This window comes from Gracilinanus agilis, chromosome 1, assembly GCF_016433145.1.
Source record: "Gracilinanus agilis isolate LMUSP501 chromosome 1, AgileGrace, whole genome shotgun sequence".
Classification (NCBI taxonomy): Eukaryota; Metazoa; Chordata; class Mammalia; order Didelphimorphia; family Didelphidae; genus Gracilinanus; species Gracilinanus agilis.
In genome coordinates, this window is record NC_058130.1 from 606,574,916 (window position 1) to 606,647,004 (window position 72,089).

At 35.1% G+C, this 72,089-nt stretch overlaps 1 protein-coding gene across 1 annotated transcript; it reads right to left on the reverse strand.

Annotated features, from left to right (window-relative positions):
* Positions 1-18,353: 18,353 nt before the first annotated feature.
* TMEM170B (transmembrane protein 170B) lies at positions 18,354-52,037 on the reverse strand. Its single transcript, XM_044658146.1, has 3 exons — positions 51,725-52,037; positions 20,992-21,162; positions 18,354-18,484 (listed from the first exon to the last, which is right to left on the reverse strand). The coding sequence occupies exons 1-3, from the start codon at positions 52,035-52,037 to the stop codon at positions 18,354-18,356; spliced, it is 615 nt and encodes a 204-aa protein (XP_044514081.1).
* Positions 52,038-72,089: the final 20,052 nt, after the last annotated feature.

Consider the following 72,089-nt stretch of genomic DNA (forward strand, 5'->3'; position numbering starts at 1 on the left):
CCTGAAGGGCTCTGGTCAATTTTCCCCTGCCTGGGCTGGGGATACTACCTTCTTTTCCCTTCCTCCAATCTTCCTCTCTCCTTTTTTCAATTCCATCTAACCTTCCTACCTTCTTCCCTTCACCCCCTCACAGTTTATGGTGATCCAGAAGGACCTGAACCTGCCTGATAACTATCCTGCCTGCCTTACTGCCTAAGGGTAAGTGAAAAAATTTTCCCAACCAAAACCCAGCCCAGCAGGGGTCCCTTCCCCTACTAAACCCCTGCCTGGCTCCTCTCTCTCAGCAGAGGTGATAGATCTAAATCCCTCCACCCAAGCCCAGGATCCTTAACCCTAATCCCCCTCACCCTTGGCGGGCTAAAACCAAGCAGGGGGTCTGCTGGCAAAAACCAGCAGGGTCCTGAAAAACCTCAATCCCTCTCTGTCTTCCACCCACTTCAGCCTAAATTCTCCCTACTGCTCTTACTAGCTCCAATCTCTCCCTCTGGAGAGATTTTGCTTTTAAAAAGCAACACTAAAAACCTCAAATACTAGAAAACCACACTTACCTTGATTATCAGCCTGACAGCTTTCATTCAGCTGCTTCATCCATTTCAGTGTCCCCCCCCACCCCCTTCTTCGTACTGAGCTGTGGTGCTGCACCTTGGCCACTAGAGGCCAGCACTGTGCACTCATTGTGCTCTCCCCTCCCTTTTTTCTGCTAAGCTGCAGTGCTACCTTTCTGCCACTGGAGGACAGCACCAATAATACATAATATATAGCAAAGCCAAACAAATACAACAATAATTATTTTGCAGTTTAAACTAAATCAATCAATCAATCAAAAATAATAAATAAATAAACATACCAAAGAAACAAATAAATAAATAATTGGAGCTAGATGAATAAATACATATTTCAATAGAAGCCTCCCAACATGTTTGTTTCTATACAGGAAAACCTTTTGGCTTTTGCCAAATTGGAATGCCTCCTCCTTCTGATGCTGCTAGGGAATCTTGTTTTCTTAATTTTCAATATGATGATGCAAAAGGCTACAAATAGGAAAATGCAAGCCCAGATCCAAGCAGCAGTACAAATCCAATTAGACAATTTCAACTACTCTATGCACGATGCACTGAAAAGGGAGGATCCAATTCAAAGAACTGATTCAAAATTTCGGGAGTATCCAATTCAAAAATCTGATTCAAAATTTTGTGAGGCTATTCCCCAAATACTCAGAGAGGAAAGTCCTATCTCTAATATTTCTCCTGAAATAGAGAAGGACACAGATATGAAGAAACTCTTCTCTCAACTTGTGCATCTCCTGGCCAACCCTCCCTCCCCTCCTCCTTCTCCTTACACTCCTGTCCCTTCTCCCAACCCACAACCAACCCCATCCGAGATTATATCAGTTCCTACCCATGCCACAGTAAGCACACAAACACCTCAAAAGACCTGTTTTGCCATGGTAAACACTAAAATGACTAAAAAGAAACCAAAACCACACTATGATTCTGATTCTGATGTCTGTGATGGCCTTTTCCCCTTAATAGAAGTGCCTACATTAGACCAATCTGGAGATATGATAAATTTAACACACTATACTCCATTCACTCCTCAAGATATCAAAGAATTTTTAAAAGATGTTCCAAATTATAGCTGTAGTGAAAAGGATGGAAGACATATTTTCCAATACAATCCTTCCTATAAGGATGTGGAAAAATTACTCCAGATCTTCCTGACAGAGAGAGAGAAAGAAACAAAATCATCTGTCATGTAAATAAGGCCCAAGGATGAAATGCAGTACACTGGCCACCCAAAGATCCTCACTGGAATTATAATGACCCAGAGGAATATTTGCAGTTAAATAATGCTAGGGCTGCAATATTAAAAGCAAGGAAAGAATGTGCAGAACATCCAGACAACTGGACCAAATTTGATCGCCTAATGCAAAATGCAAAACTCACTCTCAGTTTATGGACAGGCTTATTGAATTGGGAGCTCGATATTTGGACTTGGATTTATCAACGGAGCAAGGCATAAGACAAATAAGGTGACAATTTATAAACAATTCTAGCAGAGTGGTCCAGGATTACTTTAAGATGCATTGTCCCAAATGGCCAGATATGGATTGAATTAAGGGAAATAGTTGTGTATGTCACTAAAGAACATGAAGAGACAAAGGTACAAACTAATGACCTATTAGATACCATAGAAAAAGAACTGAAATCATTGTGAAATAAAATAGAAAAACAGGAAAAAGGGCATGATAATACACCAATACCACTTTCCCCTCTCTGAGAGTCTAATTATCAGTCTCTGACCTGCCACTTCTGTAACAAGAAGGGCCACTTAATGATGAATTGCAGAAATTTGTTACAGAAAATTAGCAATAATAACTATAACAATTTCAGGAACAGTACTAATTTCAGAAACAATAACTATCAGGGGGAGGGGGCAGCTGGGTAGCTCAGTGAATTGAGAGCCAGGCCTAGAGATGGGAGGTTCTAGGTTCAAATCTGGCCTCAGACACTTCCCAGCTGTGTGACCCTGGGAAAGTCATTCGACCCCCATTGTCCACCCTTACCACTCTTCTTCCTTGGAGCCAATACACAGTATTGACTCCAAGACAGAAGGTAAAGGTTTAAAAAAAAAAAAAGGAAACAATAACTATCAGAACAATCACTATAGGAACTGCAATTTCAGGCCTGATAATCAGGCAGATAATCTACAACAAATGACCCCACAACAGTATCTTCAAAGTGGAGCTTGTCCATGTACTACTCAAGGTGCTACTGCCCCTCCATGTGGGGCAGAAGGAGGTTCCCCTTAAAACTCTGTCTCTTTTGTTGTTTTGGTGCTATTAACCCTTTTCAGTTTTATCTCCCTTAAAAATAGCAAAAGAAGAAGAAGCATCATTTTACAATTCAGTGCCTGTCTACCCCCTTAACTTTATTTGTGCCATCCAGTATTGGACGTGTGACTTTGTATTGATAATTTGGAAAACTTGCATTTTGTGTATTTGAAAGATTTGAACATATATTACCTTAAAGGAAACCTGTATTGTATTAACTTGATATACATTTTGTGCTTTTTGTGAAATTTTTGTATTTTCTTAAATGTATTATGGCTTTTATAACTCCATTGTTTTACCTCATTTGTATTAGATCATGGCTAAGCTAAGAGAAAATACATCTAAATTCTTGGGTAGGAACCATTATATTCTAACCCTCCTTAAGTGACACAAAATGTAATAGACATATATTTTTTCTCTCATTGTCACTAATTATAGGAGATATATATGTTTTGAAATTTTAGCACATTTTTATAATTGCATGTGCAATTTTTGAATTTAAAGCACTTGTTATCTAAATTGATAGAGTTTTTGATTATTAGATTAGTGTAGATTTAGTATATCCATATGTTCTAACTGTAATTGCCTACCCAAAAGCCTTAGACTATTGAAATTGCCATTGGTATTTAACTAATATGGGACTTAGTACATATGTTTGATTTGATGAAATGGGATCAATAAAGGAGCACAGATTTCATCTATACAGTGCCAAAGATGCACAGATACCTATATAGTGCCAAAGATGCACGTACCTAACCTGCATGCTGCCAAAAGAGGACAGAGGTCAAAAAGAGAAACCAGTCCTACTAGGATTGCTGAGACTTCTGTACCAATAAAAAGGACTTGAACCTAGTGTGTGAATTGAGGTTGCGACACTTAACATATGTTAAGATGTAGGACTCCTTGAACTACACTCCTTGTGAAATTTTATATCGAGTACCTAACAACTGGCTGTTCTGGCTTCAAATTCTATCCTTGAGAAGAAATGACAAAAGAGGAAAAGAAGAAACGACATAATATCAGACCAATAAATACAAATCTAGTCTTTTTTCTAAATTTTCTTACTATGGTGGTTGACTGTGATCCTGGCTACTAGGTAGGTATGTGCATGATGTTGGACATGGATTATGTTTATTGGACGTTATTCAAGGACTTAGTGCAATTTTCATTTTTTTTTCTTATTTAGAACTTTTCTTCAAATAAACTTTAGGATTGGATATTTAGAACTTTCATCCACTAGTTATTTGGCCTTTTTGTGCTGATTTTTCTGATGAATTTGATTGGCAGTGCTTCATATGCCTCCTGCCTCAGCCATATATCCCTCCATGATTTCATTGTTTCTTTCTCTCCTCCTCAGGGGGGAATGTGTTTTTATTTCATATGGAGCATTTAGGTTGTTTTAGGAAAAGAGATTTACTACTTCCTGGAATCCAAATGGAGATGCCCAGGGAGACCACATGGAGAACACATACTGATCCATTAGCCTAACAGAGCAACCAGATGTGCAAAATTTTGAACTTTGGAGGGTTTTAAATTTATTTGGTTTTTAAATCATTTGTCTTGAAAAAAATATTCATTTGTTTTGTTAAATTCTTGTTTTATTTAAATGCATATCTTTTATTCATGTTTTGTTGTGAAAAAGAAGCGCCAAGTATTTGATTTCTTTATATTGTAAAAATTGCTACCATTCTCCCCTTGTATTGATGTACATACTCTTTATTTTATTGTGATTGTAAATTTACTTATGTTTGTTATGATCCATTGGGGAGCCTGGTCTCCCAAAGGATCACGGGGGGAATGTTTCATTTGGAATTGTTGTAAGCACTAGAAGACTACAACTTCCCCTGACACCTCCCACTTCCTTTGTGGGAGGTGTTGGAGAAAGTACAAAGGAGAAAGTTTGGCGCCTTTTTAGAGGTCTCACTAGCTCTCTGGAGCCTGGAGGCTGAACCCTGCAGAGCTCTCTCTTGGTGCCTTTTTCCCTTTCTATCTACCTCCTAGTTTTTCCTAGACTTTCTGCTTTCTAATTTAAATAAAACCTAGCTATTCTAAACCCTAAAGTTGCTCTCTGATCTTTTATTTGAGTCCTGAAGGGCTCTGGTCAATTTCCCCCTGGCGGGGCTGGGGAATGCTACCTTCTTTTCCCTTCCTCCAACCTTCGTCTCTCCTTTCTTCCATTCCATCTAACCGTTCTACTTTCCTCCCTTCACCCCCTCACAGAGAGAAGGAAGGTTAGAAGAAAGATTGTTTTATTATTCTTAATTGATTATGGAATTACGCTTTTGCTTTGACCTATCTTTTACTTTCTTATATACCACTGTTCCAAAGTTTCTTCTCATAAGCAAAACCATCTAATATATGTAACTGAACAAAACATACAACTTTTTACTCATAATTTACATTTCTGAAGAACATAAAGTTAGCTCACTTTAACTTTGGTCCTCTGAAATCAATATACTACATCTTTATCTTCTTGTCTTTATTGCGTATGACATTCTTCTAATTCTTTATTTTGTATCAAGTCATACAAGGCTTCCCCACAACTCATCATTATGGTGCAATAATATTCTATCATATTCCTATACCACATTTTGTCTTTGGGTAGATGATTCCTTTTGCTGCCACAAATTGTTTTGTTATAAATATTTTGGTATATATGCACGTTAGGGCATTGACCTCCTTTGGGATATAAACTCAACAATGGAATTACTGGATTCATAAAAATGAACAATTTAGAAACACTTTTAGAAACTAATCTTTCTGTCTCCGTCCTTTGTGGATGTCCTCTATATATCCAGTTGTATATTCCCTGGGGTAAAATGTATGATCGGTTTAGTATAGATATCTTCTCCTAGTCTAACACTATGTTTTCCAATTTTATGGATACCAGTTAATACTTTAGGGTTGTTTAAACATGATTTTTTATATGATGGTTGTCTTTTATATGTTTTTTTTATATGGTTGATAGTTTACATTTCTTACTTTAAATATAGTTCACATCCTTTAATCATACATTGATTTTGGAACAATTCTGAGGGAACATGGTTTATTCAACACTTTCCTTCAAGAATTGTCAGTCTGGAGAAACAAAATATTTTCTTTAACCACAAGGAATTATCTTTTTCATCTTGTTCTCAGAATTAAGAAAATGTGCAGAAAGACTTGTCTCTCACAGTAATAACAACTGTTATGGAATAAGTAGGCAATTTGGTATAGGGAGGAATAAAGAGTGATAAGGTGATAGGAGGAATGATGAAGGGGATAGCTGAGTGTAGGGATGAATGAGGTCTGTATATAAGATGGTAAGGGAATGGATGGGAGTATACAGGAGGGCAGCTCAAACTAAGCTAAGTCACAGAAGGCTAGAGACAGAGGATACTTGGAGGAAATAAGCTGGGTTCTTGGGGCAAGAAAGGTATCTCTAAGGTACAAGAGGAAATTGGGCCAATCAGAAATGTTTAGATCAAGGCTGGGGGTTTCTCTTGTTAATTTCTAAAGTCCTTTGAGGGAGGAGTCAAAGGCTCCTCCCTGCCAGTGAAATTGATGTCTGCAGGAAGTCTCTGCTGGGTACTTCCTGCCCAAAATGGATGCCTAGGTTGCCCCCAAGAAAATAAAAGGAAAATAATTCTTCCCTCTTCAGCCTTTGCCTTAATCTTCAATACAATCATTCACCAGAGACTTTGTATAGGTAACAAGGGGGATTTATTAATGTCAGGGAAAAGCAGAGGGAAAGAGGTTTTAGGTTTTTATAACTGCTGCTAGGGGGAAGGCTGGTGCTGGCGGATGGGTCACAGGAGAGGGTTAGACTGAGAGAGTCTGGCTTTCCTAGTCAGGAAAGTTTCACTACTCTGAAGTAAAGTATTTATCAGATCGCTAAATTAGGGGTGGCTTGTAAATTAGGATGCCCTACTTGCCTACAGAAACTAAACCCATGAAGTCCAACCACCAAGCCCACCCTTCCTCACAGGGCTCAAAGGTAAATTCAGGGAAAATAGTAGGGATGTAGATGGAGAGATCAGGGAGAGGTCCAGAGAAATCAGCTAGGTCCAAAATGTCCCCAAGACAAATAAGTACAGGCCAATGCCGAAGCCAAAAGACCAAAGCCCCTCAGTTGGAACTTCAGCACTATTTATAGTATCAGGCTCCAACTGGTTTTCTGTGAACATTCTAAAACCCCTGACTGCCAGGGCTGCTTACAGTTGAATTTGCAGAAACAAAAGGCTTCTGCTAGCAACCCTGCATTACACAACTGACATTGTGACATTTTAAGTTTTGAAAACTACTTTTTATACATTACCTCCATTCATAAAGACCCTGTAAGGTAGATACTTTTGGCATTAGTGCATCCGTTTTGCTGATGAGAAAAATAAGTCACACAAAGGAAGACACTAGCATAAAGAAATGGGATTTCAAACCAGGTTGTCCTGATTCCAAGTCCAGTGCTATTTTCACTAACCTCTTCCCTTCTCGCCCAAGAAAAGGATCATTAAAATATTAAAACGAAATGAAAACTACTTATGCCAACTGGTGCCCTAGTGCCTATATCTTTGAACTGGCTGTCCTCTATACCTAGAATGTACTCTCTCCTTGCCTCTGCCTTTTAAAATACCTAATTTCCTTCAAAATTTACCTCAATCATCATTTCCTAATCTTTCTAGTTACTTCCTCACAATTACCTTCCATTTGTTTGTATGTGTATATAAACACATTGTCTGCCCCCTTGAGACTTTTGTTTTTGTCTTTGTTCACTTTATGCCTAGCACATGTTATTTTATTTTTAAACTCTTGTCTTCCATCTTAGAATCAATACTGTATATTGGTTCCAAGGCAGAAGAGTGGTAAGGGCAGGCAATGGGGATTAAGTGACTTGCCCAGGGTCACACAGCTAAGAAATGTCTAAGGACACATTCTAACACAGGACCTTACATCTCTAGGTCTGGTTCTCTATCCACTGAGCCTCCTAGTTGTCCCTAGAAGATAGTAACTTAATAAATGCCTGTTGTTGATTGATTGAAATGTTACCACTAGCAACTTATTGTTCCAATAAGGAAATTATCCCAAATTTCTGTATGATCGCATCAACTCTTTAGAGAAAAAGCAAAGCCTGAATGCAAATCTCAACAGGTCATCAATTTTCTAGTTAGTTTCTTTAGTTCTAGTTTCTTTAACAGATCAAATAACTTTTGGTGTCTTAGACACCAGTAGATTCCTCTGATAAAATATATTGAAATTATACTATATATTTGCTACTTAAGAGTACACCACAGGGCTGAGTATTTAATGCACCTTGTGTTGCCTCCTATACTTTCCTATCTACTCCTAACTTCCACACAACTAACACACATTTCCAAAAAATTAAATGAGAAACAGTGAGGGGAAATTTTAGAGGAGGCAAATTTAGGTTCACTATCTGGTTACAGAGATAGTTAGGTGGCCCAGTGGATCGAGCACGGGACCTGGAGTCAGGAGACCTGAGTTTATATCTGCCCTTAGATACTTACTAGTTGTGTTGTGACCCTGGACATGTCATTTAGCCGCATTTGCCCACAGTTTATCTGTAAAAAAAAAAATAAATAAATAAAAATAAAAAGAGCCCAGGAAGGAAATAGCAAGCCACTTGAATATTTTTGCCAAGAAAACCCCACGGACAATAGGCTGATAGGTTAAGTCATGACTGAATGACTAAATCACAAATGTGGTTACAGGACTCCAAAAGTGGAATGGTTTGTCTCAGGAAGCAATAAATTCTTCTTCCTTAAAAGACTTACATTAAAGGCTAGTTGGCCATTAAGGGATGGATATGGGTAAGTTGGGCATGGGTTGGACAAAATAGTCTTCAATCCCAAACAATTATAAGATTCTATGAAACATATACTTAAGAACTCTGGATCCCTTAACTTGAATAACCCTAAGTCTTAAGTACTCTGATGTCGGTTTCTAGAATTTAAAAACATCCTAGAAAATATGTAGACATCTGTAACAGTCAGCGCCTTTTCTCCTTATAGGCAACATGGTATGATGGAAAGAAAAGATGGGTATCAGAGGCCCTAAGTTCAAATTCTGATTCTATTTTTGCAGTACAAAGTGAATTTCATATGCTGCCTGAGATAGTTTTGTTTTTTTATGAGGAACAAAAGTGCAAGACTCCCAGGGAAATGTAAATCCTTCAGTCCTATAGATGACAACATTTCATGCTTACCTTCAATTACTTTCTCAGTTTTAAATATCTTCCATTTCAAATTAATCCAAAATTATTTAATAAAGGCTTCACCTACTCTGTCAGTGAATCCATAGTGCAGTGAGGGTGAACCTATGCACGGGTGCCAAAGATGGCACAAGGAACACTCTCTGTGAGCATGTAGCCACCACCCTCCATCCCCTCCTACAGAGACTTGGGCAGAGCTGCTCCCCTCCCCTCTCCACATCACCTGTCCCTCTGCCCAGCAGCCCAATGGGAATGCTTCCTCCTTCCACAGTGTGGAGTAAGGGTCTGAGGCACTCCCACCTCTAAAAGATTCACTGCCATAGTGAATCACAATTTTGGTGCTTTTTAAATCTGAATGAGATAAGAGGATTAGCCTGGAGCTAATCAGGAGATACAGATTGTAGTATTGGCTTATCTTTGGCTTGGTCTTTTATTTGGTTAAGTAACCATACCTCTGGAGCTATTCAGTCACTTGCAAAATATGAGTGACTTCTAAGATCCTTTCTAATTTCTAATTCTTAATTCCGAAAACATAGTCTATATCTTGAATACTGTAAAAAGAAATTCTTGGTTCTCTTTGTCTATTCAGAAACAATAACTTAAATGCCCCTATTTAGGACCTCACTAGATTTGTCTACTTTTGGACAAAAGGAATACACTCCTACTTAACCTTAAGAAGGTACAACCCAGGTGCTAACTCAGTAACATGCAAATCCAAACTGGATGAAAATCAGAAATGTGTGAATCCTAGGAGGTGAGTTAACACCTTTAGAGATGAGAAGTCAATCCCACAAACACTGCCCCCTGGGCAGGGCTGGACAATTTGGAAACTGTGATTGGCCCCTGTGAAGAGGGGCAGGAACAGGAAACCACCATAAGTCACAAAATCCCTGAGCAGTGGATCTGGTGAAGTTGAGTCTACTGGAGAGGTAGTCTTTGAGGGAACTTCACTGGAAACTTCAGTTTGGATCTTGGCATCAACTTGGATTCTGATTCCTGGAGTACTTTGTTGGGTGAGTGAAAAGGGCTGACTACTTTCCTAGTTTCCTAAAAGACTAGCTTCCATCTTGGAGGAGACCTTGTAGTTACCCACTACTGCCCTCCTGGCTGAGGACTAGTATAGGTATTTTCTCTAACCTCTCTCATATTTCTTTATTGTTTCCACTCTATTTTGTAAATAAACTTCTGACTTGAGATATAACAATTCCGGTGATCATGATCACGTTATTTCACATAATTTAAGTCCAAACAATAAATTTAACCTTTATAATACCTAGTTTTAAAAAAAAACGCACATATTTAAAACATACATGTGCATATATAGAAAAATAGTACTTCCAAGATGTACATAAATAAAAAAATATAAATATCCAAGTTTGTTTCAATAATCTTATACTTAGCTACAATCTGTGCCCAAAAATTATATTAGCATACTAATACAGTTATTCCAATATACAAAAATTTCATATGTGACAAACTCAGATAAATGATTTTACATTCCTTATCTGAAACCCAGGGCATCTTGCTTCTTGCTTGTTTTAACACAGGACTAGCAAATAATGGCTCCACTGCTGTAGAAGTCTTTAGTTGTGTAGCATATGTTCACTAAAATCTTTCAACAAAGATCAGTCTGACCTACTTCATAATTTTACTTAAGCCAATGTTTGTCTGAACTACACCTATCTCTCTTCATCTGGTATCATCAACCTAGTTAATATGTAAGCCTGGTCTAGAAAACCCAGAAAAAAAAGAGGGACAGAAAAATGAGACCCCAGTGCATTATTACCAAGAAAAGCCTTACTCTCTTCCTTTACATTACCAGCATGAAAATAAAAACACAAGATAAGGCTTTTAAAGACAGGTTTATTTATAAGTGCATGAAATTGAATACCGAAAGTTTATTAAAATACTGTATATTACAAAGTTTTAATCCAATAAATCTGTAATGACATTTAAGTGCTGGATGTATTTATAACAGTTGTTTGTCCATGTTATTAAAGAGTTCACCCTGTATATTACAAATGACAAGTACCATATTGTGGATCCCAGAAATGGTCTTATGATTAGACACTGGGTGATACAAATTGTGCATCTTTGCTTTAAAGCAATAAAGTGTAACCTGTAACCTGTCTTTGCAGACCAACTTTCTATAACCAAAATAATTTGCATATGTTTATTGCTGCCCTTTGAAGAAAATGGGAGTGCAAAGAACTTAAAATGAACATCTAGGACCATACTAAGATGTTTACTGAAATTAAAATACATAAAATTCACTGCAAAACTTTTATTATCCAAGAAATTATACTATATACAATAATGAGGTTTATACATGAATAGGGAAATTAAAAAATTGTTTTTATAAAATTAAAAATCAATAGTATACAATATTTACAACTTCAGTTAATGTATCATAAACATAAATTTTTACCATCCTTCAAATTAATTGAAACTGTATATGTAAACATGCAGTATACATACACTCATATAGTGTAGGTTATATTCTTAACTGGAGGGGAAAACCATTTTCACATAATGTAGGGTATTTCCAAAGATGTATGTTTTTACAGCATTAAATTACTTCCTAGCTTTTATTGTCCCTATCCTTAAATTTCACAGTACATTAGAAATCTTTATAACAAAAATAAATCCCTGATGATAAACTTATTTCTAAGGGTTACATAAAATGTCTGCCCCAGGAGTTCAATATAAAACTAACACTGCCACACTAGATTCATTGGCAATAAGAATAAAATAAGAATTTACATTTGATTTTCTTGGCTACATTCTTCCCCATTACACATCAACCTGGTAGAGGAAAGCACAAAGAGAAAGAGAAAAAAAAAACACCTCAAAGAAAATAGTTCTCAATTATCACAAGCTTTAAATAATGGACAATGGCAGAGATAACTAATAGCCTCAAAATCAAAAGGGTGGTAGTATAAGAATCATGTTGTCAAGGATTTTATTCTTTTAAAGAGTTGGTTCAATTTCTTGATATTATACTTCTTAAAACACAAGTAATTTGAGCAAATCCTATTAATCCCTTCTTGATCTTGAATCCAGTAATTTCACTTTGCAAATATATCCTAAATTTTAGAAGGCACTAAGATATCATTTAGCAGTAAAAATGCAACTATAATTTGCTAAATGATTCTTTAGTGGTCTCAGGATTAATATGGTTTTACAGTGAACTTTTTACTCATGGTATCAGCATTTCTACACAGTTAAATTTAAAGAAATGAATTTTAACTGAAACTATAAGGTTTAATTTTTTTCTAGAATGATTAAAATCTGAGACTAGCAATTACTGTTACAATAATCTGAATTCAACCACGTTACTAAATGAAAAATTTATAGTATTCCAAACACTTAAATATTGAATACTACAATGCATGTTTATGTAGCAACTCAGTGAAGGAAGTTATTTTTAATTCTGTATGGTAAATTCATTTAGTACAAAAAAAATCTAGTTCTAAAAATTATTTCCAGCAATCACTTTCTTAGAATAGCACTTTATCAAAGATAAAAATATGCCATCTTTAAAAGAATCATTCAAAAAACTTTCAACTTAGGAAGTAATCCTTTTTTTTTTAATTGAGGGAAATCAATATAATTTGATTTCTACAAAGATACCTTGAAAATATTTCATCCCCAAAATACAAGACAACAGACTACTAACAATTTCACTTACACATAAAATAAAAATACTCCTATCTAACAGTAATATTTTCAAAATAACATTTTCATGTTAGTTTGACTGAAGTCAAGTCATAACTGATTAGAAAGAAATGACCAATATAGAGTAATAACTGGGAAAATCAAAACATAAAATAATGCAATTAAAGACATAAGGGTTTTAGATGATTGTTCATTACAAGTAGTAACTCTGTGTTTAGGTGTCACATACCACTTATGTACATATTTCCTTAAAAGTATGTAGTCATTTTGACAGCAAAAGTAGACTGGGTTAACATGTAAAAGTGCTTTAAAAAATACATATATGGTTGAACAAAATTGACTTTCCTACAGTATTCATTTTGCCCTAAAACAAAATAGCCATGAGACTTTAAAAGAGCATACTCTTCTAAACCAGGGTCATGAACAAAACTATGTGTGGTATACATAATTTCATATAATTAAATTTTTTTTTAATTTCCAGGTAGGGAACTTTTAAGTTATAGCAAAAAGAACTCTCATATCATCAAAGGGTGTAAAAGTTATACTTGTGTATTTATATGATTAGTAAAATGAGTTCCTTAATTTCAGGGCAAAAGAAAATTATGGCCAATAAATCAACTTCAGTGTTTACACTAAATTAGTGTAAAATTTATTGGCATATTTAATAAGTTAAAATGGAAGTATTATAAAAATTAAGTATAATTCCCTAAAAGGAAGGAGATACCAAATCAAGTAATTTAATTGGTATCAGTATTCAATCTTGACAAAAAAAAATACTGCATTCCCTACAAAGAGAGACCATCAAATAGAAATGTAACATTTGACATCACTACCATCTGCAAAATAGGAAAGTAGAGCTATATAATCTAAGATCCTTCCCATTGCTTACATTTTTTAAGTGTATAACTTCAATCCAAGTTTTAGTATTGACTTTCTGAAAAGGTCAAATAAAATTTAACTTGATGTACAACATGTTGCAGTCGTGCATACATAATACAAATCAAAACAATGACATGATTCTTTTTGCTATAAAAAGGTACAAAATATTTGAATTTTTTTTGTCTTTCTTCACATAATTTCTTCCATTAACCCTCAATTTTACTCATAAATGTTAGGGAGTTTTGGTGGGATGAGGTTCTGAGAACATTTGGTTACTGGTTCATTGCCACTATTAATAATTTTCATTCAACCTAAAATTCACCCCCTTTATTAAATAAAGATTCACTTACCCACATTTACATGTCAATTAAGTGTCACAGTTATTTGGGATATAATTCTCTCAACATTTCTTTATCAGTTCTTTGCTATTTAGGGCAAAATACTGCTTTAAGAAAGGTTGCCTTTTTAAGTAAAAAAAAAAAGCAAAGTAAAAGAAATTTGCAAAATCATGTTTACTTTTAGGACTTAATTTTTTTTAAAAAAGTTATATTACATGTGCAAAAAATACCTATTTCCTTTCAAATGTCAAACATAAGACTGAAGTACCTTTAATTCAGAGCTTCAGTCTTCCGAATTCACTGCTCATGTCTTCCTTCATAATTGGCAGTTATACTAAATTGATTTTATAAAAGCCCAGTATAGAAGAGGAAGGAGGGCAATAGAGATAAGGAGATAAAAGTATGAGAAGTACCCTGGAAGGGGCAAATAGGGGTGAGATTTAACTAATATCTTTCTATTCCAGCCAGGGGGTGATCCTTATTTCACCTTTTGTCTAGCCAGTGAAAATAAATTAAATAAATGAAAGCACATTTGACTTAAAGAAGTATCTGCTGATAATGATGAGTCCTTCAAAAAGTGTTAGAGGCCAGAAAGAAGAGATGCCAAAAATAAATTAGTTTTCTTCTCAAGATGTTTGTGCAAGGAATATACCAAAAGGAAAATGGAGAAATGTGAAAAAATTTGGAAAATTTGCAATGAACTCAACTGGTATTTCTTAGAAATTATGAATGACCACTAATTTTTGGCAATGACTCTGTCTTATTTATAATAATAATACAAAATTATATTTGATACTGAAAAAAATAGAAAAAATAATTTATAGACAAAAAAAGCAGGGCTCTGGGATATCATCCACATCTTTTCAGAATCTGAAACTATCTTGTTATATTTTTAATGGATTTGCCCTTTTGAAGTGATTATGTTGGTTAATAAATCGTACTTCCTTTCTTTTCAAATTAAAATAATAATTATGCTAATGGTCATATACCTTAAGATTTGTTTGCAAAGGGCTTTTTATAAACTATCTCATTTCATTCTCACAATTCTATGAAGTTGGTTATACAAATCATTTAACTTTCTTAAACCCTCACTTTAAATTATGAAGAAAACTCTACTACTTAATAAAGTAAACTTTTACTTATAATCAATCCTTTTCTTTACATTATCCTAGACACTTGAAGAATAAGTTACTGAGGTAAAGAAAATTTAATTAATTAGAACTGTGTTTTCCATAAAGTATACAAAAAGAATAACTATTACAAATCCTTTGGCCTTTCCTTATCACTGGTAACCAAAAAGAACCTTTCCAAGGGGTAAGTTGTTTAAAACTACTTAGTGTTCACTTAGGCATCAGCCCTAATGAACAACAATAAACTGAACAAGTTATACTTTATACAGTGAGCTTTGCCTACGAATCAGAAGACTGACTTATTTTATTAACTTCTTAGATCAGAAACCCACTTCACAGTATTTCCCAAACATTTGTGAAAAGGGAGTGCAAAGTGCAAGAAACAGAATTCAAACTAGAGGATCTTTGAGGAGTAGGAATAAAGGAAACATAGATGGACAATTTAAAAGGTACAAGCTGTAGGAAAATGAATATACGAGCAAATAAAATAAGGATGTTTTTACTCTTTCATAAAAACAACCTCTTGCCACTATTAATTCAGGAAATGTTTTCACTGTACAAACATTTTAACTAAATCCAAGCAAGTCTGAATGATTTAACTTAACTGGTTGGTTTGCTAGTCAAACTGTCCTCTAGAACATGCTCCTGTGTTTAAGAAACAATTTAAAAATGACTTTACTATAGCAGCCTTAATTGTTTATATAACACATTAAAACCTCTAAGGAAGACAAACTAAGCTAAAAACTATCAGCACAGAGAAATGGCTATCAGAAAAATAACAATCACACATCATCTGCTTTAACACAAAACATAAGCTATACAAAACCACAGTAGAAATCACAAGTGATGACATAGTAAAATAAACATTATGTGGGGGGGAGGAGCACACCTAACACGTCCTAGAAATGAGATGACCACAATATCCCTATACATTCAACATATCCAATTATACATCTACACTACAATAAAAACAGGAATTTAAAAACCTCTTTGGTCTGTTTCATAAATTCAACTAAGTTAAAATTGTTACTTTTAGAGCATATATCCTTAATGAGCATGTTACAATATGATCATCTTGAAATTAAAAATAAAAATGCTTTAAAACAAGTTAATTTTCAGTGTTATGTTTGAAAACAATTTCAAAATTGGTGATATCTACTAAAAATGAGAAGGACCTATTTTCTCTAATTTTGAGAATAACAATGTGGGGAGAATATATCAGTTCTTAAAGAGAAAAAAAACCTTTAAATTGGACATAGAAAAATTGTTTTAGGTTAGTGTGCCTAAAAGGGCATATACCTAAAATTAAGAGACTATAAGGGGAGGCAGCAAGGTACACCAGACTAGGACTCAAGAGAACTGGGTTAGTTCTGGCTTTATCACTAATGATAATTGCAAACAAGAATAAATCACTTCACTTCTTCATCTGTAGTACTCCAGTTTTCCCAGGTGATCATTAAATTTCTTTATAGCTTTAACAAGCTATCAAAATAAATTTACATTTATTATTATGCTGAACTATTTCTCCTAATAGGTCTGACTCATATGTTCCATTTCTAACATATTCCTAAGCTATAGGGTTAAGATGGTTCTACCCCAACAATTCTTTTGTTCACATAAAATATTAAGTTTCTATTTTTGTTTTGCTTCTGATAAGATTTTTGATTACTTGGGATTTGAGGAGGGAGAGGCTAAAGAATAATTTTTTCACTCTTTTGAATGGGCTTGTAGTAAGCTTAATAACCAACTTGAACTACATTACGGCTAAACTGCAATTCATAAATAATCTGGGAGATTGTCTATCATTTTTTATCTTCTGAAGTTTACCTCTCTTTCCATGAGCACAAATTACTAGTCATTCATAAGTGTAAATGATACAGAACATTTCAGTAGAAGGCAGATTCACGCTATCATCTTCCTGTTTTCCTCATTTTCTAACTCTCTATAAACAATCACTTAAATTCTAAAGCCTCTTAAACTGTTTTATACTAAAGACATGTTTCACATGCATACCACCTTAATCCTTGAAAAAAGAAACAAGTTGTAAAACACTTGACAGTCACACTGAAAGTACAAGCTCAATTCAATAATGGGTTAAGCAGATAGAAATCACATAATTTTCCAATTCTATTACTGAGAAACTATATTCCAAATATTGTGTTCAGCAGAATTATAATGCTGCCATATATTCCAAACATGATTTCCCCCCACCCTTACTCATGTACAATGAGGTCTTACCCTCCCCACTCCCACTGCCTAATTTAGGCCACGCTTTACAATTAATGCTTCTCAATGAAAATTTTCTAAAATGTTATTAAAATCAAGATTTAACTGCAATAAGTAGTATAGTCCCACTGTGATATTAGGAAAGAAAAGCTTTCCTATGAGATACATAGCAAATACTTTCTTTAGAAGGGTTAGGGTATGTAACATGCATTTTGTTTTGTTTTGTTTTTTTACAAAATTTATAAGAAAAAGTTCAAATTATATTTTTTTTTTGCATACACAAACTGTAATCCATGTCTGACTAACAAAGTCTCTGACTTCTGGATATAAATGGATAGCATATATATGTGTTAGGGAAAACCATTAAAAGAGATTTATTTCAGATAGGGAAAATTATACCACATAGATCTACTTTATGAGTCTTCAAAGTGGTTTAGAGCTTTCCTTTAAGTATTTTTTTCACATAAATTAGCGCAAATCACAATTATTCCTAGACAGTTATACTAGATCCCTATATCTCAGTAATGCTCAATATTAAAAATCAAGTAATATGTACCCATACTGAATGGGTATTCAGCATTCTTACTGGGATTTAGTATTTAAAAGGTTAGTATTACTATTTTACCTGAATTCATGTGAAATGTGTTCACAGCAATCCTACTTCTACACTTGCAAATCACCAAATGATCAATGTTTAAAAAAAATTCAAGTTTGGCACATATCAGTTCTTCAGAAATGTCCCTGTACTTTATCACAACACTGTTAAGAATAATGATCATCACCCACATCACCCTGATTGGCAGCTAAACAACAAGGTGCTGTTTTCTTGTAGCTTCCTTCACATCCAGTGGAACAGCTGCACCTTGCCTGGGACAGAGGCACATAAGGTGCGATTCAGTAAATAGTGCCGCGGCGCGGACACTAGAGGGCAGTCTTTCCCCACAGCTCAAGGCCTCCAGACACGAAGAGCACAATTCACATTCTCACACAATTTCTTATCCACCTGCCACTGGCACTACTGTCAGGGAATCTGCACGTGCATTTCTTTCTATCAAGTGAGAAGTTCAAAGTGTTGCAAGGATCCTTGAAAAGGAGATGATTAATGTCAGTACAGTCTGTCCAACCCCTAACACCAATGCTTCCAAGGGAGCCATGTTTTTCCCTGCTACTCTGTAGATGCCAGCTACTGCCGCACCTAAAGGAGAAAGGAGAGAAGCAAAATGACACATTCATTTATTAAATAATGGTGATCTATAGGTCCAATTATAATTTAATCTTGTTATTCATTAGTTTCCAATTTTAAAAACTGGCAAAAGGCCTTATTAACTCTTCTACAAATGTTTAAACTCTACAAGTTTCAGAAACAAGTTTTTCTATTAAACTTCGAGATCTATGATTACAAATGACATTCCACAGATTTTGAAATGAAAAGGACTGGAGACAAGCTAACATGATACTTTGTTATAACTCAGGCCCAATGAGTTTAATTAATATGCTTATGACTGCATAACTGCAAAGTGGCCACCAGAATCTGAGCCTAGATTTTCTGACTCCCAGTCTAGTGCTCTTTAAACTAAACCACACTACCTTCTTTAATAAGGGCTGATGCAGTCCTTTTGGATTGTCATTACAAATAAAACTCTAAAACTGAATACTAAATTGTCACAATGTCCAAATGGTTTTGAAATTTATGTACTTTAAAAGAACCTATTATTTAATTGATTTGGGTAAATCTAATGATGCAGCAAAACTCAATGCCTTAGAAGAAAGTCTTCATGAATTTTTCTGACCAAAAATAAAAAATGTATCTGGTGGTCAAAATTCTGACAATTAAGCCACTCTAAACATAAACTCTTCCTTGGGTGGGGAACATTGGGGGAAGAAAAGTGGTAGAATTAATGACAATTTGCTGCCAGGTCTATATCAGAAGCCTTTTTAATTAAGTGGACCTGCTAACCTTTGACCTCATCTGACATAAAGTGCCTCAAATTTACTCTAGTTCAGATATGAGAAAGTTTAGGTATTATGTTATCATATATGACATATTTCTTTAAAAGTAGATAATTCACATAGACTATTAACAACTTGGTTAAACTACAATATTCATTTTATTAACCACATTACTGTCAGAGTAAGAACACTGGATTTTGAGTAAGGTAGGTCTTTGGTCAAATACCTGCTTTGTGACTTACATAATCCATATTATGACCTTCATCAAGTTAACTGCTCTGATCCTAAGTTTGCTCATTGACAAAAATAGAGATTCTATTCCTCACAAAGAGTTGTAAGACACATTGAAGTAATGTACAGAAAAAACAACAACAACAAAGACCTTAGAGCAACTGGTAATCATTTTCCATCCTCTTTGAGACAAAAATAAGATGGGGTTCCTTTAGAGGAAAAGAATTTTCAAGTGAGTAGCTTTCATTTTTCCAAAGATTTGTTTATTAAAGGTATCTCACTGTCTAGAAGTAGTTTAAGCATTAATACAAGCTCAAAAATAATTCAATAAAAATTAACAAGTTCAGCATGTTTTTAAAACCTCAATGAAGCTTCTAACTAAGTGACTTTATGAGAACCCATAATTGTGAGGTGAATTCAGATAACAAAATTAAGAAAAGTCTAGTATTACACAAATTAAAACATCCTCAATGTGACACTCAAGAATCCTAAACAATAGAAATCCCATCAAACCGACAATTCTCCCTGTGCTGAAAAATACCATATACTGGCCTAACACCATCATTCTCAAATATGTTTCCCTCCTTTTAAGGCAATGCTGATGCTATTTCCCTTGAATAGTGTGGCATTATTTCTCCATTTCCACTTACAAAATACTAACCCATCCTTCAAGGAGCATCTCAAATTAATGAGGTCTTTTTTGATTGCCCTCAGTAGGAGATGAAAGCTTCATTGTTCTCAACTATTCCAGTATATTTCAATAATTTTTTGCTACTTATCACATTCTAACACTGTAATTATCTATCTATATATCTATATATCTCCTTCCTCTTTCCTTCAATTCCTTTAGGGTGGAAACTGTGTCTTTTATCATTTTGTATCCTGTTAATTAGAAATGATATTCAATAAATATTTGAATTGAACAAATGATATATAACATATGGTCTTTAAAAAACCATTACCTTCTGTAATCAATACTAAGTATCATTTCTAAGGCAGAAGAGTGGGAAGGACTAGACAATTGAGGGTAAGTGAATTGCCCAGTCGTTCGTGCAGCTAACAACAATTCACCAAGCTAATTTCTCCCTCCAACTAACTCCATGAGACTTTATCTTTAAGGCAAAATTTGGAAGAAGAATTCTATATACACTTACATCTTTCACACAGATAAGTGATTCATTCTGAAATACACAATTATTTGTGGCACAGATCCTTGATTTCTAGTTCTAATATTTTTCCCAAATATAATTATTTACTGAGTTCCCCTCAAACTTCAGATTTGAGGCTTAAATATCTCTGGTTTGGGGGAAGAACAAATAGATATATAGCTAGCCCCACTTCAATGTTACCATTTACTCCAGGTTCAAGTTTATTGAGATGTCAACAACCATGCTCCAGAGCTAAAAAATAAATTATATGTAAAAGACAGTACTACTGGAAGGCCATTATGTTTGAGTATAATCTTATAAAATTTTTGAAAAATTATAATGTTAAATTATATTTTTAAATAAACCAACTTACTGGTTATCATTGCTCCTGTTATGGAAGCCAGAAATCCAATGCTGACCACAATGACAGAGATGACTCTTCCCTGCCTGTGTCTCTGTAGCATGACAAACATCAATACTCCTGCAGCACCATGGACAAAGAGAGAAGAGAAGAGAGCCCACAGAAAGATCCAATACCACATCTCTGAAAAGAAAATCAAAACACTGTTAATTTTGTTGAATGACTGATATAAAACAAGTTTCTTGAACAAAGTTGCAAGACACAAAATGAATTCAAAAGTACCAAGTAAGAATATAAGTAAAATGTTTTTAAACTTTAAAGTGATGTTTATATAAATATCAGTTATTTTTACCATCTGCATCTATATGTACTAATTCTATTATTGCAAAACTATATCTTTTTATTATTTTCTTGGTCTCTTTTTACAATAATAGAAATAATGAAATATTGGAAATTAAGTTACTTAGGAATATAAAACATCTATATAACCAAATAAACAACTGAGGAGATATCAATGTTCTTGGATAGCAACATTTCAAAAATCCATAAATTAATCTACATACTTGCTATGCTACCAATCAAAATACAGAGGACTTCTTTAATGAAATAGACAAAATTGTTATAAAATTTATATGGAAAAACAAATGCCCAAGAATATGTTGGAATACAATGAAGACAAAAGCTGATGGGGGCTTAAACAGACACTTTAAAGTACATTACAAAATAGTTATTCTCAAAATATCTGGAAAAGAGAGAAATAAATCAATGAAACAGAATAGACATGCTGTCCATCCAACCAAATGTATATACAAAAGATTAATATTTGATAAACCTACAGAAAATAACAACTGGGAAAGGAATTCATTATTTAATTTGGAAAAATAATTTGATAAGCAGGCAGGATAGGGATTAAACCTACATCCTATATAATGTACCCACCATAGTAAATTCTAGACAGATTAGAGACAACCTTTTAAAAAATCAATCAAAATAGGGGCAGCTGGGTAGCTCAGTGGGTTGAGAGCCAGGCCTAGAGACAGGAGGTCCTAGGTTCAAATCTGACCTCAGACACTTCCCAGCTGTGTGACCCTGGGCAAGTCACATGACCCCCATTGCCTACCCTTACCAATCTTCCACCTATAAGTCAATACACAGAAGTTAAGGGTTTGAAATTAAAAAAAAATCAATCAAAATGGAAAGATAATAAAAGTATTTATCATAACTGTGAATAGAAATTATTTTTTCATTTCAATAAAATAAATTGTTAGGGATTGCTTAACTGTAGAAAACAAACAAAAAACACTATTCAACAAAAGAGAAAATCAATATTAGGGAAATGTTCATACCAACTGAGAAAAATTTGACAGCCAAAATATATAAAAAGCTATTCAAATCAGTGCTGAGTTAAACTGTATCTTGTCCTGGTGCCTATGAATGCTCCCCCTCCCCTGCCACCAGCTTCCAGTTAATATAGTAAATTTTCAAATAACCAGTATAGAGTAAGAATAGCAGGAAGTAATGAAAATAATGTCGCAAAGGGAAACCAAGAGGTCATATATGCACTGTCCCAAAAATCAAAGATGGAAAATTTACAAACTGTATTTTGACCAAAAATGGCATCCTGAGACTATATGCTAAATTGAGGAAAAAACACCTAAGTCTTCCTATCAGGGATTTTTTTGGTTCTATGATATGTAAACCTTAGATAAATTCTAGATATCTTAGCAATACCAGCAGAACACCAATGGTGCTGTTAACTTTGAAATGATGTGGATATGTTAATGAACTAACCCTAGAGTGGTACAGATTAGAGTTAACATATCCCCTACAAAAATCCTAGAAAAATGAGACCCCAAATTCCTACCCTTTGAGCACTCTTCTTTCTCCTAAGGGTCCAGGCTGTTACAATGCTCCCAACTCATATCTTTGGTTTCATGACTTTCTTCCTTCTCATTGTCTTCTCCACACTGTCAGCCTTACTCTATACTACCTCCCAAAATTATCTGCCTCTAGACCCCTAGCCCTTTTCCTACTTGACTCTGTACTTTCTGTGCCATTACAAAATGAAAGAAACATTACTCCCCACCGCCATCATGGTCTTTCCTGTCAAGGACCCAAAGAACCAAGAGAGCCTGTCCCATTTCATGATTTTATAATTAATAATTCAAGTGCAAAATGAATAAATGGCACAAATACAAAAATTTTTAAGAAATGACCCAAAAGATCAATTTCATTAATAATGAAAATCATACAAATTTTTAAAAACAACTCTTTGGCACTACTTCGCACTCATCGAATTGACAAAAATAAGTAAAAGCAATTAAAACTTGGATCTGGTAAGGTTATGAAGAAATAGGTATACTTGTACATTTCTAATGGCACCAAAAACTTGCAGCATCTTCTCAGAAAGCAATTTGGCATTAAGCAGTAAATGTTACAAAAGTAATCACCCAGTAATTCAACTGGGAAGAGATCTTGAAAGTGTTACCAAAATCAGAGAGTTATTTGTTCAAAGATTTTCACAATAGCACTTTTTATAGTCTTAAGAAACTGGAGAAAAGCTAAATTACAACAGGGTAATAGTTAATTAAACTGTGGTGCATTAACATAATAGATTAACATGCTGTAATGTAAGAGCATCACTGAGGAAAAATACAAAGAAATTTGGAGAAATAGTCATGAAATAATACAAAACAACAAAAGCAAAACCAAGATTAAAACACACTAACTGTGACCTTATAAAAGAAAAACTGAATAATTATAAAGAATTCCAAGCCCTCCAAAGAAGTAATTTATAAACTTTATGATACTTAATTCACTGAAGTTAATTTAACCGTAGATAACAAGTAAAGTAAGCTGGTTGTAGTGATGTCCACTACTATTTCTATTAAAACATTAAAATAATACGTGTTTTAAAAAATGGTGCATTTTCAAGGAATTGGGGGGGGGGATTCAGCATTTTGTATATTATAACAACAGTTCTCAGATTACAGGCCATCCTTTCAATGACATTACACTGCTGCACAGACATGAAAAAGGCGCTTAATCTATTAAGCCAAAAATGGAAGATATACAAAAAAAAGAGGGGAACAGATTGTGTGTGTGAATTAAAATTAAAGGCAGTTAATTCGGTTTAAAGCTTTGAAAATGTAAGAAACCTGAGACAACATGATATACCAAAATTACTCAAACTAAAGTTTCATTAAGCTAGGACCTTCTCTGAAAGAATCAAAAGAAGACTTGTGGGAAAATATCATAACTCTTTCTGCCCTCAAAAAAAAAGTTTTGAGTGATGCCCTAAAACTTTCATTAAAAATATAAAAATAGAAATATATATTTAAAATATAGATCTTTCTGCATGCCCATTACTTGGTTTAAGTAATTCTTCACGATTCTCTTGAGAAAATGAGTTGAGTGGCAAGAATACTAGACAAGAAATCTGAAGACCTGAATTTATCTGCAATCTATTTACTATTGATGTGACCCCAGATAAGCCATAACTTCTCCAAGCCCCTCTTTCTTCATCTGTAAAGTGAGGATAATACTTATGCTTGTGTAAGGAGTATTGTAAGGAAAGTACTTTGGGGGAAGCTAGGTAGGACAGTAGACAGAGTGCTAGACCTGAGTTGGGAGAACCCAAGTTCAAATTTGACACTGGACATTTCCTAGTTGTGTGACCCTGGGCAAGTCACTTAACCTCAATTGCCTAGCCCCTGTCACTGTTTTGTCTTAGAACTGATAATAAGATAGAAGGTAAGAGTTGTTGTTTTTTTTAAAGTACTCTGGCATACCCAGCAGACTGGCTAAAATGACAGCAGGGGAGAGTAATAAATGTTGGAGGGGATGTGGCAAAATTGGGACAATTATGCACTGCTGGTGAAGTTGTGAAGTGATCCAACCATTCTGGATGGCAATTTGGAACTATGCCCAAAGAGCACTAAAAGATTGCCTGCCCTTTGATCCAACCATACCACTGTTGGGTTTGTACCCCAAAGAGATCATAGATAAACAGACTTGCATGAAAATATTTATAGCCATGCTTTTTGTGGTGGCAAAAAACTGGAAAATGAGGGTATGCCCTTCATTTGGGGAATGGCTGAACAAATTGTGGTATATGCTGGTGATGGAATACTATTGTGCTCAAAGGAATAATAAACTGGAGGAATTCCACGTGAACTGGAAAGACCTCCAGGAATTGATGCAGAGTGAAAGGAGCAGAGCCAGAAGAACATTGTACACAGAGACTGATACACTGTGGTAAAATCAAATGCAATGGACTTCTGTACTACCAGCAATGCAATGACCCAGGACAATTCTGAGGGATTTATGGAAAAGAATGCTACCCACATTCAGAGGAAGAACTACAGGAATGGAAACAAAGAAGAAAAACAACTGCTTGAACACATGGGTTGATGCGGACACGATTTGGAATGTAGACTCTTAATGACCACCCTAGAACAATTATCAATAATATGGAAATAGGTCTTGATTGATGACACATGATCCAGTGGAAATGCACATTGGCTACGGGGGAAAGGGGTTGGAGGGGAGAAGCAAGAACATGAATCATGTAACCATGGGAACAATTTTTCTAAAATAAATTAAAATAGAACTTTATTTACTTTATGGATTTTTCTCTAAAATAATGAAATAAAATAAAATAAAAAGTACTCTGGCAAATTGTAAAGCACTATAGAATTGTGAATGATCAATCTGATTTAGACTTTAAGAATGGTTGCCATATCAATGGCATTCTGCTCCTGCAGTCTTTTCGCTGCTATAAGAAACGTCTACACAATGTGTTAAATATTTTGAATTTATCACTGTAATGATTTCTACCAATTGAAGTTTTTTACTTCCTATTGTCAAAGTGTAGGACCTTTGGCACCTGCCCTTATTTTATTTCTGTCTTCTACAACAAATACAATATTTGAAAGTTGGCATGCTCATATAATGATTAGAATATACAGATGTTAAATATCTTATTTACATTAGTCATAAATATACTTCTTTTTCTCTCCTATGAGAATATCCATAGCAAGAAAACTCATGTTACAGAAACTGTTGTAAAGCCATCAAGATCTAAAAGGGAGATATCAAACAGGAGGCCCACTCCCTAGTGAGGAGGAATCAGATTAAAATCTAACTGGGAAATGTTTGACAATAAATATATAACACAGATAATGATATTTATGGAAGTTTCCAAGTTAATATGTGGCCTTAGTGATCCATTTTTATTTGTTTGACATCATTGGTTAATAAAATAAAAAACCCTAAAAAATTAAGCTCTGATTTATATCATTTTGTTAATTTCCAAGGTATTAAATACTCACACCAAAAAGTGGCTCCAGCACACCCCAGCAATCATTTCTTCAATGCTTAAAGAGGTCTGTCAAATAGTCCTTAAAAATTTTCTATTCCAGATAAAATTTCTTCAACTAATCTTCATAATGCATTATGTATGATTTTTAAGTACACTTATCAAGAATCATTTTAATTTGCATTTCTCTTACTACTAATGATTGAGTTTTTTTTCAAATGTTCATTTATAATTTGCATTTCATCTAAAAGATATTTATTCATATCCTTGGGATGCTTTATCAAGAGAACATCTTTTGATCTTCTATTTCTAAAGTCAGAAAGACCTGAATTCAAATGTGACCTCAGATATTTGCTAGCCATATGAATCTGAGTATATTACTTTAATATGTCTGCCTCAGTTTCCTCATCTACAAAATGGGGATAATGATGGCACCCCGAATTTGTGCTGAAGATGAGACAATAATTGTAACTTGGCTGTTATAATTATTATTATTCAACACTTGTGTCAAATCCCTATATATTTTGAATACCAGATTTTAGAGATGATAATGCAACTATTTTCCTAAATCTACAGATTGTTTTTATTCAGCCTTTATTGGTTGCATTCATGCATTTTTAAAAAGTTGTTTAATAAAAACTATTTTATCCTTTTTGCTTTCTTTTAAGAATTCTAACCTTAACCACTGCTAGAAAGAGTAGGAAGCATGCTTGAAATTAGGAAAATCAAGTTGGAAGACTTAGGCTCTAGTTCTAGCCCTACAATTTATTACCTGTGTGCCCATTAGCAAGTCACAGTCATATCTGGCCTCAGTTTCCTCTTCTGCAAAACAAAAGAATTATACTTCTAAGTCCTTCCTTGCTCTAAATCTAAGCTTTCTATGATCCTGTTACCTCTTCTTTATGACTTCTCTTCTTTAAAATTCAGGGTATTTTCAGTTCAATGTGGGATTAGTTGTTATCCTTTGTACTCAAGAGAACCAAAATAATATCAGTAGTGATATCTTTTGGTTCATGCATAAATTGGATTAAAATGAAGCAGAGTTGCATAGTTTTCTGTCTCTTTCTTCCAGAGTCAGGAAAGGCCAGTGGCAAGACAAAAGTCAAGGTGGCGGGTAATAGCCTGGGATGTAGTGAATGACACTGGCTTCTTCCATGTCTAACCAAGTTCCAGAGCACCAGCTTCTACTATCTACTTGGCCATTTAAACAAATTATTCTCAGGCAGTCATTCTGCTGGGGGAAATATATGAATGCCTGGGGTAAACACCCCTTTAAGTCACTGATGAGTTTGAGGCTGTCAGATATCGTAAAGCTGGTTTAGCCCCTTTTGAGATAGTTTGTTGGGTGTCAGAAGGACACTAAAAGAGGAAAGCAGTCCTGAAAAAGGCTCAACAAGCCCTCATACCAGAGGTGCTACTAGTCTTCTCAAAGGATAAGAGACTGGTATAAACCTGCTGTTCTTAACCATTTTTGTATTATGGTTCCCCTTTGGTAGTATGATAAAACCTAGGGACCACTTCTTGATTTGCTTTTAAATGCATAAAATAAAAATACACAGAATTACAATAGAAACCAAAACAACTTCACAGACCCTAAGTCAAGAACCTCTCACTAGAATTTCTATCAAATTGTTTTCCACTTTCTCTGTGGGTTCTAGTCAAAAAGTTAGTCCTTCCTTCTGGCAATTTTTTTGTGAGTTTTTCAGATATTGGGCTTTTGTTTTTGGTTTCTTATTTGTCCTTATCTGCTCTAATGATTTATTTTTAATCAACATCATTCAACTTTATAGTTTGAGGTCTGACTATGGCTCTTTCATTCATACTTTGTCTAATTTTCCTAAAAACTTTATATGTTCTGTTCTTCCAAATTAATTTTAACTTTGTGTATAGATGAGGTATTTCCTTGAAAATGACTAATATACCATTAAAATGCAAATGAATTTAATTTGTGTTGCCATTTTTACTAGAGAAATATATAATCATATTATATAAAATATTTTATTTTAAAACAATCTTATTGTAGCCTACAAACACTATAAAATAGTGTCTATATTTCTGATCATTTAAGCCTTCTTTTATTTCTATAAAAAATGTTTTCTAGTTGCAAACATGTAAATCTTGTGTCTTAATATGTTAGCTTCCAGACATATTTTATACACTTTATAGGAACTTGGAATGTAATTTCTTTGTCATTTCATTCATTACAATTAGTTTCTTGGAAGATTTCTGGGGTTTTGTTTTCTAAGTATGCCATAATGTCATCTGTAAGTGATAATTATATCTCTTCTTTGTAAAAACTTATAACTTTAATTTTGTTCCTTCATCTTGTTATAGATTTATGTCAAATAAGAAGAATAAGAAGAACATCCTCGTTTTGCTCTGGTTTCAACTTGGAAAGTTTCTGATGTTCCTCTATTATAATACTACTTTTTGGTTTAATGACTGAGCTTTTTAGAGGTTTTGACGTAAATGTTGTAATTTTACCAAGAGTGTCTTTTGGCATTACTTGAAATACTAATCATGAGGTTTTTGGGTTTAGTATTTTTGATCATGTGAATAGTTTTCCTAATGATGAGCCATCCCTGTCAAAATAATGAGAGAAATGAGAAGTCTTTCCTATCAGAAAGTTTACAATTTAGCTAAAGAAGAATGGACTCATAGACAAAAGCAGGTATGTATATGTAGGGAGGTGAGGACTAGCATCTTCGGGGAATGGGATCAGGAAGTCTCATATACAAGTTGAACCTAGAACAATGAAAGAAGTTGGAGAGAGAAGAGTACATTCTAAGCATGGAGGACAGCAAGAGAAAAGGCATGGAGGTGGGAGGTGTGACCTACAAAGAACAGAAGAAGGCCAGTGTGGCAGGCTACAGGACCACTGTACACATAGAAATAAAGTGAAATATAGTGAGTCATATTTGTGATTTTAAAAAATCAGTTTAGCAGAGGTGTGAAAGTAAACTTGAAGAAGGAAGTGAGGCAGAAGGTCCAACTATAATAATATATTCACTATAATAAGGACAATAAATCAAATAATATAGTCAAATCAACAAGCATTTATTTAATACCTGCCATGTGCCAAGCACTGGGAACAAAAATAAAAATTAGAAAACCCCACAGACCTTGTTCTCAAGAAGCATATATTCTAACATAAAAAATAAAGCATGTAATAGGTATATTCATCAATTCATAAATGGTGAATGAATATGAATAGGTCTATCATATTTAAAAATCTGAATGATTTAACAATCACAGAACATGCTCAAAAAAGAGAAATGTACATTTTAAACATTTTTTAAAGGGAAGCTAAGTGGATAGAGCACTGGGCCCCAAATCAGGAAGATTACTCTTCTTGAATTCAACTCTGGCCTTAGGATTTTACTAGCTGTGTGACAATGAGCAATTTAACCCTGTTTGCCTAAGTTCCACATCTGCAAAATAAGTTGGAGAAGGAAAGGGCAAACCACTCCAGTATCTTTGCTAAGAAACTCCAAATAGGGCCATAAGGAATTAGACACAACTGAAAACAAGTAAACAACAATAATTTTTAAAACTACTATTTTTAAACTATTTTTAATGGAAAAACAGGTACATGACTGCACTATTGGTAGAGTCATGAACTGCTTCAGTCATTTTGTAAAGCAATTTGGAGCTATGTATGCCCCCAAAGCTAATAAACTATATGCATACCCTTTGACCCAGAAATAAAGAGATTAGGGAGATTAGGGGTAGGAGAAGTAGGGAAGATAAGGGTATTTGGTAGGGGAGAAAAAGCTGATCCTTCTTTAGAAAAAAAATTTAAATTTAAAAGTCTAGGTAGGTAAAGCCTGCCAAAACAGACCATCAATTTATGTTTCTTGGACAACAAAGATATCAATAAGCTTGATCCAGGATTGATAATCAGGAAAACTTCAGACTGCCTCTTATAAACAGCATGGTACTTTTGGTGATCTCTAATTGCTCACTGCTGGAACAGTTCATTTCTTTAACATCAATGTTTTCCCAGATGCTATATGACTACAAATCATAGAACATCATGATCTTGGAAAATCAAAATCAAAAGCTGCTAAAATTGTGTAAGATAAAAGTGTTATATGGTAGATGTGATATGCTAATTACAAAGGCTAACTTACTGCTACTTCATAAGCATTATGAAGATATTTTATTTGGGAACAATAAAGAACATAAGTTGGACATAATATGCACACAACAGACAAGAAATGGATAGCACTATTGATCCATTAATAACTTTTAGATACGAAGAGATGGAAGAAGATTTATAATACATAGCTCCTCTATGGTTTATGGAAAAACGTGGCTATAAGTGAGTGGGGAAGGTTCAATATACATGGGTGGAAAGAGTACTTGCAGCAATAAAATCAAAGATCCTTTAAAGTATACTTGTAATCAGTGGCACTGTTTCCTCACCCCAGTTCCTTCTTAACTGTGTTTATTCTATCATTTTAAGTCTGGAAATCATATTTCTAGGTAACAGAGATAGAAGCAAAACACCATTTGTGTAGCTCTGCTTTCTCTGTCATCTGTTAACATTACACCATCTGCCACAAACAGTAAAGTGGGTCCATTCTTTGTCCTGCTTCTTCATCTGAAGATAGGTTCCAAAATGCTTTTTATTATCTTATTTTTCTCAAGCCCAGTTTTGTTCTTATGTCTACTACTTGTGTGACTTTGGGCAAGTCATTTAGCCTTCCTAGACCTGTTTGGGAATACAATAAAGGGGTTGATTTAGATGACCTCTATATTCCTTTTTCATTTAAAATCTATAATCCTATCATCATTTGGAACTTTATTCTTATGGATTCCTATCACTTGTTTATATTATTCCCTTAATTACATACTTCTACTTATGCCTTTTGCATAATGTCATTTTTGAAGTGGAAAGTATTTAATATTTAACACTAACAATAGGGTGACATCATCATGTACTACTGAATTTGTTGATTTTAAATAATTTCTTATATTTTAAAAAACAATTTAAAGTGGTCACAGAGATACTGATAGTTTTGCTTTTATGACACACTGTTGTAGTTATCTGCATGATGCTGAGTCCTTCAGAAATGAAGCCTCCATCTATGACACTGTTCCTTTGAAAAGATAAAATCAGTTTTTTCTTAGGATCTATTTTATACTGTCTTTGGGAGAACACAGTGGCAAAAAAATAATAATAAGGTCCATCCTCACTTCCATTGACCTGGTTGTTCTGTATATATCAGGTTCTTTGTTCTTGCTCATCCTCCTGGGCTTCATATGGACAAATGTCACTCTTCAAGGAAGGAATACAGTAGCTTCTTCACGCTAGAGGCCAGTAAACTTGACTTTGGTTCCTTAAAAAATTCTAGAATGTGTTATTAAAGGAGCATTTAGAAAAGGAAAATGTTCTTGTTATGGACTGCTTACTGCTACACTGGCCTACTTTGCAGGTCTTTGAATATGACAGTTCATATCTCAGTACCTTTTGCATTGGCTATCCCCAATGCCTGACTAATCACTTCTGCTTCTTAGTTTCTGTTTTCTTTAAGACTAATATAATCTTATGTTCGAAGGGAAGCCTTTCTGGGTCCTTATAGATATTAACACTTTCCCCTTTTGATTTATCTTCACATATTCTGGATCTAGCTTGATGAACTTAGACAATTTTTAAAATCTTAATTTCTTTTCTTTTTTTCCAAAGAAAAATCAGCCTTTTCTTCCCCCTCTTATACCTTCCTTTCTACTAATCCTCCAGGCCTATTGAAAAAAGTAAGAAAAACAAAACCCCCTCTGAAAACATGTATAACCAGGCAAAATAAATTCCTGCACTGGCCATATCCAAAAAAGATTTTGTCTCAGGATTCCCTCTGAGTCTATCACCTCTCTATAAGCAACATGTTTCATGTGAGTCCTTGGGAACTGAGGTTGGTCTGATCTGAGTTCTTAAGTCTCCCAAGTTGTCTTTACGATATTCTTGTATAAATTGTTGTTCTGGTTCTAATTACTTCCCTCTGCATCAGCTCATACAAGTCCTTCTCAGGTTCCTATGAAACCATCTCTTTTATTATTTCACAGCACAATAGTATTCCATCACATTCATATATACTAACTTACTCCAGGCATTTTCTAATTAGACATTCTCTCAGTTTCCTTTTCTTTGTCACCAAAAATAGAGCTGCTTTAAAGTATTTCTGTACATATCACACCTCCTTCTTTGATTTTGATCTCTTTGGGGTATAGACTTTGTAGTGGCATTGCTGGGTCAAAGGGTATACATAATTTACTACCTTTTGAGGCACAGTTCCAAAATTATCTAGGCCAAATGGTTGGGACACACCAATCAAAAAGTATTTTATCAAGGACTAGCATCAACATTAATTATATGGCCTCTGAAATGAGCAGAAAATTCACAATTAATGCAATATAATTTGATTTGGTGGGAATTATGAAATATTATTGGGTCATATTTAACACAAACTAAAATTCAGTTAATGCAATGTATATGGTCTACTTGAAAATTCTAATACATCACTCTGATATAAGCCTGTACTTGTCTATCATCCTGTAGATATGATATGCTCCTGATGTTCCATATTACCAACAGTTGGGTTATTTTTTTAAGATAAAAATGGATATTAAGAAGAATACAGATGGAAAAAAAGTTAATGCAAAAAAATGGAAGAGGCTTGTTATTACATTAGAACAAAAATATGATGTAACTGAATGGCATGAATCTGGACACTAATTTTGTGATGAGATGTCAGAATGCCTAAAATACAGAACCAGAATGTTATAAAACAAGCAGGAAAAACAAAAGGAAACGGGAAGGTTGCATTAACTTTTGTGGTTTACAAATAACTACAAAGAGAAGAGTTAAAATGATGGAAATGAAGTCTCTTTTAGTTGTATGGATTGAAGACTGCAATAAAAAATGCATTCTACTGAGCTAAGCAGTCATTCAGACAAAAGCTTCAAATTTACTTAAGGAAGTGAAATAAATTAAAAATAAGTGGATAGTGAAGACTGCAAGCATCTTTAAGTTCAATCATTTAAAAAACAGAAATTCAAATGCATAATTTAAATTTAATGGAGAGGTGACCAGTGCAGGTAAGGATATAACAGCCTAATACCATGATGTTTTTTAAGAAAACAACTGAATAAGCTGAATATGATGGTCATGAAATTTTTACTATGAATGGACAGGTTTATTCTGGGGAAGGATGCCTTCCAAAATTTATATATTTCAGAAAAAATAAATGGATTTAAAATATCTAAGGATCACCTAACACTTTTATTAGGAAATAATACAGAGATTTAAAATTAAAACCAATAGTTTATCTGTCCTGAAATTTTCATGTGCTAAAAAGCAACAACATTCTATTACTTGCAGTTCTCTAGCAGTCAAATAAATAAAAAAGCATTTGAAACCAGAACTTGTTAAACACTTGTTTTCAAGTTATTTTAGTGCTGCTGTTGAAAAATATTTCAAGGACAAGAATATCTTGCATAAAGAATTAATGATTTTACATAAAGTTTCAGATCATCACACTAGACTAGTTTTATGTGAGAATGTGTATGCAATTTTGCCAAAATGTTGTTTGCCTACCAGAAATTTCTGAACATGTAAAGAAAGAAAAAGCAGTTCACTTTTTTAATCAAAAATTATCAAAATATTGATAAAATATTTTAAAGAATACTAGTAGTCAAGTGAATTAAAATATTTTGTAATTGGTATTGAGTAATTTAAAATCTGTTTTCAATTTTGTTTTCTATAACTATACTATTACTTTGTAATAATAACAATAACAACAAACTTGCTGTTATATTATGCTAAAATTTTTTTAAACTTATTTTTTTATTTTTTCTTAAAAATAGTGCAAATTCAAATACTGTAACCATTTCATGGGACACCACATCTGTTATTCTGACTGATTTAAATGTCAAAGAACAAGATTATTCCTTTCTAAAGTAAAGCTCATCTCCCCATATCTCATCTTAGGGAAGATATAGAATATGAGACCTGAAATCAAGAATATTCATCTTCCTGTGTTCAAATCTGGCCACAGACCATTCTGGGCATTCCTGTACAAATTTTGCTTAAACTTGTTTGTCTCTTTTTCCTCATCTATAAAAAGAGTTGGAGAAGAAAATGGCAAATGATTCCAGTATCTCTGCCTAAAACAAAACAAAAACCCAAATGGGATCAAGAAGAGTGGAACACAACTAAAAAACTGCAAGAAAAATCTCGTCACCATGCTGCTAACTCAAGCCTTGACTTCACCCTATCCTGCCACCTCTCCTGTGATTGGAGGGATGCCCAGTGCCTTTCTTTACAGAGTACAGAAACTACACATATTAGCTCACTCCATTCTGTATCTGCTAGTTTACCTGGTTTCAACTCTACGAAACAAGAAGCCTCAATGCCAGGTATCCCCTTGGCCTCCTGCCCTTTTCCTTTCCTATTTCCTTTTATGTCTTTTCTTTCTCATTTAGATTAAAAGTTCCTTAAGTATAGGGACTATTTTTAGTAATTGTATCTCTAGGACTTAGAATAGTTCCTAACACATAATAGACCCAATAAATAAATATTTATTGGATTATATTAGGTTATTTCCATTAAATGGAACCTAATTGGATTACAGTATTAACCTTAATTTTTTTTTTCTTCTCTAAATCAGACATGGGCAAAATTCACCTGCAAAATATAGTTTTCCTCCCTTACCACTTTACTACTGCTAAATAAGAAATCAACATGAGTTCCTTTAAGGACAGGTCATGCCAAATTAACTTCATTTTCTTTTTTTAAATGATTGCTAAATGGGAGAATTAAATCCTATTTTTTATATTTTGGCCAAAAGCAATATTTATTCATAATAGATGCCTGGAATTCTTTATTCTCTTTGTCTATTTTAAGTTAATCAACCAAAAACTTAAAACACCCCTACTTAACATTAAGTAAGGGAGTACACAGTCTCTTACTTGGAGAGCTCCACCCTTTTAACTCAGTCAGAAACTTGTGAATCCTATGATCAGAGTTGACAACTTCAGAGTGCTTTGATAAGAGCTGACACCTTCAGAGGATGAGAGGTGTGAATCCCACAGACACTGCCCCCTGAGCAGTGCTAGACAATTTGGAAACTGATTGGCTCCTGTGAAGAGGGGAAGGGACAAGAAGTCACCATAAAAGCAAGCCCTGAACTCCCTCAGAGCAGATTGTCTTTGAGAAGATACTCTGAAGAGAGTGTCTTCTGGAGATAGTCTTCAAAGGAGTTTCACTGGAGACTACGGCCTGGATCATGGGCTTGGAACTTGGTTTAAACTTAGATACTCACTCCTGGACTACTTCATTGGGTGAGTGAAAGGCTGACTCCTTTCCTAGTTTCCTAAGAGACTAGCTTCCATATTGGAGGAGGCCGTGTGGTTATTCACTACCAGTCTTCCTGGTTGAGAGCTAATTAATCTTTGTCTGGATTAAGCAGACACAGAGTAAAACATTTAGATTGATAGGACAGATAACCTCTCTAACCCCCTCACATTTCTCTTCTTTATTGTTTCTCCCCTATTTGTATATATTTGTAAATAAATTTCTGACTCAAGATATAATAAGTACTGGGAACCACATAATTTCATATAATTGTTGTCTGACCATTTTAACCTTTACAACATCTAGAGAGATATACCTGTGTTTCCTCTTTCTCTCTCCCTTGTCCTCTTATTAGGATGACAACCAGATATAGATAGATAGATAGATAGATAGATAGATAGATAGATAGATATCCCTATCTTTCCTGAGATCTAATCCTACATCAACAATCACCTATTAAATATTTCAAACTGGACATCCATGAACTCTCTAAAACAGAATTTATTATCTTCCCTGATAAAAGCCACTTCTTGCCAAATTTACCCCTTTCTGTCAAGGGCACTATTATTCTTTTAGTTTCCCAGATTCATAACCTGAGTGTATCCTCAACTTTTCACTCCCCTTCCCTCCACATTCTAAATGAGGAGCCAAATTTTGTATTCCTATAACTTTGAAATTTCTTCGTGTATGACCCCTTTGCTCTACTCACCCAGACACTATTTTAGTTCATGTCTTCCTTCACTATTTCTCACAATAACTGGTGAAATACTCTCACTGGTCTTCCTGATTCAAGTCTTTCCTGCTCTAATATATCTTCCACATAGTTGTCAAATGGATTTTCCTGACAATGTCATTTACCTACTCAATTAACTCCAGGGACTTTATTGCTGTTAGAATCCAATATAAACAAACCCCTCTTTAGTTTTTAAAGTCCTTTACAACTTATCTTCCTAGCCTCATCACACATTATTCCCTTTCCCAAACTCTACAGTCCAGCATCACTGGCTTTCTCCCTGTTTTTCAAAGATAGCACTCAAAGATAACACTTTTCCCCCTCTGTATCTCTAGCCTATTATTAGTCATACCTTCTCTCTCAGCTCCTGATACATTGATCTTGAAAGAAGAGTCAGAACACTTCTTGCTCCCCACTGAAACTTCCAGACTCTCCCCTCACCTTCATACTTCAACTTTTGCTCCTTTAAGGCCCACTCAATCCAAATTATGGTAAATGTATAGAACTCTAAGTTATTTTCTCTTTTCAAGTCCAGAACCTAGCTTCACCACCTTCTTCTCCTCTGTAACACTTGTCCTTATACTACAGGGATGGAACTTCACTCTTACTTTGAGAAAACTGAGACCATTAAACATGAGCTCCCTCTTCTCCCCTTCTCTTCAACACAAAACCCCTTGACATCATCTTCCATTCACCTCTCCTATCTCAGTCTCTCACAAAGAGATAGTCCTTCTGTTTGCAAAAGCCAACCCTTCAATATGTGCACTTAATCTGAACCTTCCCATCTTCTTCAGCAAATTACAAACTCAATTATCCACCTTTTCAAATTTTTAACCTCTCATAAATTGGTTCCTCTTTTAGTGCCTTCAAACATGTCAAAGTCTTGCCCATCTTGAAAAAGATCTTCATCTTCACCGTATTCCAGCATCACCTCATGCTATCATCCTATATTTCTTCACTTTCTCAGCTAAATTCTTTGAAAAAGCTGTCTACACATACAATTTCCACTTTTCTCACTCACTCCTCAACCCTTTGAAATGTGGCTTTTGATTTAATCACTTAACTGAAACCATTCTCTCTAGAGTTACTAATAATTCCTTCAACAGATAATAGATGTGATAAGTCATTTCTCAACGTTCATCTTTCTAAAGCTATCTTGTCTAAACCTAACCACATTTGGCACTGTTGTCCATCCTTGCCTCTTGAATGTTCTCTCCTCTTTTCAGTTTTTGCAACATTATCCTCTTCTATCTCTCTTCCTGTCTGACTGCCTCTTTTGCTGAATCATCATCCCTATCACATCCCTTTAACTACATTCTCTAAAAGTCTATATTAGGTCCTCTTTTTTTCTCTTTCCATACTGTCTCTCTCTAATCCTATCAACTATCTCTATAAAGATTACTCCCCCCATATAAAAAATGAACCCAAGATTCTCCCCTGACTTTCAGTCTCACATCATCTATCTACTGGATATTTTAAACTAGATATACCAGAAAAATCTTTAACTCAGCATAGCCAAAACTTAACTATCTTTCCTCTAAAACCTCTTTCCTCTTCCAAACTTTACTATTTCTGCTAAAGATACCACCATTCTTTCACTTCCCTCGGTTCATAACCATAGCATTATCGTCAATTCCTCATTCTTCCTAAGCTATATATGCAGTCTGTTGCCAAATACTGCTGTTTATAGCTTCACATTTCTCACATCTAATCCCTACTGTTTACTCACATAGCTACCACATTAGTTCAAGTTCTCATCACCTTTAACTTAGAATACTTTTAACAGTCTTGTATTTTAGTCTGCCTCAAACCTCTCACCACTCCAATCTATTTTACAAAATACTGCCAAGTAATGTTCCTTAAACTCAGATCTGATCATATGACTCCTCTATTTAATCAACTTCTGTGGCTTCTTATTGCCTCTTGGATAAAACAAACTTCTTTATTTATCTTTTAAAATCCTGTACAACCAAATTTCAACCTGTCTTTCCAGCTTCAGTGAACACTACTCCTCATTTTTAATCTAGCCTTCTCCTCATACATGGCATTCCATTTCCTGACTCTGTGCCATAGTATTGGCTGTCCCCCTTTGCTATAATAGATTCCTTCCTAACCTCTAATTAATATAGTCAGTACCTCTCTTCTTTTAAGATGTAATTCAATCAGGGTAGAGTCAAAATGGTAGAGTAAAGAGGGACTTGATTGAATTCTCTCAAATTCCCCTTCAAACAACATTAAAATAATTCCTAGAAATGAATTCTGGAACTGCAGAAACAAAAAAAGGATGGGGTAGAACAATTTTCTATCTTAAGACAACTTAGGAAAGAGCTATCTCACTGGGGGAGAGCGTAATCTAGCACAGTTCAGCACAAACCAAGCATGAGCAAGCCAGCAGCAGACTTTAAAGGAGAATAAATAGGCAGATGCTATGGTGTCCAGAGCTCTCATCCTACCAATAGTAACAGGATATGAAAATTGATCAAGCGATTATAGGGAACCCTTTACTAAAACCAGGAGTAGTACTCTGCTGCATTGTCCATATGTGGTTCTAGGTCACAATCCTGGAGCAAGGAGGAGCACTAACAGGAGCCAGGACCCTGGTAACAGTTCAAGGGAGGAAAAGAGTCTTTGTGATCACTAACAGACCATAGTACAGGCCAGGAGAGCAGTGATGACACCTCTTCTTGGATCACACTACCTTGGAAGAACTGAAAATTGTATAGACTCCCAGAATTAGCTTTGAAAACAGCAGCAGAAAAAACCTGAAGCATGGGATGGTAGTCCCACTACCCTGGGAGAAGAACCCAACTTTAACATAAAGTAAAAAGTCAAGAAGTAAGTTAGAAAAATGAGCAAAGAACAACAAAAAAAGAACCTGACCATATAAAGTTATTGTCGTGACAAAGAAGATGAAAACACAGGCTCAAAAGACAATAAAATGTCAATTAATCTCAGGCCTTGAAAAAGCTCAAAAAGACATTTTAAAATTAAAAAAAGAGAAGTAAAAGAAAAAAGTGAGGGGAGGCAAGGAAATTATGGGGAAAGGGTCAATAACAGCATGGTAAAGAAGCACACAAAAAATTCAAGAAAATAACATCTTAAAAAATAGAACAGGCCAAATAGTAAAAAAAAAAAAAAAAAAAAAGCATAACCTGTCAAATAGAAAAAGATTTGTAAAATTTTATTGAAGAGAAGAACGCATTAAAAAGTAAAATTGGTCAAATGGAAGAAGAAGCACAAAAATTTACTGAAGAACTACTTTCAAAAATGCATTGGCCAAATAGAAAAGGAGGCATACAAGCTTACTGAAGAGAATCATTCCTTAAAAATTAGAACTGAGCAAATGGAAAGTAAGACATCAAGAAACAATAAAACAAAATCAAAAGAATGAAAAAATAGAAGAACTATTTCATTAGAAAAACAACTGATCTGGAAAACAGATACAGGAGAGAAAATTTAAGAATTATTGGACTAGTGGCAACTAGGTGGCACAATGGACAGAATGCCAGCCCTAGAGTTAGGAGGACCTGAGTTCAAATTTAGCCTCAGACACTTTCTGCTGTAACCCTGAGCAAGTCACTTAACCTTGTTTACCTAGCTCCTTGCCTTTCTTTCTTAGAATTAATACTAAGAGAGAAATTAACAGATTAAAAAGAAAAAAAGAATTGGATTACTTAGAAGTCATGATCAGACTAAAAAGCCTAGACATCATCTTTTAGGAAATTATTAAGGTAAGATGCACTGATATTCTAGAACCAGAGAGTAAATTAGAAATTCAAAGAATTTACATATCACTCCTAAAAGTGATCTCAAAATGAAAACTCCTAAGAATATTATAGCCAAATATCAGGGACTAAAGAAAAAACTTTAAGCAACCAGAAAAAATAATCAGATATCACGAAGCTACAGTCAAGATAAAGAAAAATTCAACAGCTTCTATACTAAGGGATCAGAGGACGTAGAATGTGATATTGTGGAAGGCAAAGGGACTAGGATTACAGGCAAGAATCACCTACATAGCAAAACTGAGTATTATTCTTAAGGGTGAAAAAAATAGATATTTCATGAAATAAGATTTCCAAGCATTCCTGATGAAAAAACCAGAACTTAATAGAAAATCTGGCTTTAAATAAATCTCAAGAGAAACATTAAAAGAGAAATGGAAAGAGAAATCATAAAGGATGCAATAAGGTTAACTGTTTACATTCCTACACATGAAGATGATACTTGCAACTCCAAAGAACCTTATCATTATTAAGGCATTTAGCATTATACATAGACAGAGGACATAGGTATGAGTTGACTATGATGGGATAATATCCCCCCAAAAATCAAAGGGTGAAAAAATAGGGGTGCACTGGGAGATGGGGGAGGTAGAATGGAGTAAATTATCTCACATAAAGAAAGAAAGAAAGAGCTTTTACAGTGAAGAGAAAAATGGGTGAGGGAAGGCTAACACGCAATGCCTGAAACTTACTCTCATCAGAATTGACTCAAAAATGGAATAACATTCACAATCTTTTGAGTAAAGAAATCTTTATTACTCTACAGGAATGTAGGAGGGGAGGGGAATAAGAGATTGGGGAGGTGGTGGTCAGAAGGAAAAAACTTTAGATGAAAGGGGAGAGAGAGAGAGAGAGAGAGAGAGAGAGAGAGAGAGAGAGAGAGAGAGAGAGAGAGAGAGAGAAGGCTAAACAGGGACAAAATAGGATGGAGGGAAATAGCAATAATAACTGTAAATGGGAATAAGGTGAACTTAACCATAAAACAGAGGCAGATAGCAGAGTGGATTAAAAATCAGAATCTTATGAATATGTTGTTTACGAGAAACACTTGAAGCAGAGAGTGACACAGAGTAAAGGGGCTGGAGCAGAAACTATTATGCTTCAGCTAAAGTAAAAAATGCAAGAATGGCAATCATGATTTCTGAAAAAAAGTAAAAGCAAAGAGATCTAATTAAACTGTATTTTACTAAAAGGAATCATAGACAAGGAACTATTATCAACATTAAATATAAATGCACCAAATGATATGCATACAAACTCTTAAAGAGAAAGGCCCCCAACTTTCCCCTCTCAGAATTAGATAAATCTAATCCCCCCATAAAAGAAAGAAAGGAGATGAATGAAATTTTAAATGTCAGATATAATAGACTTCTGGAGAAAAATTAAATGAGAACAGAAAGAAATATAGCTTTTTCTCAGGGGTACACAGCACTTAAACAAAAACTGACCAGATATTAAGGAATAAAAACCCTCACAATCAAATGTAGAAAATAAAAAATGTTAAATGCATCCTTTTTTAGACCATAATTTAATTAAAAATTACATTCAATAAAGTGCCAGGGAAACATAGATTACAAATTAATTAGAAACTAAATAATATAACCTGAAAGGTGTGTGAGTCAAAGAACAAATCACTGAAACAATCAATAATAAAGAGAATAACAATAATGAAACAAAATGCTAAAATTTATGGAATGAAGCTTAGGGGAAATTTTATATCTCTAAACCCTTACATCAACAAAACAGAGAAAGAACAGATCAATAAATTCAGCATGCAACTGAAAAAAACTAGAAAAAGAACAAATTAAAAATATGCAATTAAATGACAAATTGGAAATCCTGAAAATTATTACAAATAATCACAAAACACATCACACAAATAAAGTCAAATCTAAATAACTGGAAAATGTTAATTACTTAAGGGTAGGCTGATCTAATATAATAAAAATGAGAATTTAACCTAAATTAATTTATTCAATGTCATACTAAACTACTAAAAAATATTTTATAGAGCTATAAAAAGTAATAACAAGAACGACAAAGGAATCAATGAAAAAACATTTGAAGGAAGGTGGTTTAGCTGTACCGGATCTCAAATTCTATTACAATGTGATAATCATTTTTTTAAAATCTGATACTGACTAAGAAACAGAGTGGTAGATCAGTGGAACAGATTAGGTACACAATATACATCAGTAAATGTTATATGTTATTATTATTAAATGTTATATGTAATTATGTTCTAAAAAGTTGCAACTATCTGTCCACAGGAAATAAATACCATTTAAAAAATTAACAATGTTTTATGCTTGGTTCAATAACAAAAAGATGGAAGAAACTGAATTTCTTCTTCCAGAGAGAATGAAAGGGGGAAGGGGAGGGTGTACACCAGGGAGGGAAGCACTTTGACAGTAAGAAAGCCCATAAAAAATCTGAACAAGCAGAGCATAGGAACAGGTAGGTACAGTTGCCCACTACCCTTTTCCACATTGGACTGGGATAGAAGGTGGGAGCTGCAAATAGGGGTAGTAGAAAGGATTACTAGTGAGTCCAACCTGTGTACTAAACAGGGAACAAATTCAGGAACAAATAATACCTATGTCTAATCCAGTGATTCCTAAAGTAGGCGCCCCCTGGTGGGTGCTGCAGTGATCCAGGGCGGCGGTGATGGCCACAGGTGCATTTGGGGGCAGTGAATAACTGTAAGGGGGCAGTGATAGTATGTGACATGGGGTGCTAAGTAATATTTTTTCTGGAAAGGGGGCAGTAGGCCAAAAAAGTTTGGGAACCACTGGATCCCAGGAACAAATCGGCATCCTGATTTTAGCTTCCAGCCCAGGGTAAGAAGCCTACATTGGAATAACCAGAGTAGGAGTCTGAGACAAAAGGGGGCCTCTTAGGATCTATAGATGCTGAGTCCAAAGCAATCTACAGAAATACCTAAGCAGGGAGAAATTGACAGTCCCCAACCTGGATCAAGAATTTGTATATTCTGATCAGGAAGATAGTAAATGAACTTCAGCCCCATCTCATCACTTTAGGAGCACTGAAGGCACTCAAGCACTGAGCTTATAGGCCCCAGCCTTATCTATGAGAACAGCTAAAGGAGATAAAAGGTCAAAATCCAGTCCAGATACTCTCCCCAAAAGTGTACAGAGCCCAAAATTAGTATAAAACCCCCAAGTCAAGTGGGCTAAAAAAATAAGCCAAAAAGCAAAAAGAATCCCATCATAAAGAGCTTTCTTTTATGGTCACAGGGAAGCTGAAGAAACTAACCTAAGCAAAAATGACTCCAAAGTCTCAGAGAAAAATGTAGCTTGTTTAAAAGCCCAAGCAGAATTCTTGGAAGAGTTTTTAAAAGAACCTTATAAGTATTTTAAAAACCAAATGATGTGGCGGGGAAATGGAACAAGAAATGAGAACTGGGGAAGAAAGATATGAACCAAGAAAATAGTACTCTAAATATTAGAATTGACCAAAGAAAAGCCAATGATTCTAAAAGACATAAAGAATATTTTTTAAAAGTCAAAAAACTGTAAAAAAGGAAAATGGGAGGTATCTTATAACAAAAATAATTGACCAAGAAAATAGATCAGTGGGAGGCAACTTATGTCTTATTGGACTACCTGAAAGCTATGACCAAAAAAAAAGTCTTAGACTATATTTCAAGAACCCATAAAAGAAAATTTCCCAGACCTATAAGATCCAGAGAGTAAAGTGGGAATAGAAAAGAACCCATTGATTTCATATCGAATCATATCGAAGAAATCTCCAAATGAAACCTATCAACCTTATAGCCAAAATCAAGGTCAAAGAAAAAAAAACATCCAGCAGCCAGAAAGAATTCAAGTACTGAAGCAACACAGGTAAGAATCGACATAATTTAGCACCCACAAAAAACATGGAATAAGGTTTTCCACAAAGTATAAATGCTTAATGACCAAAACTAACTTACCCAGCAAAAATGAGTATAACCTACAAGAGAAAATCAAACTTTTAACAAATACTACCCTTCAGATGAGGTCTGACCAAAGCACAGTATAGTGGGGCTATCCCCTCTAATAGTCTAGGCAACAAACATTTCTCAATGTAGTAAGACATTATTCTTTTTGAGAGTGTCGTATAGCAATGATTCTCCATGTCATATTCAGAAAGCAGATTTTTTTTAAACTTAAATTTCTGACTTTACCTGTATTAAATTTAATCATGGTAGTTTCAGTTCAGCATGCTAGACTGTCCAGATATTTTTGGATGGCAACTTTGTCATTCAAAGTGTTCCTAATACAAATATCAGCTTTATGACATCGGCAAATTTTATAAGCACGCCCTCTACTCCTTCAAGGGAATCAAAGATATCCCTGTGCAGTACTTTGCTAGAGAGGTGGCATTAGACCTATTAACATTTACTCTTTGGGTCCTGCCATTCATCAAGTCCTGAATTCACTTATCTATACCATCATTCTAGGCCATTTCTTTCCATCTTGTTCACAATAAAAGACCATCAAAAATGCTTTATTCAAATCTAAGTAAACTATATTTATGATATTCCTCTCATCTACAAATCCAATGGCCCCCTTCAGGGAAAAAAATGGAAATGATGCTAGTCTGGTATTGTCTCTTCTTGAGTCTTTCAGTGATCATCATTTCTCTTTCTAAAGGTCAACAGACCATCCCTTTAATAATATATTCTAGAATTTTAACAGAAATCAAAAGCAAGCAACTCAGCCTCTTCCTTTAAAAAAAAAAAAAGCTCTGTCTAGTTCTCTGGTACCTTTCCTATTCTCTATCATTTACTCAATAAACTGTGAGGTCCTTACTACATCATGTTCCTAGAGGGAAAGGATTGTCTTTTGCTTCTTTTTTTCTATCACCAGTGCTTAATATAGCACTTGGTACATATGAGGTTCTTAGTAAATGCTTACTGAATAACTACTAGCTTTTAAGGATCCCTGACAATATCTGAGCAATCAGACCTGCTAGTTCTTCCAATTCTATCAGGAACTATTGACCTATATCCTTCTCTTACATCTTTATAAAATTGTTATGGAACTATTTGTTTACAAATTTACTGTATCCTTAATGAATAGATGAGAAGAAAGCATACTTTCACAGATTATTCTTTAAAATGGAGCACATCTTAAATTACACAATTGAAAATGTAAAGAATATAAGATTCCCCTGTGCTTAATTAAAATTTGTTGGTTTAAAAAAAGTTGGTCTATGTAAAGACTCCAAGTGTCTCCTGGGCATCTTTAACATGGTTCCCCTTGTTACTTGAAAGCAATAACTTTCAGATTAGAAGGTTGAGGTTGATAATCTGAATGGAGCAGGAATTTGAAAGCCTCTACTGTACAACAAGATACCTTATGTTTTTAAAGCAAGTCCTCGGTTTGATGTTCCATAAGTTATAATTTAACAGATCTCAAAATTATGATTTTTAACTAAATCAGTAATATTATATATTTTAGCTGAAGCTACTCTCAAAGACTATCTACTAAGTTACACACAGGTTTCTTTCTGATCTGTTTGACAGACTGCCAGAACTCATGAAGCCTTTCTTTTCTGAAGTGTATTTAAATTATTTCTACCTGTTATAACCATTGAATACATTATGAGATAAATGCAAACACAGAAATAACTGTTCAACAATCTTCTGATTATCAATATGATGTGAAGCCTAAAACAGGAAGGTTTGCAAAAAGATATTTGCCACTGTCACAAAAGATATCAAGTATAACCTAAAGAAGTTTATCATACAGATAAGTAGTAAGATTCCCTAGACAGCTGACTTCCTAAATTAACACAATGCCCTCATATACACACAAAAATGGTCAGTATGCACAACTGAAAAACCATGGGGGGGGGAATGAATATTATCTGGATTATGAAATGTAGTTAAATGGAAAGTCTGATAAGTTAGCCCAGGGCCTGGCAAACAATTTTGGTTCAGCCATTTTTTGTAAAGGCTCAAAAAGCTAAAAACTGTTTTTTACATTTTAAAATAAAGTTTTCTTGTATTCAAAAAAGTTAAAAATAATTCTTAGCACAAAGGCTATACAAAAACTGGCTTCTCTGGATTTATTCCTTAAACTTAAGTTTGTTGACTCTCAATCAGTAAGTATATTCTGAAAAGTTTCTTAATCATTTGTGAACAATGACCAACCATCAATCCTGAGGACTTAATTCTTGAGTATGAAACATGTTACTTACCTCCTGGCTAAGAAGTGATGGGACTGGGTATAGATTGAGATATATTTTTTGGACACAGTCAATCCAAGAATTAGCTTTCCTTAACTATGCATATTTTTTACTAAAGTTTTGCTTTTTGGTTTTTTTCAAGTGGGGAGGTAGATGTGAAGGAGAGAAAATGAATTTTTCTTTTATTGAAAAGCAATTTTTTAAACAAAATCATTTGACCATGTATTTTTTAAAAACATTGAGGTTAACAGAAAACTGAATATGAAGTAGAAAGCAATATAGTCCAGATGCTTTTGGAAACTTTGTCCTTCTCTTCCTTTGTTAACATTGTCATGCTATTGGGATTAAAAAAAATCAAATGGAATTGCAGTTCAATTTTACCTGACTAACTATATAATTAAAAAGACATTAAATTAGATTTCAGTTCTTAAACTCTCCCTCGAGTCAGCATTCATCTCTGTGACACTATTTGGGGGGAGAGTACATTTAATAATGATAAAACACTATGGTCTCAGAAAAATCATAAAGCATAAAAAAGTATAAAGCAGCCAAAAGTAACACAATAATTAATATTTAGATAGCACATTCAAGTTTTCAGAGTGCTTTACAAATATAATCTCATTTTGTCCATGTAAAAGCCCTTGGAGTAAACTACTGTTATTAACTCCTATCTACAAATGAGGAAACTGAGGTAGACACAGGTTAAGTAACTAGAATATAACTAGTTATAAGCTAAATAACCAGGGTCATACAGCTAGTGCCTGGAGCCTAAATTACAATTTAGTCTTCTTTATTCCAGGTCCAGTCATCTACCTAACTCTCTGTCTGATAGGGAAAGACTCAAGATAGTTTATATGTAGCTTGTAGCATGTTATAAAAAAAGATTTACACATGCAAGGTGACATAAAAAACACTTAACACTGCCATGTATGACCTAAAAAGGAGTTGACTTAGTCACATAGAATGTGTGGACAAGTCAAGTGCTATACTAGAATTCATAAAATATTAAAAGACTTGAGAAGAAATTCTCTATTGTGTTCAATAGGTTCTATATGAAGGCATTATGGGAGAATATGAGTATGAATCACAACAAAATGAGAATATATGAATGAGTTACAATCTGCATCAGGAGATGATATATTAAGAACATAAAGTGTCCAGATATTAAGCAGATTGTTTGATTAATAGACCATTACAAAACAGAACTGATAATGTTTTTTTGGTAATATGCTTCCAAGAACCACATTTTCATCAGGGTAGGCAGTCCCACTAGCAGCTCAGAAAGCAATCTATTGATATTGGTAACCTTTGAAAGTTAGCCACAGCTAAAATAATTAAATTATATTTATTTAAAAATCAAAATGTTTAAGATCTGTTAAACTGTTACTTAAGGAAGGCATATCAAATGAAAGTCTTGCTTTAAAAGCAAAGTATCTTGATTACAATTGATTCCACTCAAACTTCTCTAACTCTTAAGTTTGAAAGTTACTGTTTTCAAAACAGCAATGGGAACCAGTTTCAAAAGAACTGTTGCCATTGGCCCAAAATCTGAAGTTGCATATATTGTTTATTGTATCGGGGATTAAATCAAAGAATTATTAATACAGGGTTACAATTGTACTGTGGGAAACCCCTGGATGCTACAACTGAACCAGATTTATTTTGCAAGTTTCAAGGGAGTGGGAGAATTTCAAGTGGCACTATAAAATGATGGATTAATTTCTATAATTCCCTCATTTACAACTAGTGTTCTTAGGAAACCTATACTGAGTATTAGTGCTTTTCTATTTGTATCCTCAAAGCTTAGCACACTTTAAGCACTTAATAAATGTGTTCATTCATTTATCCAGTTCCTATGTAAATATTTTAAATTAGTATTTCTTAATATAGTCATTTCTATATTGCACAAGTTTAGTGCCACTGTGTTTGTATTCAAGGAGCTGTCTCTATCAAGAGCCTTCAAATAAACAAATTGTTTTGTTCTCTGAAGATTATCATACTCAACATATTAGAATCCAATGGTTACCAACCTCTACAACCTTTTAATTTTACAGCTTTGCACGACAGTAATTATACTATAAATAGCCAGTGATTAAGGGAATGGGGGAGGGGGAGTTGACAATGCTGAGAATGGATTCCCTAGCTTCACCAGAATCCACAGATTCATAACTTGGAAACCACTGGTAGAATGGAAACTGATAGACCCAAGTTTAAATCTAAGATCTGACTTGTGGTATTTGTATTAACTTGGTCAAAACATTTCAGTTCTCTGTACCTCAACTTCCTCTTGTGTAAAAAAGTTATGATACTTGCCTTTCTTGCTTAACAATGTTGTTGCAAGGAAAAGTGCTCCAAAAATGTGAACTATTATTAACATCTCAAAATGTTTTAAACAACATGTGTTGAGTCAAAGCAACAAATAATTTAATGTTTTCTAAATGTAATTTAAAACACTTCAGATATGCTAACAGCTCACAGTCATAAATATATATACATATATACATATATATATATAAATATATACTTAGTAAATTCTTTCTATCAATGAATCCAAACCCTTAAAGAATAAGCAACTTAGGCTAGTTTGTTTTCTATCTTTTGGGATGAAAATCTTTCTAAAAATGTTTTACATACCACCCTACCTTCTGAAATAGAATATATTACTCCTAATTTAAATTTCCTTAATGACAGGGTCATTTCAAATACTGATTACTGTACTGCATGATTATACTTTCAGAACCTATTGTAACCTATGTCTCTTTGTCCACAATGCCCCTAGACCTCTTTTGCCCTTTTCAATCATGAGGCAGCAAAGTACTGAGCAAAAAATTCTGAATTTTAAGTAAGAGGACCTTAGCTGGAATCAAACCTCTGTGACTCCCTTTATGTGTCCCTGGACAAGTCACTTAATTTCCATAAGCTTCAAATCAGGTCATGTGTAAAATAAAAGGATTTGAATTAGTAGCTTTATGAGGGCCTTTCCAGCTCTAAAGCTAATAGTATGTGTTTGCTTAATAAGTATGTGTCCCCTAACTTATAATCACACATATCAATTCAAATTACTGAGGGTGTGTTGGCCTGTTGGAGCCCTTCTTCCAGGCTAATCTGCCAATAAAAACTCCAAAATAAAGTTAGTTAAAATTTCATGTAAAGGAAGAAACAGGTTCTGATTTGAAGGCCATTATTAAGGACTATAATCATATATTTTGGTTGTTCAGAGGTCTTTTTTTTTTTTTCCTTTTCCTTTTAGTCCTCAACTAAGTTCCAAAAAAATGAAGTTACCTAGAGCTAAATCAAACCCTGGAGAAACAGAAGAAGGAATCTGTAATGCTTTTGTTTATCTGTTTCTCCTTGGGTTGTGGCCCTTACTAAAAGTCAAATCATAAAATAACACACAACTCTTATTTGAATATAGCTTAAGACTATAAAAACCAGTTATTATCTTAATATCACTTTGTCCAAAGACAAAGCTTAACACCATGGTTTCAAAGTGAAGTTATCAAGACGAATCAGTAACCTTAAATCCAAAACAACGTTAACTTCCAAATGATGACAACTAACTTCCTTTAAAGCATGCTTGCCTATAATTCACTTCAAATTCCTCTATTTACATCTGGAATTTAATTCCATATAATGTCAGATATTAAATTTGTTAATTTATTTTCAATTTGTGTACAAAGAATCAGTAAAGCACCCTATATTACCTTTCCCCCACATACTAAAATACTAATGTTTTCCAAAAATGGAATGCACCTAAGATATTTTCAAGAATTAAATCCTATATACTTGTTTATTTTTTGAGGTACTTATACTAAGTAGCCATAAAAGGCAGTTTGAACTTTTTAAACATAAAATCATTTTTTATCTAAGGTCGCTTATAGTGCAAAGCACATAACTAGTTATATCTTCCTTTGTAATTTAAAAATATGCATATAAGTTGTGCATGTTAACAAAAAGTAACCTTTCATATTAAATGCTTCACAAAACAAAACTAAGTTAGTTCTCATATTATATATGTACATATATTATATGGATTTTTAAATTTTCATTAATCTATTATTAAACTAATTTCTATCAACTGTGAATGTGTAAAGAAAGAAAGATTTAATAATATTAAATTTTAAAGGGATTAGAGGAGATGAAGCTCACCACTATTCCATATTGTAAGGCAAAAGTAAAAGTAACTACAGTTGAAGTTATTGTGCTTATAAAATAAGATGGGGTAAAAATTCATTGTTCTAGTGAGAAACTTCATATAATTCTAAAGGAAATTATATACCACAATCACATACACTTAAGTTAAGTATGTTTCCCCTCTAATTAGACCTTGGGTCCTGCACTGCTCCCACTGTAGTCTAATTCATCAGACATCATGAAACCAAGTAAATTGTTGAAGCAATCTGACAACTTGGTCTGTCTGATCCAAGTTCCATTATATTACTTGAGAAGATCAGAAACAAACAAAAATATCCAATCTCTTATTCCACACACACCCCCTCCCAAAATGCGACAACACCTAAGAAAGGATGTCTGGAAGGAAATAAAAAACTACTTTGGATCCTAGTCTTTAATAATAATTCACATGCATAACTAAAATATCAGTACTACTATAGAGACTAAATAAGCCCTTAAGATACCCCCAAAGAAGTGGACTACAAATGCTTCCTACTCTATTTAAAGAAATGAACTGAGGCAGGGGTAAAGGGGACTGGAATAGAAAATTAATATTTTCCATCTGAAAGCCCCCCAAAAGTAATACAATTCATTCGAAATAGAGACAGTGCTAAACTTAGGAGTCAGAAAGAACAAAGTTCAAATCCTGCTTGGGTACTTACTAGTTTTATGACTATCACTTAACCTCTTTTGGCCTCAGTTTCCTTCCTCATCACTTACCTCACATGTCTATAATGAGGATGGAATAGTAGCGCTATATAAAGGTTACTATTATTAATAGTAGTATCCTCCAAAATTGGAAATCCCCTATCGGAGGAAAGGGAAAGAGAAAGGGGTGGGGGTCGCATTCCTTTTTACCCTAATAAGTTCTTATCCTTTGTTTCCTAGATCCCTATGGCAGTCTGCTGAAGCTTATGGAGTTCTCTCTGAATGTTTTTGAATGCACAAAACACAAAAGAAACTAATTATACAAAAAAAAAATTTTTTTTAAAACCATCACGGAGGTCTGGTGAAGCCCCCCCCCCCCGCCCTAAGGGAAAGTGGCAGGGGGGAGAGAGAGATGTCACGAACAAGCCAGGAGGAGGGACATCACTGCCCCCTCCTGTCCCAACCCTCTGGAGTGGCCCACCCGGGCTCCCCCGTGTGCATGAGGTCTGGGGGATGTGGGGCGCTGACTTTACCCGTGAGGTTCCTCAGCACCGTCCCGTGGGCCCAGAGACTCAGGACCTGCTGCACCGACAGGTTGATCATGGAGTTATCTGCACCCTCCGCCTTCATCTTCCCCGGGGGGCGCCCGCCGCTCTCTTCGCGGCTCCGGGGCGGCGGGGGCTGCGAGGCTGGGGGGGCGGCGGCGGGGGGGCGGCTCCTCCAGGCCTCCGCCGCCGGGGCCGGGGGCGGGGCGCCGCGGGGGCTGCTGCTGCTGCTGCGGAGGGGCCGCCGGGGGGGGCTGCTCAGCGAGTCTCCAAGGCAGCCCCCTCCCCGCCGGGGAGACATTGAGGACAGCTGGCGGGCCGGGGGAGGGAAGGGGCCCCCGAACACAGGCCCTGGAGGACCAGGGAGAGGCCGGGAGGCCGCCGCTCCTCTTCAGGGACAGTGCTGAGCCGCGGGGCCCTGCGGGTCGAGGAGGAGGCCGGACTCAGAACGGGAAGCTCCGGGTGACAAGCAGAGAGCAGGTGTGGTGGCCGTAGGGATCCCGCTCATCGCCACCGAAGCTAGAAGAAGAGATGGAGGAGGAGGTAAAGAAGGAAGAGGAAGAAGAGGAGGAGGCGGCCGCGGCGGCGGCGGCGGCGGCGGCGGCACCTGCCACCGGCCTGCCCGCCCGCCGGCCCTTGACACTCGAGGAACCGCCCCCTCCACCCGGGGCCGGCGACCCCCCACCCCCTCCCCCCGTGCGCGCACCTGCGCGCCCGCGCGTACGGATTCCGAGAGCCACCAGCCCCGCCTACCTCGGGCTGATGCGCATGCTCATTCTGCCTTCACCCACGACTAGCTCGCCTCTTCTCTCTAAAGCGCGCCCCATAACGCGTGTGTGGAGGTAGGCGGGGTAGGGGAGGGGGCAAAGAGAGAAACGTCACCAGCGCCACCGGTCCGATCTTAGCCCTTGTTGGGTGTTGAAAGAAAACTCCACCCCTTATACATAACACACATACACACTGATCCTTTGACACCTCCCTCCTACTTAAAGAGGAAGCAGATGGTGGGGGGTGGAGATGGACGCCAAGTGGAAAAGTAGTGGGCAGCTAGAGCTAAGACTTGGGGTGAGCGAGTTCTAGTTTTGGAGAAATAGGTGCCTTCTTCAGTTCAGTGTCCCCTGGGAGGCTGCATGCGCGCTAGGGTCTCAGCCCCATTACTAAGAAAGATGTTTTCAATGAAAAATTTTCCCTTAAAACCCTAGTGGGAAAATACAAACATCCTGAGGAGTGGAGGGTTTTGTCCAGCGTGTTCTTTCTGGGAGGACGAGGGGTCAGTTTACGTTTTCATAGAATTTCTTACATAACGGGTTACATTTTTATACTAAAGGGGCAATAGAAGCCTTTAATCAAGACCTCTTTCCCTTAACCCAGAAAGAGGAGCTTGAAGATCATGTTTTGTTTTTGACATGAAGTGCAAGAACTTAAGCTAGGTGAAAGCACTGGATTTGTAGTCAGAGGACCTAGATTCAAACTGGTACTCGAGTCACCCAGCAAAGGTCTCTTTGGACGTTAGTTTCTTCATCAGTAAAGAGAAAGGGTTTTATGATCTCTAAGGTGCTTCCAGCCCTAAATTCTATGATTCTCAGTTGACTTGGTGGTGTAATAGAAAGCAGAACCAGAATAAGCATGGAGAGGTTCCCCCATATGCCAACATCCCTGGGACACCATTCTTCCCCATTGGGGCCTGACTGCCCTGGCACTGGCTGCCCAAGCTGCCTGCCAGGTTGGGATCTGCTAGTAGGCATGCTTCTCTCCTGGTTGCCTTTACATCAGAATGGTACAGACTGCCCTGCCATCTCTGCTTCCTATGGGGTATTTGAAGAAGAGAGAGGGCAGCAGAAGGTGTAGCCAGAGTCATTAGGAGGGAGCCGACAAGCATCATGCATGGTCTGGGTTCCTAGCCAAGCAGAGATGGAAGCACCTTTGAGATCATAAAACCTTTTCTTTTTCCTGAAGAAGAAACTAAGCATCCTGACAAAGGCAACATGAGGGAGACGGAACAACAGTTATTTATTAATTGCTAGGCACTATGTTAAGGGCTTTACAAATAGTATCTCATTTGATCATGACATGGAAACAAGAGGACTTGCTCTAACTACAAAGTATCAGTATTCAAATTCCACCTTTGCCACTATCTAGGATTGCATCAGAATGAAAGAATTGTTGTTTGAGGTTGAGTTCTATGGTCTCATGGAGCCCTGACACACAGACGAGAAGGAATTGACATACTCCTTTATCCCTCTTCCCTCTGATCAGATCTTCTATCATCATCCAGAAACTGCCTATCTTTCCTTTGCTTTTGTTTTCTAAACTATACTTTTTGTCTTAGTAGCAACTCTAAGACAGAAGGGCAAGGGCTAGACAAATAAGCTTTAGGCCCCACCACATTCCCCACAAAGAAATTTGTCTTATAGATTATAATTGTCTTATATTTGTCTTTTATTGCCTTATAGATTGTCTATTATTGTTTTATAGATTATAATTGCTTTTTATAACTCTAAGAAAACCCAACATACATTCTGTGTCTCTCAAAAGTGATCAGATATCACCCTAATGCTTAGCAGACAAGAATATAATGATATATATAGCATTTTAATTTATAAGCATTTATCAATTTTATTTTTATTTTTAACCTCCATGCTCTAAACACTGCACCATGGAAACCAAGATTTTGTTCACAATTATGACTTCTCGTAGGGATATGGAAATTAGAGAAAGGTACCTCAGAAATCATCTGGTGGCTAGAATTGCAGATGAAAAAACTGTGGACAAGGTAAATAAAATGACTTATGATAGGGAGCAGAATTTGGACTTAGGTATATTCATAAAACATTTTTTAGATCAAATTTAATATTAAACCTCAGACAGTCCCCTTGAGATAATGGGCATTAGCCCATAATCAAATGTGTTGAAAATTACATTTACACACCCCAGTCATCCTTCCTCCTATTTACAATGTGTTCATCACATTTCCGCCCTTCACTCTGATGGTCAAAATAGATGATAGAAAAGTGAAGAAATCCAGACTGTAGCAATACAACACACTGTCAATGTCGTTGTTAGAAAACAACAATTTAAGCAATCATATCGTTTATGAGCTGATAACTATTTTACCAACATACAGAGTGGCAAAAACCCTAAAAACAAAATTGAAATTAATTCTATGTAAGGTTTCTTTTAATGATCTAGCCCCAGAGAAACTACATTTAGTAATAATAGATTTGGAGTTTGAAGAGAAGAGTTCAAGTATTAGCTCTGTTATTTACTCTGGGCTCAGTTGCCCTGATCTGTACAATGACTTTTAGTTTCCTTCTATCTCTAAAATCCCATGTGATCAAATAGAAATGCTTAGAAAGCAATTTTAGAGATAATTTATTCTAATGTCCTAATTTTACATAAGGGAAAACTAAATCTTATAGAGATGAAATGACTTGCATGAAGTCTTTCAAGAAATTAGTTGCAAAACTGGAACCTGAATCTATGTCACCCCAACTCCTATTGTAGGACTTTCTACCATGCCATGCTGCCTCTTTTTGTCCTACCACAATTTACCTTCTGACTTTATTTGGGGTGACAAAGGTGGCTAGAAAGCTTCCTCAATGAGGCTAGTTGTTATAATTCTTGTTGAACAAGTCTTCTGCTAAGTGCATCCATTTTGTTTTTGCTCTAGATTTGTGATTTTATGACTATGGAGAACTGCTGATTTAGAAAATTTTGAGAACACACACACACATGCAGACTTCTTCTCATCCCCACAGATAGATATCTCTTCTGTAATTTATAATCTTAGAGATTTGCCTAGATAAGTCAATAGTCAATTACATTTCTTGGGTATCTGCCTAGGTTCCAATAGATAGAATGTCAGGGAGAGGACCTGAAACTCAGACTTCGTAGCTCCAAGACCAACTAGCCCTCAGTCTACTTCTGCTCCATGGTGCCTCTCTCTATATCCCCATAATCCATGATTTTATAGCACTGAATCAATGAATCAACATTTATCAAGTCTCACTGTGCCAGTGTGCTGGGCTTTGGGATACAGATCCCAAAGAGAAATAGTCCTGGCTGGCAAGTTTACATTCTGCAGAGGAGGAGGTAAGAAGGAGAAAGATGCAAAGGTTCATAGACAAGTTAACACAGATTCTATATAAAATATATACAAATTAATCTGGGGTAGGAGACATTAACAACTGAGGATCACATATAATTCTGAGAAGGTTTTTCTGAATTTCATTTATTTTCTCATTTATATAAAGAATTTTTTTATTAGCAGTTTACCTGAAATTTTCATTATAACTCATCATTCAAAGCACATAACCTAGAGGGTGTACTTGTGTACTTTTTTTTTAAGTGAGAATTTATTTGCTTCACAGTATTAAAAGTATTTGCAGGTTTGTTTGTTTTTTAACATTAGGAAATAGTATTTAATATATTTAAATCTTAATATCTGAAAATGTGAAAAAGGTATCATAGTAATAAATGGTCTCATTCATTCCTATGAATGAAAACCTTGGGATTTCTTTGGAATAACATAGATCTTTGAGTCTGAATGGCTTAGAGGCAATTCCACAAAGGAGAACTGAGAGATCATGTGATTTTTCTAAGTTGTTTCAGCCCTGTGATCTCATGTATTTTCTAACCAATAATATACAACCCATTCCAAATATACTTGAATGTAAATAGGAAAACATGTATTATTAAGCATTGTCCTTCCTAATCTACTACAACAAACCCAACAGAAAAGCTTTTAAACTCAATTAAAATACAAAGAGAAAACTGAGCTATTTAGACAAGCATAATTTTCAAATCTATTTCCTACTCTATCCATTCTTTTCCTTTCAAGGATGCACTGCATTACCAGTGCCATCATTACATTTCATTTGTCTCTGCATCTTGAACTACTTTACATGAGTGACTCCAACTCTGGAAGATGGGTTCATTTAATCCAACACCTGCCAAAATTTATTTTAACATCTTCTTTGTGCCATAAAGTTTATATACTAACATATTTTACATAGTACATATGTGTTCCTTTGAGATTTTAATGAAAGACATTCATAGAATTTTAGTAATAAAAGGAATGCAAAACTGATTTTACAGATAAAAGACCCAGGACTATGAGAAGTTAATTGATTTTCCCAAGATCATGCAAGTAATTAGTAGTAGAGCCAAGTTTAAATTAAAGGCTGACATCACCAAAGATTTAACTATGGGTTCCCTGAAAAGTCAAATCACTTAATTTATTTGGTATAGATTTCTCTTTAGCTAACACTTCTCATTATTCAGACGTGTCTGACTCTTGGTCACCCCAGTTGGGGTTTTCTTGGCAATTCTAGAAGGGTTTGTCATTTGCTTCTTCAGCTCTTTTTAGAGTTGAGAGAAACAGGATTAAGTGACCTCCCCAGGGCCTAATAGCTAGTGTCTAAGGATAGGTTTGAACTTAGAAAAAGGTGTGTCTTTCTGACTCCAGGCCTTACAATCTATTTGTAACACTGCCTAGTTGTCCAGCATCCTACCTAGTAGCCTATTTAGAATTATAGGATTTAAATGTCAGCCTTACTCGTCTACCTCCAACTTTGATGAGTGCTTCACCTGTCTCACTATTTCAGGCAACCTCTTGCCAAGCTTCACTTAACTCCTAATCTCCAATTCTTCTCTTGCATCCTGCATCAAAGAGGTCTTAAAGTCTCTTTTTGTCTGAGAAATCCCAGGCTTTTAGCTCCACATAAAAGAAAGGCTCTGTGATATAGGCTGCTTCAGAAGGGAGTATGTTCTACCACTCTAGAAATCTGAAATTTTCTTTAGACTATACCTAGCTGCTGAGAATATTTATAAGAAGCCCTTATTCTGATATGGATTAAATTCAGGAAGGAGCCTATAAAATCCCTTCCATCTCAGTGATACTGATAACTCAGCAGATTAGTTAATATCATCAGTGAAAGCATCCCTTCATCAGTACAAATAAAGCCACATCATCTAATCATATGCAATTCTTGCCCATATTTTTCTATGAGCCTCAGATGGAGGATCTACCCAATTCCCTGGATGTCTTCCTCTTATTCTCTTAATAATTCATGGATACTAGGGCAACACTCGTCTGTCCACTAATTTATAGGCCTTTGTTCTTCCTTCATACCTAACCCAACTCCTTTTCCAATTATATCCTTTCTTGATCTATTGTGTAAAACTTCTTGAATGCAAGTTGACATGGCCACCTGCTTGCGGCCTTCATATATTTATTTTTTGCCTTTTGGGCCACTCAGTATTTAAGCACCACATAGCATCACTGGAAGAATATTGATCTTTTAAAAAGATAGCCATTTGTGATCCTGTTCAGCTCATAATTATTGAAAGCTATGACATTTCTCAAAGTTGATCTTAATCTTCCTTCTGTTCAATTCTGGGCCCAGTTGCTCTTCGGTAACTATCCAAATTTATATATTCTGATCAACTAACTTAATGAATTGTCCATTCTTCTGAATGTTAAAATTTGGACAATATACATTCTTCATCTACATGGTTTTTCCATGTGGATTGTTACACTAATCTCTTTTGAGAGATCATTGATCTCATCAAGAACATAGGATCAGGGATTTATTCTGAAACAGACTTAACTACATGAGAGATCAGGTCCAACCCCTTTATTTTGTAGAGGAGTAACCTAAGGCACAGAGAGTTTAAATTGCTTGTTCAAAGTCATAGAGATAGCATATAGTAGAGCTAATATTTAAACTCATTATTTTCTGTCTTCAAATCTAGTGCTTTACTCTAATATTCTATGCCCTAAAGAAGTCCTGCAGTGTACCCAAACTTGATATAATTATAACAGCATCATCTACAAAGAAGAGCATCTAGAGAACCTGATCAGCTATAATATGTTTCAGATACACGAGGGAGATCTCACCTGGAAATACAGTCACCATTTATAATGTGAAGTTTCTATAAATTTATACTACAATGCTTGATAACATTGTATCCCTTAGCTTAAGATCCATTTGCTTCAATTTCTTCATGAAAAATCACAGTATTTTATTACCTCCCTCACAGAGTTGTTTTGAGGAATACATTTTTGTAATCCTCAAAATGCTATGTAAATATGAGTTGCTAGAAATACATTCCAAGCTTTGTAATGATAAATTACACAGTAATGTGGAAATCAAAATGATGGACAGTTACCTGCTTAGAATATAGAACAAACCAAGTCTGGAAGGAGATGGCGGGTGCAAAGGCAGTTGAGGTTTGGGTATAAAAGGAAGGATTTGAACTGAGAAGAAATCTCAATTTTGAGATTGGGATTGGTGAGGGTGGGCTTGGTAAGGGTAGGCCATAGGAGAGCTTATTCAGCTAGCAACCTGTACCGATCAATTTCATCAGTCCCTAATCCTGAATCAACCTGATCCTGAATTAACCTGAACCAAAATTAACCATCAAGAAGAAAATGTAACATCTATCAGCAAAGTAATCTTGATTTAGGTTGGGACCACTCTGGCCCAACCAGACTGGCACCTGGCAAACCTGATTACCATCAATCCAGATATCATTATAACATCATTAGCCTTAGTTAATTAAGGACTTCCTGTTTCTCTTCTTCCCAGCCATTACCCTGCTTCCCTTCTCTAAGCCCGTTAACAATAAATCTTCAAATTTACCATAGACTTGGCTTCATCTATAATCCTAGGCTTAGTAATTACATCTTTGGAATTTTAGAAGGGAAGAGGTGAAGTGTACCATTCATATCAAAGTTTAATTCACAGTCAATCAAGCGTTATCCAATTAAGGCCAGAGTGTCAGTTAGACAAGTATCTGTATAATTCTAATAGCAGATTCTTTGTCTGGCAGGCTACTCTGGAACACTGTTATATCTGGAGTTTGGGTCCAGCAGATTCTCCATATTTAATAGCAGCTACTGCTGTGGGGGGTCCTTTAGGATTCATTACTACAACTTAAGTGTTTCACTTAGGACTCACTCACCTTACCCAGCTTCAGATCCTTATACCATCAGGATTATCATAACAGCTTTAACCAATCAACTTACAAATACCTTCATGGAATACTTCCCTTATATAAATTGAAGGCTGCACGGATAGGCCTATATAATCAGTAATGCCATAATACCTCAGCATCATAGATCTCTGAAAATCAGAGCATATGATGGGAAAAAATAGAATTGGAACTTGATTTGCTCCCTCTCCTAAGGAAAGAGAAAGGAAAGAAATTGAGGAGAGAAGGAACTATGTAGACTCTGGGGGTAGTTTTCACCCCTTCAGAAAAAGAGGATGAGAATTAAAACTATTTCCAAAAGCCAATATTACACCTTGTCATAGCTCACATGCTGAAAGCAATACTTAGTGATGAGAGACCCTTGTGGAAGTAAGCATCCAAGTATAAACTAGAACTTTTTTTAAAAACTCTTACCTTCCGTCTTACACTACATACTAAATATAGGTTCCAAAGCAATAACAATTTGGGGTTAAATGACTTGCCCTGGGTCACACAGATAGAAAATGTCCAAGGCCATATTTGAACCCAGGACACCCAGTCTCTAGGTCTGGCCCTCTATTTACTGAGCCACCTAGGTGCCCCTAGACCCCGACTTCTTCACATTATGCTCCTACTTTCAAAACTTTCACAATATACTATTATCAATTCCTGTTACATTTTTTTTGCCAAATACACAGGCATATAATATTTTAACAAACATTAAAAAACAAATGGTATACCAGCTGTTTATTCAGAATAAAACAAATTCATGTTGAGCAAATGTCAAAAATAGAAGAAAAATCTCACCTGTGCCTTTCATCTCTGTAGAGTTCTTATATTTATACCTTAAATATGTTTCTCAGAGTCAAGAAATTTTCTTTACAATGAATAAAAGATATAAGTTAATTTCTTTTTACTGAAAATATAATTTCTAAAAGAAAATACAATAGTGAGATTGTGGAAATTCATGTTCATTGGAGAATAAATAAATGAAAATTGCGTACCATTATTACAAAAGAAAAATAATCTTTTTGATTGATAACCTTAGAAATACAATAATTTTAAATTTCTCAGATAAAAAATTTGCAAGTATATTTCTTCTATCTCTTATGTAGGCAACAGCATACCAAATTCAATGATCTAGGCATTTCCTTTCCAAAGGAGATAGAATGTTGGTTTCAGATAGAAAAGAGGGAAACTACTTATAGATCTACAAATGTGTTCCATCTTCATCTTGTTCCTTCCATGATGCTTACATATTCTTATAGATAGGAAGTATAAAGTATATATGTTTGGGATTTACTGGATTTCTATTCTCTGTATCTTCCATCAGAGTCCTTTGCCTCCCATAGATGTCTGCACACAAGATAACTATTTCCCTCTCTCTGATTTCTACATAATGTTATTTATTTCAAGACTAAATAAGGAAAGCTGATTGATTTGTATTTATGTATTGTCAGTGAGGTTGGAAGAAAAATTAGGAAAAAGTGATATGGTGTTTCTAGTCAAAGAATTAAATTAGCACCATATGTATAAAACTCAAAGGAACTATGACAGGTGGCAAAATGAGAAAATTTAAATAGCCTCTCTTTTCTTTTTAATTACTTTTTATTTGGTTTTTATGCACTTTGGAATTTAGGAGTAGAGATTTGGAAACTGGGAAGAAGGATTATAAATCTGTTTCTACAAAGATTAGCACAATGCCATGCATAATTAAGTACTTAATAAGTGCTTTGTTTTCTAATAATGATAACCTGCTTAAAACTCTTGCTTGGGTTCTCTGAATCTATCAATATGATAAAGGAGCTATCATTATCAGCATCATCCAAGAGCCAATTTGCTCATGGTGCTGTTATAAATTAATTAAAACAGATATATATCAGTCTGTTTCACTTATAAAATAAGCAAGAAAGAAGTTAAGAAGATGGATAGAGTTTTATAAAAAAGTAAATATAATAAACCTTTGGAGAAAATTGAATAGGAATGGAAAGGAATGAAGTTTTTTTCTCAGATGTACATGGCACCTACACTCAAATATGATTACATATTAGAGCATAAAAGCCTCACAATCAATGCAGAAATTCAGAAACACTAAATGTACCTTTTTCAGATCATAATTCAATTAAAATTATATTCAATAAAGATCCTTTGAGGCATAGATGGAAAATGAATTGGAAACAAAATAATATAAAGAAACTAAAGAGTGAATGTGTCAAAAAACAAATCATTCAAACAATCAATAATTTCATTAATGATAATGCCAATAAGAAAACATACTAATATTTGTAAGATACAAGCAAAGCAGTAGTTGGGTAAATTTTTTATCTTAAGGAAAGAATAGATCAAAGAATTAGGTATGCAACTAAAAACAACTAGAAAAAAATTTTAGACTCTGGTTAACCACAAAAATATAAATTCTGAAAATCAAAGAAGAAATTAATTAGTAAAATTGAAATTAAAAAATCATTGAATTAATAAATAAACCTAGCATCTAGTTTTATTTTTAAAAAACCTTTGGCTAATTTGACTTTTTTATAAAATAAAGAAGAAAATGAAATTATTTGTATCAAATATAAAAAAGGTGAATGTATAACCAAATCAAATTAAGCTATTATTAAGAGCTGTTTTGCCCAGCTTCATGCCAGTAAAACTGATAATCTAAGTGAAATATATGAATTTTTACAAAATGTCATAAATTTCCTAGATTAACAGAAGAGTAAATTTTATTTTTAAATATTATATATATATATATATTATAAATATATTCTTAAATAACTTTATCTTAGAAAAATAAATTGAAAAAGTCATAAACAAGCTCACCAAAGGGAAAAAAATCCAAACCAGATGAATTTACAAATTCTACCATTTAAAGAATAATTAATTCCAATATTACATAAATTATTGCTTGAAAAAATAGGTAAAGAACAAGTCCTATCAAATTCCTTCTATGATATGAATATGATTTTGATACATAAACCAAGGAGATCAGAAACAGAGAAAGAAAACTATAGATCAATTTCCCTAATGAATATTGATGTCATAATATTAAATAAACATGAGCAAGGATATTACTGCACTCTATCACAAAGATCATATGCTATGACCAGGCTGGGAATGTGGGCTTGTTCAATATTAGGAAAACTATAGGGATAATTGATCATATCAATAACAAAGTCAACAAACATCATATGTAAGATTATATCAATAAATACAGAGGAGCATTTTTGAAAAAATACAATACTCATTCCTATTAAGAACACCAGAAAACATAGGAATAAATGGAGCTTTTCTTAAAATGATAAGTGCAATTTAATTAAAATCAAAGGCAACTATTGATGGAGTTGTGATCTGATCCAACCATTCTGGAGAGCAATTTGGAACTTTGCCCAAAGGGCTCTGAAACTGTGCATACCCTTTAATCAATCAAAAACACTTCTAGGTTTGTATCCCAAAGAGATTTTTTAAAAAGGGAAAAGGAACTTTTTGTACAAAAATATTTATTGTAGCTCTTTTTGTGGTACCAAAGAATTGGACATTGAGGAGTTGTTCATCACTTGGAGAATGATTGAACAAGTTGTGGTATGTGGTTATAATGGAATATTATTGTGCTATAAGAAATGATGAGTAGGATGATTTTGGAAAAAACGTGGACTTACATGAACTGATGCAAAGTGAAATGAGCAGACTTAGAACATTATACACAGTAACATCAATATTTTTGCTGAACAACTGGGAATGACCTAGTTATTCTCAGCAATACAGTGATCCAAGACAATCCCAGAAACTCATGATGAAAAATGCCATCTGCCTCTAAAGAAAAAACCGATGGGTTCTGAATGCACACTAAAACATTCACTTTCTTTCTTCCTTTTTTTCCCTTTCTTTTTTGGAGATCTCTTCCAAAAAATGACTAATATGGAAAAATGTTTTATATGAACATGTAAAATTTGATATCAGATTGCTTATTGTCTCAGGGAAGGAGGGATGGTAGGAAGGGAGGAAAATGGGAAGAAAGAGAATTTGAAGCTCAAAAATATTATTAAAATGAATGTTTAAAATTGTTTTTACATGTAATTGGGGAAAAATAAAATATTATTATTAAAATCAACAAGGGCAAGCATTATGCATAATGTGGATAAATTAGAAGTCTGTGATGACCAGTAAAATTGGTGGTGAAACTAGGATGTTTATTATTATAGTTATTATCCAATATTCTAATAGATATATTAGGTATAATATTAAGACAAGAAAAAGAAATAGAAGAAATGGGCATAGGCAATGAGGAAATAAAACTTATCATTTTTTCTGAAATGATATATGACGGTATATTTATTTATTTGTTTGTTTATTTTTTTTAAAACCCTTATCTGTGTATTGGCTCCAAGGCAGAAGAGTAGTAAGGGTAGGCAATGGGGGTCAAGTGACTTGCCCAGGGTCACACAGCTGGAAAGTGTCTGAGGGCAGATTTGAACCTAGGACCTCCTGTCTCTAGGCCTGGCTCTCAATCCACTGAGCAACCCAGCTGCCCCCTATGATGGTATATTTAGAGAACCTGAGAGAATCAAGTATAAAACCACCTTGCCTCCTGCCTTACCAAGAAAATTAAGGTCACTTAACATGACCTTCTGCCTCTTCCCTCTTTCACATCTTAAAATTCCCTCTAGATATTCACTTGTCCTCAACTCCTTTACCTCAATCTCTGAGAAAGAGAAAGCATTATTAACAAACCTACTTGTGCCTCCTGTCTCCTCCCATAGCTTGCCCCTTTAATTCTTCTTTGTATGTTTCTATGTTTCTCATATACATGTAAGCACATATGTACTGACACACATATACTTTGTCTTTGAGGATACCTCTCATTTATTTTTCTTTTCCTATATGCCTAACCACTCCTCAGCATTTTTTGCTACACCTTCCATCTTTCATCCTTGTGTGTCTCCTTAAACCCATTTCTTTCATCATGTTCTCTCCTTTGCTGATTTTATCAGTTCCTATTGGTGCAGTTACCATCTACTTTGACCTCTGTCTCAGTCTTTCTGTCTGACACACACACACACACACACACACACACACACACACACACACACACACACACAATTCCATTCTAAATTTTTTCCCTGAGTTCTAATCACACATCATCCAATGCCTGCTAAACCTCTCTATCTTGATACTCTATTAGCATATCAAACCCCTCATATCTGAAATGCAACTCAACATTTCCCAAAGACCTTCCCTTCCACTGAACTTCCATACTTTAATCAAGGATACTATCACCTAGATTTGTAACCTCAGACTTACCTTTGATTCCTTTGATTCTTTGGTTTTCTTTAAACCCATATCCAATCGTCAGGCCTCATCAATTCTATGTCCATAACATGTCTTATGTTCCTTCTTTTCTGTCCCCTTATAAAACCAGTGCCCTACCTTAGATGGTTATCATTTCTTACTTAGACTAATTGCTTCCTAATTGATCTCCCTGCTTCCACTCTCTTCCTATTTCAATACATCTCCTACACAGTTACAAAAACAAAACAAAACTTTCTACAGCACATTTCTAATCATCCTGGTTCTCTCATCAAAAATCTCCAATAGTTAGCTATTCCTTTTTTGGATAAAACACAAATTGCTTAATTTGGCATTTATGATTCTTCGGACCTTTCTGCAATTTATTTTTCCATATTTATTTCATTATTCCTATTCATTTTCCTCTTTATCTATATCCCAGGCAAACTGGAATTCTGTCTGCCCTTTAAACTAAGTATTCTGTCTCTTACCTCTATATATTCACACAAGTTGTCCTCTCATACCTGACGCACACTTTCCTCCTTATCTCTGCCTTTCGAAGTTTTAGTTCATGAGCTAATTACTCCATGAAGACTTCCCTTCTTACCACATTTTTTAGTGCCTCTCACTATAACAGAATTTCAGACAAGAAAAGAACTTTAAAGTTCACATAGTCTAACCAATATGCAGAAAATCAATCCTCTCTAAAATATACCCACAAGCAGTCATTGCATCTTTGCTTGAGCCCTTTAGAAAAGAGGAATGAATTGCTTCCCTGAGATAGTCCATTCATCTTTTGGTAGCTCTAATGATAAGATTTTCCTCACAAACAGCCTAAATTTGTTCTTGGTGTATCTTGTTTCCCCATAGTAGATAGGCTGTTTTACTTTTGTTGCCTCAGTATCCATAGGAACTAACATAGCAAGCACCTTGCATATAATGGGTTTTTAAAATGTTAATTTAGTTGAATTTAATCTAAATTAAATTCTCATAATCAGGTAATTATGAGAAAAAGTGATGGTATTGGTAAAGTGATTCTGACTTGAAAATAACTTTTCATGCCAAATTTTCCTTTTCATCAAGAGTCAAAAATAACCATCACCTATATTATGTATAAATTATATCTGCAATATTGTTGTAAGGTCAAGGTTACTTCCATCCCAATTAATGTAATTGTCCAGACACTGCCATTCAATTCTTCAATCAAAAGTATAAAGTAGATATGAATAAGTCTTTAGTGGCATCATGAATGAAAGAAAAAAGATATCATGTAGAAAATATCTTGCTATTGGTTAAGAAGATCAAGTGATATCTTTTGGGCCACGTTAAGAAAAAACAGAAAGCAAGTTTGGAGTTTGCTAGTGAAGTAGAAAACCAATTGAGGGGTGGAAAAGTTCCCTTTTTGGGGGTTCTGATTCTAGAATTAGAGTCAGGCCTCTGAGAAAGAATCATTTTGGGGGAAAGGCTAAAAAGAAAGAAATTTTATCTTTTTCCCCCACTACCCATGCCATGAGAGGTTGGACTAGTAGCAGATAACATATACAACTTGACTTAGAAACTTAGACAAATGGGATTTAACACATCCATGTCCCATGTTTAAATCTTGTTTTAGTCTTTTCTTTTTTTGTCTTTAGTTTTGTTTAGTTTTGTTTCAATGGGAGTCCTGTCTTGGCCACCTCATTCCAAACTTTTAATTTTTTTTCTTTTTTTCTCTCTATTTTGACTAAACTATTATTCCAACTCGTTCTAAATACATTTTCCACTTTGGGTTTTGTCTTCCAGAGCATGAGCAAATGTTTTTCTTTGCCGTGTGCTATTTGAATGGTTTACTGTTCTTTGGTCTGTGGAAAAATGTTATTAATACTGTTTTTCATGATTTAGTTTATTTCTATTGTATTAATATCCACCTGCCTATTTGCTAACTTTTCATTTGCCATGTATTTAATAGATACAGCCTTGATTATTATATAATTGTGGTATGACTTTGTATGTTCATTAAGTTAGCACTATTGGTTTTGGTGAATATTTTAGATATAAAACATTTTTTTTAGAAATGAGTAATGACATTGATGAACTATATTGTCATGATGTAGATTTTGAAATGCATAGAGGTCTACTAATAGGAGCAGATGCAGAGTAGGAACCAGTAAAGGAAATTTATCATCATCCCAAAGTGAAAATCTTTCGGTGCTGAGCTGGAGCACATGCCATCAGAAGGGGCCAAGGCAGCTCTCAGCCCAGCACCAGGCATATACCACACAGGGTACATTAACCCATTACTCTGCTTCTTTCTTCTATATCAGCTTTACTTCATGCATGACTTCAAGCACTGTAATGTTTGAGCCCAAATATGTCAGCTATTCTCAAGGGTGCAAAGAGTTTCTTATGGCATTCTTTTTAGATCTTTGCCAATTCTAAGAGATATTAAAGTTCGAAGCATGTTCAAGATTCTGGTGGAATGAATAAGATCATGAGAGTTAAGAAAGTTGAAGAATTGTGGTGTTACTTCATTAGAAGGGCCATCAAAATGAATACAAGTCACTGGGGATAATAGCATTGGACTGCTTTAGCTGCTAAAATCATCATAAGTCAGTAGATAGAAGCAAACAGCATGGGCTTCAAAAAATAAAAGGTCATTTAAGGAGAGTAGTAGATCTGTAAGAGGCGGTGTGCCCACCCTTCCTCCTGGTTCTTGAGACAGGGGAGTAGGAAATAGAATGTAATGTTCTCTAGAGAACAACAATTAAAGTGATAGAATAGAAGGAATATTTGGTTGAAAAGTTCAAGGATTTAGGGGAATATGTTGGGAATTTAATTTGATTTTGTAGACCAAACAAGTTTTTTCCTTAGGATCTTAATAGAGCCTCAGTTTCCCATATTATCCTTTTAAAAAACAACAACTTTTACTGTCTGTTTTAGAATTGATACTAAGTATTTATTACAAGTCAGAAGAGTTGTAAAGGTTAGGTAATTTGGGTTAAGTGACTTACCCAGGGGCAGACATCTAGAACATGTCTGAGACCAAATTTGAACCTAGGTCTTCCTGACTTCAGACCTGGTACTCTATTCACTGTGCTACCCGGCTGCCCCTTTTTTATATTATTCTAAACAAAACCAAATTAAAGGAATCCCTAGCTTGGTATATAGTGCTATTGGTGAGCCTATGGCATACATGCTGGAGGTGGCTGCTCCCTTCCCTGTCTCCACACATGCCTGAGGGCATTTCTCTCATCACCTGCCCTCCTGCCTGGCAGCCCAATGGGACAGCTTCCTCCTTCCTCTGTTTGATTAGGTAAGGCAGAGGCTCACACTTGGCATGAGTGTTACAGCTTGGGCACTTGGTCTATAAAAGGCTCACCATCACTGGTATGTATAAAAACTATGATTCTGAAATTTCAGAGTTGGAAGGCACTATAGAAATCTATACAACACTCCAATAAACATCTGCTAAAAGATATCTTGCTCCAAGTGTAATTTCATAAAGCAGGTTCAAATATTAATATTTAAATAGTATTAAATGGTTGTTGGAATGAAGTAGATAGACTTAGAGAATTTAAGGAATGGGCTTCTGTTATAAGCTCAAAAAAGACCTATTTCTAATACTTCAGTTTGGGGAGTGGAAGGGTGGTACAAGATAAAAGTAAGGAAAAGAAAGAGAGATACTACATTTGTTCTCAAATATTTTCATCCAATGACAATTATGAAGGATGTTGTTGCCTTTCATTTTATTTTTTCTGGTGCATGTGTGTGTTTGTGTGTATATATTTAGCCCAAGAAAATACTAACAGAGCAATGGTGATAAATATATTCCATTGGTTATCTCTATGACCTTGTATAAACCAAACCTTCTTTTTGGATACCAGGTTTCTCATAAGTAAAGAAGAAGGTGCTAGGCTAGATGATGCTCGTTAACTTCCAGTTTTTTTTAAACCCTTACCTTCCATCTTAGAGTCAATACTATGTACTGGCTCCAAGGCAGAAGAGAGGTAAGGGCTGGGCAATGGGGGTTAAGTAACTTGCCCAGGGTCACACAGCTAGGAAGTGTCTGAGGCCAAATTTTAACCTAGGACCTCCCATCTCTAGACCTGGCTCTCAATCAACTGAGCCACCCAGATGCCCCCTATTGCTGACTTTTTGCAAGAGCCTAGGTAAATAGAAGCCTTGATTATTTAAAGATAGCTTATATGCCTCAGATTGGCAAAACTGACCAAAAAAATGGAAAACGACAAATGCTGAAAAAGGAAACTGACAAATGCAGGCTGGACTATGGGGAAATGATTACATTAATGCATGGGGTCAGTAGAGCTGTAAACTCAGCCATTCAAGAAATTAATTTGAAACTATGACCCCAAAATTATTAAATTGTACATACTTTTTGACCCAACTAATACCAACTTCTGTCTTTACCCCAAAGAGATCAAAGAAAGAGGAAAAGTATACACATATACAAAAACATTTATAACAGCTCCATTTGTGGTGGCAAAAAAATGTGGAAACCCCTCAATTGAACAAGTTATGATATGTGGGGACAGCTTGATGGCACAACAGATAGAGAGCCAAGCCTGGAGTTGGGAGGAGATGGGGCAAATCTGCCTGTAGATACTTCTTAGCTATGAGACCCTGGGCAAGTCACTTAACCCCATTTGCCTAGCACTTGCCCTACTGCCTTACAGTTGTTTCTAAGTCAGGAAGTAAGGATTACAATAAAAAAGTTATGGTATGTGAATATGATGGTATACTATTGTGCTATAAGAAAAGATGGAGAGGATGTGCTATAAGAAAAGACCAGAGAAACCTGGAAAGACATGTATGAGTTGACATAGAGTGAGGAAAGCAGAAACAAGAGAAAAATTTATATAATTACAATAACATTGTAAAGACATTCAACTTGTAAAATTTTGGGAGCATCACAATGACCAATCACAAGTTCCAGATGACTCATGTCATTTACCCACCTGCTGCCAGAGATGATGGACACAGAGTATAGACCGAGATGAAATTTTTTTGGATGTGACCAATATGGGAATTTGTTTTGCTTAACTATATATGTTCATAACAGGGGTTTTGTTTTTCTTGTTTTCTCCGTTACGGAGGGGAAGAGAGATGGGAAGGGGAGAAGGCAGATGGATCTGCATGGAGAAAAATAATAAAATTTAATTTTAAAAATGAATGCCTAGAAAGAGGAGTTTTCCCTAACTTGCTACTTGCTTTCAAAGAATTGTTTAATTATTGACTCCTCAGCAACATCTCAGAATTTCCCTATTTTTCTCACAGCTCTCTTTTTAGATCTGTGCCTTCCATATGGAGAAACAATGAAACTCTTTTCTTTGAATGAGGAGTTACATGAAATGTCCAGCAGAGGGTGCATCACTCTCATTATCCATGGTGCACTTTTTAAATGGTGAAAGGAAAAAGTGAAATTGCCAGTTGACCTACCTATGTATGAAGACTTGACCGTTTCACCTGAAATGCTTTTGTGTTGTAATACCCAATCCTATGTTTAAGGTTTCTAGTGGCCCTGCTTTCTCGGTCTCCACTAGTAGAATTAGTTTAATTGATATATTAGAAAATATAATAATCATTAACACCAGTATTATTATTATATTTTTATATAACATGTTACAGTTTGCCAAGAATTTTTCTCATAGTTATATAGTTTAATCCTTATAACCCTTTGATATAGGTATTACAGGGGTAATTATTTTCATTTTAGAGAGGAAGAAATGGAAGCTCAAAGAGTTTAAAGAGATTTGCCCTTAATAAATAGCTAGTAAGTGTTGGAGACAGGATTTGAACTTAGGTCTTTCTCAGCTTTAAGCCCAGCCTTCTTTCTGTCATACTGCATTGCTTCTCCAGTTTAAGGATCTATAGATCGAAATCCTCTGGTGGAAGATTAAGAAGCACTGTAGAACTCCAAAGTTTTTCTTATATGGATTCTGCTCTAGGTGGCTTTACCAATATCCTAATACTGATTATTCATATTAATAGAGGTCTGCTCATTCACCTATAGAAATGCAGGAATGAAATTTATGTTTAAGTTTACCTCCTGAGGACTGGCCTACCTAAGTCCTATGAAGGTCATCAGTAGTTTGGCCACAAGATGGTCCGTGTTTTTCAGCAATGGCAATTCTTGAAGACTATATGTCAATCAACATTAGTAGAGAGAGGATACGTACCCTTCCCCCAACAAAAATATTTAAAATATTTAAAATATTCAAGTATCAGACCATTCACGTCATGATATGAAAACTATGTAAAAGTTTATCTCAGTATCAATTATTCTCGGGACAATTACATACAAACTTGGGTCTTTTCCCCCCTATTTTTGTTTTTAATTTGATTTAATTTTTTAATTTTTTCCCATGGTTACTTGAATTTTGTTGTCTTCCTTCCCTCTTCCCTCCCTGCCTCCAGAGTTGACAAGCAATTTTCACTGGATTATACATATATTATCACTCAAATCCTATTTCCATATTATTCATTTTTGGAATAGAGTAATCTTTTAAAACCAACCCCCCAAATCATATATCCATATAAACAAGTGATAAATCATATATTTTTCTTCTGCATTTCTGCTCCCACAGTTCTTTCTCTAGATGTAGATAGCATTCTTTCTCATAAATGCCTCAGAGTTGTCCTGGATCATTCCATTGCTTTAAGTAGCAAAGTCAGTCACATTTGACCATACCACAATGTTTCAGTTACTGTGTCTAATGTTCTCCTGGTTCTACTTATTTCACTCTGGATCAGTTCATGTAGGTCTTTCCAGTTTTTATAGAAATCAAATAGTTCAACATTCCTCATAGCACAGTAGTATTCTATCACCATCATATACCACAATTTGTTCAGTCATTCCCTAATTGAGGGACACCCCCTCATTTTCCAATTTTTTGCCACCACAAAAAGCACAACTATAAACATTTTTGTACAAACAGAATCTTTCCCATTTAAAAAAAAAAATCTCTTTGGGATACTAATCCAGCAGTGCTATGGCTGTATCAAAGGGCAGACAGTCTTTTAGAACCCTTTGGGCATAATTCCAAATTGCCTTCCAGAATGGTTGGATCAATTCACAACTCCACCAGCAAGGCAT

Excerpts from the sequence above, each read along its gene's own strand:
- TMEM170B (XM_044658146.1), bottom strand. The coding sequence starts at position 52,037 with ATGTCTCCCCGGCGGGGAGGGGGCTGCCTTGGAGACTCGCTGAGCAGC. Across the intron at positions 21,163-51,724 it reads GGTGCTGAGGAACCTCACGG|AGATGTGGTATTGGATCTTT; the intron begins GTAAAGTCAGCG and ends TTTTCTTTTCAG. Across the intron at positions 18,485-20,991 it reads AACAGGAGCAATGATAACCA|GTGCGGCAGTAGCTGGCATC; the intron begins GTAAGTTGGTTT and ends TTTCTCCTTTAG.